The sequence below is a fragment of the Oncorhynchus masou genome, chromosome 6 (assembly GCF_036934945.1).
Source record: "Oncorhynchus masou masou isolate Uvic2021 chromosome 6, UVic_Omas_1.1, whole genome shotgun sequence".
In the NCBI taxonomy this organism is placed as follows: domain Eukaryota; kingdom Metazoa; phylum Chordata; class Actinopteri; order Salmoniformes; family Salmonidae; genus Oncorhynchus; species Oncorhynchus masou.
Genome location: NC_088217.1, coordinates 34,792,707 through 34,862,261, shown reverse-complemented (window position 1 = coordinate 34,862,261; position 69,555 = coordinate 34,792,707). Strand labels below are relative to the sequence as shown.

Sequence of the window (69,555 nt, the reverse complement as noted above, 5' to 3'; positions counted from 1 at the left end):
GGGAGGCCCTGGAGACCAGCCTGTTTGAGGAGCAGCAGCAGCTGGTGCAGCTGGAGTCTGGCAGAGAGCAGCTGGAGACAGAGATCCAGAACCTGCGTCTGCGCTGTGAGACAAACACTGGTGAGAAATGGAGAGAGAGAGAGAGGACAGGAGGAGGAACCAAATGAGTGAAAACAAGATGGTAGTGACAGTGTGGCAGAGAGCGCATCAACAGGGAAGACGGAAGTATTGATATGTTAGAATGAAATATTGAGGAGCAATGATGAAGCCATAGAACATCAAAAGAACGAGGGGAAACCAGATCAAGTGTTAGTAAAAAGGAGTTGAGGAGATTGATGGAGAAATGATCCTATAGCCATTACATGACTGTCTGAACACCAGTGTGAAACTGCTCATCATGTCCCTATTGTCCTGTGTAGCGGAGCTGAGGCGTGTGCGTGCTGATGGGGAGAATGCACTGGCACAAAGTGAGAGGGAGAGAGAGGCTCTGAGCCAGGCCCTGAGCAGCACCCAGCAGGAGTTCCAGCAGGCCCTACGCACCACCATCACTGACCACCAGGAGGAGGCAGAGAGACTGACCGCTGAGAAGGTGCGGGGGGATGGGGGTTCTCAGACTCTAGAATTCTTATTTACAGTGACGGCCTACAGTAGTGTTACTAAACTGTCTAGGTCTGTTTGGAGAGGTTTCTGCTCTAGCAGTAAGAGTATTGTATGGATGGTTTTACTTGTATCCAGTACTATTAGGATTATAGTTATTTTTCTTTCTTTTGCCGAAGGTGTCTCAATGTGTGTCTTGATTCTACTCAGTTGTTTGTGTTCTTTATTTGGGCTGGTCAGGGCCTTACAATGAACATCAACAACGGAGTGTGTTTGTTCTCCAGGAGGCCCTGCATCACAGTCTGGAGTCTGAACAGGAGGGGGCACTACGCCGAGTCAGACAGGAGGCCGAAGAGCAGCTCCTCAGAGCCGAGAGAGACCGGGAAGACCTGAGAGATGAAGTGAGGAGTCTGCAGCACGACAGAGACCAGAGTCTGCTACAGGCAGAGACAGAGAAACAACAGGTCAGTCACATCTGAGAGACCAGACAGACACCATGTAATAGAGATCAGACTTTGTAATGAAGTGCAGAGCAAATAGTGATAAGAGATAACTACCTTCATGAGGTTGTGATCCATATGCCCAGATCTAGAGGACCTTTCTATTGCCCTCTGTCAGATGCTGTCCCAGAAGGAAGCAGAGAAGGCTGTGCTGTCTGAGAGAGTGTCCATCCTGCTAGCAGAGCTGGGTACTGCAGCCCTGGAGCTGGACAGACTAGCCAGAGAGGCAGCTCATTACAAAGACCAGGAGAGGGTAATTCTAGACCGCTTTAGAACTCTGTGCCCGTTCTGTACTATCCTGAATTATTCTAAATTACATTAAAAGGCCAAACATGTATGTGTCCAAACTCGAACGTCTCCCTGACTTTTGTCTATAGGCCTCAGTGGGAGCTCTGACCATTGAGTTACTGGAGCTTCGCTCTCAGCTGGAGGATGCTGACAGTGTTCATGATCGGGAGCTACACAGGCTGCAGGAGAACTGCACTGACCTACAGACACACACGGACATTGCACTCAAAGAGGTTAGGGACGGTTAGAGTCAGGGATGGAGCCGGTGACCATTTCTGGTTCAACATTTCTTCACCACTCTCCCTAACTTCCTCTTCCAGTTGGAGGAGTGCAGAGCTTCTCTCTCAGCCAGTGAGGAGAGCCGAGACCAGGTGAGGCGGGACATGATGGAGATGGAAAGGCGCCTCAACCAAACCCGGGACACTGGAGAGGGGTACAGAAGGGACGGGGTGGAGCTACGGCGCACCCTCTGTGATGTCACCAAGGAGAGAGACACTCTCAGCCTATCAAATGCCCAACTGAGAGAGACACTGAGAAGTGCAGATACTGAAAGAATCAGGTAGAGCTTGGCCTCACACCTCCCACATTTTCAGTTCTAGTGTCACTGTTGGGTCGTAAATCCTAAAGAAAGCATCTATACAAAAGTGTGTAATGTTTGACATTTTAGTTTGACCGAACTCTCACTGCAGTAGTTGCAGTACTAATATTGTGTGTGTGTCAGTGTAAAGCGTCAGTGTGAGGAGAAGGAGCAGCGGCTGGCTGTTCTGGAGGAGAGCCTGTCGTCTGCCCAGAGAGAGGTGACTGAACTCCGCAGCTGTTTGAGAGAGGTCGAGAGGTCACAACTGGAGGCCCGGAGAGAGCTGCAGGAGATACGCAGACAGGTCCATCACATCTCTGAAATAATCTGTTTTATAATTTTACATTTATCGGTTTACCTTAAATGCAGTAAAACACTCTAAATAACTTGACTAGGCATTGATTTTTTGCTATCCACGTGATCTTACCAGGAAAAACTCCAGACTTTGGCTTTGACATAGTCTATAACTTGTCCTCCATCCGATCACTCCATCAGGTGAAGGTGCTTGATGGAGAGAAGGAACAGAAAGGGAAGGAGATGGCTGAGCTGCAGACACGTCTCTCCCTGGAGGAGCAGAGAGAGGAGGAGAGAGGGAGGGCGATGTTCTCTCTCAAACAGAAGCTGGTCGAGGCTGACACAGCCATGACCTCCATCAAGAAAGAGGTGAGGATAGTGGAAGACATTGAGGAGGGTGTAGAGGGAGAGTTTAGGCTTGGTTAAACATAAAACGTAATCAACCTCCCTCTACACATCCCTTTCTGCTGCACCTCTCTTTCAATCTCTATCCCTCCCTCTTTGCTCCCTCCCCTCTCTTTCTCCTCCCTCCAGCTGTCCATCCTCCAGAGGCGTTTGACAGAGTCAGAGTCAGGCTGTCGGGGTTGTGAGAGGGAGCTGACGGCCCAGCTGCAGGAGGCCCGGGGCTGTGAGAAGAAGTTCCAAGATGAGGCCAGGAACCTGTCCCTGCGGGCCCAGACAGCCCAGGACTCCCTCACCCTGTCTAGCCTGCAGCTCAGCGAGGCCCAGGGCCGCCTGGCAGCCACCGAGGCAGAGCTGGCCCGGTCCGAGGCCGGACGCAGGGAGCTGGAGTTCCGCCTGGGCAGCCTGCAGTCGGCGCTGACCCGTACACTGGGCATCGGAGTGGGAGGCCGGAGCAGTGCCAGTTGGGGCAGGAGCCCCAGGGGGAGCTCCCCAGCAGCATCCCATAGCAGCATCACACGTCACCGTAGCCTCTCGCCCCTACGCTGCTCACTGTCGCCCCCTAAAGGTGAGGGCGAACGCTTGCCAAACATCAGTGTGAAAGCAGACTGTAATGTATTGTATTTACAGAGACAAACAAAGTCCTGTAGAATACTTGATGGGATTGGAGTTATACTTGAGGAATTACACTGATTGTAATTTTGTCTTCCAGATTTTGGAGGTTCGATCCCTGACAACACGTTGGGCTGCTCCAGGCAGATCTCCCCAGAACGGGGTGCCACGCCCCTCTCCATGCCTCTGCCTGAGCTGGACCCTGAGACGCTGTGCTGCGGGCTCAGAGACTTCCTCCAGGAGCTCCGAGACTCTCGGAGAGAGAGGGTACTGTAGACATGATGCATGTCAAACAGTATCATATCAACATATAGATTTGACATTTTATTTACCATTCCGTCAGACACATATATTAACATATATTAAGACTTTTTCTTCAAACTAAGTGATTTCTCTGTGCTAAACAATTGTACAATAAATCTCTGAAATGTGAATTTATATGATAGAAATGGTCTGTCAGTGCATGACGGGGTTGTTGAACTGTGTTTCATGTTGTTTTCAGGACGAGACTCGCTGCCAGTTGGGGGCGCTACAGAGTGTGCTGGAGGAGATGACGGGGGAGAGAGACTCCGCCCAGAACCACCTTTCTCAGCTACACAACACACTGCAGGAGTGCCAGGAGGGTGAGCCACACACACATGCACACGGGCACACACACGAACCATAAGAGGGCCAAGAGAGTAATTTACACAGTGAAGTCATTCACAGCCATCCAATGACCCAGGAAGGGCTCACATTATCCACACATTGGCATATAGACCTTGTCTGTGAATGCTCCAGTGTTGTGACTGTCTGTGTTTCCGTCCAGGTAAGCGTGGTGTTGACGGGCGTCTGAGCTCCACCCAGGCCATGCTCCAGCAGCAGGAGGAGACGGTGAGGAGGGGAGAGAGGGAGAGGAGGGCCCTCACTGACAGAGTCAAGGTTCTGGAGAGAGCCCTGCAGACTGCAGAGACAGAGAGGAAACACACACAGGTACACATATTGCAGAGACTGAAACACACCTGAAGTAAACATACTCTCACATAAACACATACTTACTGTATGTGGAAGAACTTCTCTGACTAGGATTCTTGTGTCTGCTAACACATTGCTGCACTCTGACCTGCCAACACTGTCATATGGTGACCCTGCAGGGAGCATTAGCTGGGAGCAGAAAACTGACGGTGACTGTCATAACAACAGATGCCACAGAACACTGAGTAATTAAACACAACTTCATGTCATATCTCTGGCCAAAGCAACTCCATATGTCCAGCCCTCACACAACCCTAAGAAACACTAGAAAAGTGCTCTCTGCTTATGAGAGAGAATTTATGATTATAGTTAGAGGGTCCAAATCAAATGGTCAGGTGAATGCTTTCTGTTGCTGGAAAGAGAGGGGTTAACTCTGGTTAGAAAAAGAGGGGGGATTTGAGCATTAGAGGGAGTTGAGAGAAGGAGGGAGGGATGTGGCCAGCTGTGTGTTTATGTCTGTCTGGCCTCTCTGTGAGAGTGTTTGTGGAGTGTCTGTGTTTGCCCCTCATGTCTAGTTCTATAGCTCTCTACAGCAGGGGTACTCAACTACTATTTGAGAAAGTCCAGTCACACACATTCCCTAAATGGCATAGGTCCTGATGGATATAGTCATTACTTGGCTTAGTAACAAACCCCCACATCGTGACCCATGCAACCCCCAAACTGTTCACACCTCTCTTGTTGGTGGAGAAACATTTTTGCCGTTTTAAAGCAAATTTCCTGCAATTCTACACTTTGCCATGTCTTATGTGTACCTGAGTGACTCAACAAAATCAATGTAGTCATTGAGTATGGCTGCTCTAGTCTCTAGTCCTCTCATTAGACAAGCAGCCTTTCTGCTGTCAGACTGTCACATACTGTATCTGTATGGACTGGCTGGCTTTGACATGTGACTGCCAGTTTCAGATCTTTCTCTCTCACATTGTCTTTCTCACTCTCTCCTTCTCTTTCTCACCCTCCTCCCTGTAGGACCAGTTGAGTAAGCAGCGTGCGGGCGAGGTGCGTCTGGAGGCTGAGCGGAGGAGACTGCAGGAGGCCCTGGAGACTGCCGAGGCCCGGGGGACCAGGGTGGAGCTGGGGAGACGCAGCCTGGAGGGGGAGCTGCATAGACTCAAACTGAGCCTCGGGGACAGGGAGGCTGAGAGCCAGGCCACCCAGGAGCGCCATGATGTACTACTCAAACAGGTAGCACACTGGATGGACACTCTTACCCACATGTCTATGAACAGATACATCCCTGATAGAGGCAGGTTATGCTGAGATTTAACCAGAATCAAATGGGAATACACTTAAACCGTATACACACTCAAAGCACTAATACACACTGTGTTGTGGATCTGTCCCAGGTGGCGGAGGGGGAGAGCCGTGTGACGTCGCTCCAGAGAGAGGTGGACAGGCTGAGCCAAGCTCTGTCTAAAGTCCATGAAGGAGAGGCCTGTCTCAGAGAGAAGACCCAGAACCTTTCACAGAGCCTCCAGGAGGCCACGGCTGCCCACAGCGCCACCCAGGGGTGCCTGGTCGCACTGCAGAAGACCCTGGGGCTGGCCGAGCAGGACCGCAGGCATCTACAGGTGGGCGGAGAGGAACCATTGATGGGACAGTAGGGATGAATTTCAAGTGTTTGTTGTCAAGGTTCATCCCTGTAATTTAAATAGGATTACAGCAAATTGTAATGAGCAGTGAATGGAGTGTTGCTGTGTTCAGCAACGAGTGGATGTAGCGCGGGCCTCCCTGGCGGAGGGGAGGAGAGGCATGGTGGCCCTCACTGAGCAAGTGCAGAGCCTTCAGACTGAGCTGACCCAGAGCGAGCTGAGACGAGGAGAGCTGGAGGCAGAGCTGGCCCACACACAGGAGGTGTGTGAGAGAGACTTTTACCCATACATAATCATTACCTGGAGGATAGGGGTAAAGACATAGCGGGGGCATGTGAAGAATTGAAATGGAGAAAAAGAGCGAGAGAGAAAGAGACATAGGCCTGATTCTCATCTGTGTAGCTTTCCTTCACCCTGTCTGTCCTGTAGGCCCTGCGCCAACGGTCCACCAGTCTGACAGAGGCCCAGTACGGTGCCCAGTCAGCCCAGGCAGAGAGAGCGGCTGCAGAGGAGAGGCTGCGGGGGCTGCAGAGGGCCGTGGCCGTGCTGGAGACCGAGAAGAAAGATGCGGAGAGACAGGCTGTCCGCCTGGAGAAGGACAAAAATGCATTGAGAAATACACTGGACAAGGTGAGACGAAGACAAGACCGTGAGATAAACACCAAACACAACAGCCATCAGGAATATACACAGAGTCTGGAAATATTAAGAACACCTTCCCAATATTGACTTGCACCCACCCCCCTGTCGTTCTCTGTAAACATCATCAATGCATTGACTCGCTCCTGTAGATTCATGCTTTACAATATCTGTAAAGTACGACCTTTCCTCACACAGGAAGTGGTGCAGGTCCTAATCCAGGTACTTGTCATCTCCCGTGTAGACTACTGCAACTCACTGTTGGCTGGGTTCCCCGCTTGTGCCATCAAACCACTACAACTTATCCCGAATGCCGCAGCCTGCCTGGTGTTCAACCTTCCCAAGTTGTCCCATGTCACCCCACTCCGCAAGACACTCCACTGGCTTCCAGTTGAAGCTCGCATCCACTTCAAAACCTTGGTGCTTGCCTAAGGAGCAGCAAGGCAAACTGCCCCTTCCTACCTTTAGGCTATGCTCAAACCCTACACCCCAACCGAGTGCTCTGTTCGGCCACCTCTGGTCTCTTGGCCCGCCCCCCCCCCACAGGGGGTCAACTCCCACTCAGCACAGTCAAGGCTATTTTCTGTCCTGGCACCCCAATGGTGGGTCGAGCTTCCCCTAACGTCAGGACAGCGGAGTCCCTACTCATTTTTCAAAAACGTCTGAAACCCTCCCTCTTCAAAGTGTATCTGAAATAAATCCCACGGCACTTGTCTTTTCTTACAAGTGTATCCGATGTGAAATGGCTAGCTAGTTAGCGGTGGTGCGCGCTAATAGCGTTTCAATCGGTGACGTCACGCGCTCTGAGACCTTGAAGTAGTTGTTCCCCTTGTTCTGCGAGGGCCGTGGCTTTTGTGGCGCGATGGGTAACGGTGCTTCGAGGGTGGCTGTTGTCGATGTGTGCAGAGGGTCCCTGGTTCGAGCCCAGGTAGGGGCGAGGAGAGGGACGGAAGCTATACTGTTACACTAGCACTGACTTTATTGAGGGAAAATTGAACTACTTTATTGAGGGGAAAATGTACTTCCTACGACTGTAATAGGTGGTTTTCTCACTATCTTGAGATGAACTCACTAATTGTAAGTCGCTCTGGATAAGAGTGTCTGCTAAGTGACTAAAATGCCAAATCTAATTTTCTATTAAAATGCGGAATTGACTGAATTAAATATGAAATGGACTCTAACCTTTGAGTGGTACTGAGGTGATTGTGACCGTTTGGGACTGTCTCTTGTCAGGTGGAGCGTCAGAAGATGAAGACTGAGGAGGGTAGCATGCGTCTGTCTGCTGAGAAGGGCCTCCTGGATCGCTCCCTCACCACTGCCGAGCAGGAGCTGCAGAACGCACAGAGACAGATAGCACTGCTACAGGTGGGCAGGGACTAGTAGGGAGAATGTAAACTGTAGAGAAAGGCAAAGAAAGGTGACCTTTACTTCAGGGGGTAGCAGTAAGGTGACAGTGACTGTCATGAGATGTGGCTGAGTGTTTCCTCAACATGTGAGTCATCTTATTTCCCCTGCTAAATTAGCAGAATTAATGATGGAGTCAGGCGTTAGTTATTAACTTGAACTGTATTTAGTTGTTGGTTCTGTGTGGGTCAATGTGGTAATGAAACAATAATTTACATTACTTTTTTCCTAGGCACACACATTAGTATTTTACTGGGGTCAAACTCAATTTGATAATGCAAAGCATTCATCAAAGTCAAGTCCCATAAGCATATGATTGTAAGATAAAAATCAACCCCTCCCCAACCTCCAGTAAACCCCTCATTTACTGAGGCGATTGGCTGATGTTGGTGCACATGTTTTATTTGGCTGCTTTGTGAAAGGAGAAGTTGGTGGATGTAAGAAAGAAAATAACATTTTCTATGGCGAGTGTCTCAATGTCCGGTGTTTGTCTAGTCATTGCTATAATATAAGACCAGGATCATTTCTACTTTGTAGTTTGTCTGAAATTCTCTGTACAGATAAGTGAGGGGGTTAGTCAGGTGAGATGGTGCTTTTGTTGCAGATTATTGTACTTTCAATCTTCATTAGTTTGACCCTCCCAGAAAGCCTGTCTGTTATTCCCTGAGCTCCGGGGGTCGTGTTCACTTTAAAGCCAGCTAAATGAAACCCCATGCAGGCGTGAGTTGGAATCACTACAAAATGGCTGAAGCCCCAGGCCCTCTGGACCTAAAAGCATCTGCTGCTAGTTAGATGTCTAATGTTGAGCAGTTAAGCAGAATTGTTTGGCTTGTTAGTCGTTGGTCTGGACGCTGATGGTGTCTATTACGACTGAGGTTTTATAACAAGGTGCACATCATCCTTGACATACATTTTGTACATAAATGACATGATGTAGCCGAGCGAGTAGGCCACTGTTAAATAGTATTTTACTGTGCAGACTTTGTTAAATAGTTGGACTTGTAAGAGTTGTTGCTCTGTCCCTTTCTCTGTGATGTCATTCTAATGGAATACAGAAAGAACCAAACTGTCTTCAAACATTTACATCAAACGTTGCAAAGTTATGAACAAAGACACAAAACATCCACATCAAATTACAGATTTTTCTTGATCAAATAACATGGAAAACAACCACTTTTTGTGCAGTATTAATTTAACTTCCTTATAAACCACTTTTACACAATGTAAATGTACATTAGTGTATTGTACATAGGCTGGTCATCTAGGTTTGTACCTGTAGACTATCAATCACCATGAAGAATAACAGTACAGTAATGGAGTAAATCAATTGGTTTGTGATGATGTGGCTAGAGCATGGTGCTTGCAATGTGGCTAGAGCATGGTGCTTGCAATGTGGCTAGAGCATGGTGCTTGCAATGTGGCTAGAGCATGGTGCTTGCAATGTGGCTAGAGCATGGTGCTTGCAATGTGGCTAGAGCATGGTGCTTGCAATGTGGCTAGAGCATGGTGCTTGCAATGTGGCTAGAGCATGGTGCTTGCAATGTGGCTAGAGCATGGTGCTTGCAATGTGGCTAGAGCATGGTGCTTGCAATGTGGCTAGAGCATAGTGCTTGCAATGTGGCTAGAGCATGGTGCCTGCAATGTGGCTAGAGCATGGTGCTTGCAATGTGGCTAGAGCATGGTGCTTGCAATGTGGCGAGAGCATGGTGCTTGCAATGTGGCTAGAGCATGGTGCTTGCAATGTGGCTAGAGCATGGTGCTTGCAATGTGGCTAGAGCATGGTGCTTGCAATGTGGCTAGAGCATGGTGCCTGCAATGTGGCTAGAGCATGGTGCTTGCAATGTGGCTAGAGCATGGTGCTTGCAATGTGGCGAGAGCATGGTGCTTGCAATGTGGCTAGAGCATGGTGCTTGCAATGTGGCTAGAGCATGGTGCTTGCAATGTGGCTAGAGCATGGTGCTTGCAATGTGGCTAGAGCATGGTGCTTGCAATGTGGCTAGAGCATGGTGCTTGCAATGTGGCTAGAGCATAGTGCTTGCAATGTGGCTAGAGCATGGTGCCTGCAATGTGGCTAGAGCATGGTGCTTGCAATGTGGCTAGAGCATGGTGCTTGCAATGTGGCGAGAGCATGGTGCTTGCAATGTGGCTAGAGCATGGTGCTTGCAATGTGGCTAGAGCATGGTGCTTGCAATGTGGCTAGAGCATGGTGCTTGCAATGTGGCTAGAGCATAGTGCTTGCAATGTGGCTAGAGCATGGTGCTTGCAATGTGGCGAGAGCATGGTGCTTGCAATGTGGCTAGAGCATGGTGCTTGCAATGTGGCTAGAGCATGGTGCTTGCAATGTGGCGAGAGCATGGTGCTTGCAATGTGGATAGAGCATGGTGCTTGCAATGTGGCTAGAGCATGGTGCTTGCAATGTGGCTAGAGCATGATGCTTGCAATGTGGCGAGAGCATGGTGCTTGCAATGTGGCTAGAGCATGGTGCTTGCAATGTGGCTAGAGCATGGTGCTTGCAATGTGGCTAGAGCATGGTGCTTGCAATGTGGCGAGAGCATGGTGCTTGCAATGTGGCGAGAGCATGGTGCTTGCAATGTGGCTAGAGCATGGTGCTTGCAATGTGGCTATAGCATGGTGCTTGCAACGTGGCTAGAGCATGATGCTTGCAATGTGGCGAGAGCATGGTGCTTGCAATGTGGCTAGAGCATGGTGCTTGCAATGTGGCTAGAGCATGGTGCTTGCAATGTGGCTAGAGCATGGTGCTTGCAATGTGGCGAGAGCATGGTGCTTGCAATGTGGCTAGAGCATGGTGCTTGCAATGTGGCAAGAGCATGGTGCTTGCAATGTAGCTAGAGCATGGTGTTTGCAATGTGACAAGAGCATGGTGCTTGCAATGCTAGTGTTGTGGGTTCGATTCCCACGGGGGACAAGTATGAAAATATATGCGCTCACGGCTAAGTTTCTCTAGATAAGAGCAGCTACTAAAATGGAAAAGGAATGAATAGACCGTTTCAGTTTTCACATAGAAATAAGTTGTGTTTGCAAAGTATTTCAAGAAATTGGAAGACATATATCAAGTATTATCAGATTAAATTTTTTTGTACAGATAATTATCAGACTCAAGATACAAATGTTGGTGAATATTCAAATACATTTAGTTAAAAATGTTCTGTACTAGTCCTGTATTAACAGATCTATATAGACGTCTGTAACACTGGACCTTTACTAGTCCTGTATTAATAGACTTTTACTAGTCCTGTATTAACAGACCTTTACTAGTCCTGTATTAACAGACCTTTTCTAGTCCTGTATTAACAGACCTTTACTAGTCCTGTATTAACAGACCTTTACTAGTCCTGTATTAACAGACCTTTACTTGTCCTGTATTAACAGACCTTTACTACTCCTGTATTAACAGACCTTTACTAGTCCTGTATTAACAGACCTTTACTAGTCCTGTATTAACATACCTTTACTAGTCCTGTATTAACATACCTTTACTAGTCCTGTATTAACAGACCTTTACTAGTCCTGTATTAACAGACCTTTACTAGTTATGTATTAACAGACCTTTACTAGTCCTGTATTAACAGACCTTTACTAGTCCTGTATTAAAAGCACTTTACTAGTCCTGTATTAACAGACCTTTACAAGTCCTGTATTAACATACCTTTACTTGTCCTGTATTAACAGCCCCTTACTAGTCCTGTATTAAAAGCACTTTACTAGTCCTGTATTAACAGACCTCTACTAGTCCTGTATTAACATACCTTTACTAGTCCTGTATTAACAGCCCTTTACAGATATTTACTAGTCCTGTATTAACAGACCTTTACTAGTCCTGTATTAACAGACCTTTACTACTCCTGTATTAACAGCCCTTTGCTAGTCCTGTATTAACAGACCTTTACTAGTCCTGTATTAACAGCCCTTTACTAGTCCTGTATTAACAGACCTTTACTACTCCTGTATTAACAGCCCTTTGCTAGTCCTGTATAAACAGACCTTTACTAGTCCTGTATTAACAGACATTTACTAGTCCTGTATTAACAGACATTTACTAGTCCTGTATTGACAGACATTTACTAGTCCTGTATTAACAGACATTTACTCGTCCTGTATTAACAGGCCGTTACTTGTCCTGTATTACTAGTCCTGTATTAACATACCTTTACTAGTCCTGTATTAACATACCTTTACTTGTCCTGTATTGACAGACCTTTACTAGTCCTATATATGTGGCTGCCTGAGGCGGTTCTCAATCAGAGTCAGGTGATTATCGTTGTCTCTGATTGGGAACCATATTTAGGTAGCCTGGGTTTCACTGTGTGTTTGTGGGTGATTGTTCCTGTCTCTGTGTTTGTTGCACCAGTCAAGGCTGTTTCGGTTTTTCGGCGTTTGTTGGTTTGTATTGTTCGTGTTTCGTCATAATTAAAGATGTATTGAACGAACCACGTTGAATTTTGGTCCGATCCATATTCCACCTCTTTGTCAGAGAAGGAGGTAGAAGAAAGCCGTTACAGAATCACCCACCACAAACGGACCAAGCAACGTGTCAACGGGCAGGAGCCACAGGAGAAGCAACAAAGGCAGCAACAGCGATCACAGGACTTCTGGAATTGGGAGGAGAAATTGTTCGGAGAAGGACCCTGGAATCAGCCTGGAGAATATCGCCGCCCCAAAGAAGAACTGGAGGCGGAGAGAGCTGAGAAGCGCCGGTATGGGGAGGCAGCACGGCAACGCGGATGGAAGCCCGAGAGTCAGCCCCAAACATTTCTTGGGGGGGGCTCAGGGAGAGTGTGGCAGAGTCAGGAGTCAGACCTGAGCTCACTCTCCCTGTTTATCGTGAGGAGCCAAGGAGGAGACCAGAACCGGTGTTGGAGGTGAGCGAAGCAGAGACTGTGAAGGAGTTAATGGGGGAAATTGGAGGAGAGAGAAATAATGGAGTTGCTGTGTTGGTGCTTTTTGCATGGAATTCGCCCGACGGAACGTGTCAGGGATTTAATGGCACCTGGGTCAGCGCTCCATACTCGTCCTGAGGTGCGTGTTAGTCGGCTGGTGAAGTTGGTGCCAGCCTCACGCACCAGGCCTCCTGTGCACATCCCTAGCCTTGCACGTCCTGTGCCAACACTGCTCTCAAGATTTCCAGTGCGCCTTCACGGTCTAACCCATCCTGTGCCACCTCCACACACCAGCCCTCCGGTGGCAGCTCCCCGCACCAGGCTTCCTGTGCGTGTCCTCGGCCCAGTACCACCAGTACCAGCACCACGCATCAGGCCTACAGTGCGCCTCGCCTCTACAGCGTTGCCGGTGTCTCCTGCCTGTTTAGTGCAGCCAGAGCTGCCAGTCTGCATGGAGCAGCCAGAGCTGCCAGTCTGCATGGAACAGCCAGAGCTGCCAGTCTGCATGGAGCAGCCAGAGCTGCCAGTCTGCATGGAGCAGTCAGAGCTGCCAGTCTGCATGGAGCAGCCAGAGCTGGCAGTCTGCATGGAGCAGCCAGAGCTGCCAGTCTGCATGGAGCAGCTAGAGCTGCCAGTCTGCATGGAGCAGCCAGAGCTGCCAGTCTGCATGGAGCAGCCAGAGCTGTCAGTCTGCTTGGAGCAGCCAGAGCTGCCAGTCTGCATGGAGCTGCCAGTCTGCAAGGAGCTGCCAGTCTGCAAGGAGCTGCCAGTCTGCAAGGAGCTACCAGTCTGCAAGGAGCTGCCAGTCTGCAAGGAGCTGCCAGTCTGCAAGGAGCTGCCAGTCTGCAAGGAGCTGCCAGAGCTGTTAGTCTGCATGGAGCAGCCAGAGCTGTCAATCTGCAAGAAGCAGCCAGAGCTGTCAATCTGCATGGAGCAGCCAGAGCCGCCAGTCAGCATGAAGCAGCCAGCCGTCAGTCTGCCAGGATCCGCCAGTCAGCCAGACTCTTCCAGATCTGCCAGTCAGCCAGACTCTTCCAGATCTGCCAGTCAGCCAGACTCTTTCAGATCCGCTAGTCAACCAGACTCTTCCAGATCCGCTAGTCAACCAGACTCTTCCAGATCCACTAGTCAACCAGACTCTTCTAGATCCGCTAGTCAACCAGACTCTTCCAGATCCGCCAGTCAGCCAGGATCTGCCAGAACTGCCAGCCAGCCAGGATCTGCCGGATTCAACTGCCTGGCTGGGCTTCCTCTCAGTGCTGGGCTTCCTCTCAGTGCTGGGCTTCCTCTGTCCCGAGCTGCCCCTCTGTCCCGAGCTGCCCCTCTGTCCCGAGCTGCCCCTCTGTCCCGAGCTGCCTCTCTGTCCCGAGCTGCCCCTCTGTCCCGAGCTGCCCCTCTGTCCAGTGGGGTTCTGGGTGAGGACTACTAGGCCATGGTCTGCAGCGAAGGTGGACAATCCTAGGACGCGAGGGGGGGGACTAAGACATTCATAGAGTGGGTTCCACGTCCCGAGCCGGAGCCGCCGCCACGGACAGGCGCCCACCCGGACCCTCCCTATTGTTTTGATGTGCGTCCGGGAGTCCGCACCTTAGGGGGGGGGGGGTTCTGTCACGCCCTGGTCTATATTTATTATGTTATATTAATTTATTGAGTCAGGCCAGGGTGTGACATGGGTTTATTTGTAGTGTGTTTTGTCTTGGGGTTGTGTGGGGTGTACAGATTAGTCTATGGCTGCCTGAGGCGGTTCTCAATCAGAGTCAGGTGATTATCGTTGTCTCTGATTGGGAACCATATTTAGGTATCCTGGGTTTCACTGTGTGTTTGTGGGTGATTGTTCCTGTCTCTGTGTTTGTTGCACCAGTCAGGGCTGTTTCGGTTTTTCGACGTTTGTTGTTTTGTATTGTTCGTGTTTCGTCATAATTAAAGATGTATCGAACGAACCACGTTGCATTTTGGTCCGATCCTTATTCCACCTCTTCGTCAGAGAAGGAGGTAGAAGAAAGCCGTTACATTGTCCTGTATTGACAGACCTTTACTAGTCCTATATTATTAGTCCTGTATTAACAGACCTTTACTAGTCCTATATTATTAGTCCTGTATTACTAGTCCTGTATTAACAGACCTTTTCTAGTCCTGTATTAACATACCTTTACTAGTCCTGTATTAACAGACCTTTACTTGTCCTGTATTGACAGACCTTTACTAGTCCTGTATTAACAGACCTCTACTAGTCCTGTATTAACAGACCTCTGCTAGTCCTGTATTAACAGACCTTTACTAGTCCTGTATTAACAGACCTTTACTAGTCCTGTATTAACAGACCTTTACTTGTCCTGTATTAACAAACCTTTACTAGTCCTGTATTAACAGACCTTTACTAGTCCTGTATTAATAGACCTTTACTAGTCCTGTATTAACAGACCTTTACTAGTTCTGTATTGACAGACCTTTACTAGTTCTGTATTAACAGACCTTTACTAGTCCTGTATTAACAGACCTTTACTAGTCCTGTATTAACAGACCTTTACTAGTCCTGTATTAACAGACCTTTACTAGTCCTGTATTAACAGACCTTTACTAGTCCTGTATTAACAGACCTTTACTAGTCCTGTATTAACAGACCTTTACTAGTCCTGTATTAACAGACCTTTACTAGTCCTGTATTAACGGACCTTTACTAGTTCTGTATTGACAGACCTTTTCTAGTCCTGTATTAACAGACCTTTACTAGTCCTGTATTAATAGACCTTTACTAGTCCTGTATTAACAGACCTTTACTAGTCCTGTATTAATAGACCTATATACTCGTCTGTAACACTGGACCTTTACTAGTCCTGTATTAACAGATCTTTACTAGTCCTGTATTAACAGACCTTTACTAGTCCTGTATTAACAGACCTTTACTAGTCCTGTATTAACAGACCTTTACTAGTCCTGTATTAATAGACCTATATACTCGTCTGTAACACTGGACCTTTACTAGTCCTGTATTAACAGACCTTTACTAGTCCTGTGTTAACAGACCTTTACTAGTCCTGTATTAACAGACCTTTACTAGTCCTGTATTAACAGACCTCTGCTAGTCCTGTATTAACAGACCTTTACTAGTCCTGTATTAACAGACCTTTACTAGTCCTGTATTAACAGACCTTTACTAGTCCTGTATTAACAGACCTTTACTAGTCCTGTATTAACAGACCTTTACTAGTCCTGTATTAACAGACCTTTACTAGTCCTGTATTAACAGACCTTTACTAGTCCTGTATTAACAGACCTTTACTAGTCCTGTATTAACAGACCTTTACTAGTCCTGTGTTAACAGACCTTTACTAGTCCTGTATTAACAGACCTTTACTAGTCCTGTATTAACAGACCTTTACTAGTCCTGTATTAACAGACCTTTACTAGTTAACAGACCTTTACTAGTCCTGTATTAACAGACCTCTGCTAGTCCTGTATTAACAGACCTTTACTAGTCCTGTGTTAACAGACCTTTACTAGTCCTGTGTTAACAGACCTTTACTAGTCCTGTATTAACAGACCTTTACTAGTCCTGTGTTAACAGACCTTTACTAGTTCTGTGTTAACAGACCTTTACTAGTTCTGTATTAACAGACCTTTACTAGTCCTGTATTAACAGACCTTTACTAGTCCTGTATTAACAGACCTTTACTAGTCCTGTGTTAACAGACCTTTACTAGTCCTGTATTAACAGACCTTTACTAGTCCTGTATTAACAGACCTTTACTAGTCCTGTATTAACAGACCTTTACTAGTCCTGTATTAACAGACCTTTACTAGTCCTGTATTAACAGACCTTTACTAGTCCTGTATTAACAGACCTTTACTAGTCCTGTGTTAACAGACCTTTACTAGTCCTGTATTAACAGACCTTTACTAGTTCTGTATTAACAGACCTTTACTAGTCCTGTATTAACAGACCTTTACTAGTCCTGTATTAACAGACCTTTACTAGTCCTGTGTTAACAGACCTTTACTAGTCCTGTATTAACAGACCTTTACTAGTCCTGTATTAACAGACCTTTACTAGTCCTTTACTAGTCCTGTATTAACAGACCTTTACTAGTCCTGTATTAACAGACCTTTACTAGTCCTGTATTAACAGACCTTTACTAGTTCTGTATTAACAGACCTTTACTAGTCCTGTATTAACAGACCTTTACTAGTCCTGTATTAACAGACCTTTACTAGTCCTGTATTAACAGACCTTTACTAGTCCTGTATTAACAGACCTTTACTAGTCCTGTATTAACAGACCTTTACTAGTCCTGTATTAACAGACCTTTACTAGTCCTGTGTTAACAGACCTTTACTAGTCCTGTATTAACAGACCTTTACTAGTGCTGTATTAACAGACCTATATAGATGTCTGTAACACTGGATCTTTACTAGACCTGTATTAACAGACCTTTACTAGTCCTGTATTAACAGACCTTTACTAGTCCTGTATTAACAGACCTATATAGATGTCTGTAACACTGGATCTTTACTAGACCTGTATTAACAGACCTTTACTAGTGCTGTATTAACAGACCTTTACTAGTGCTGTATTAACAGACCTATATAGATGTCTGTAACACTGGATCTTTACTAGACCTGTATTAACAGACCTTTACTAGTGCTGTATTAACAGACCTTTACTAGTGCTGTATTAACAGACCTATATAGATGTCTGTAACACTGGATCTTTACTAGACCTGTATTAACAGACCTTTACTAGTCCTGTATTAACAGACCTTTACTAGTCCTGTATTAACAGACCTTTACTAGTCCTGTGTTAACAGACCTTTACTAGTCCTGTATTAACAGACCTATATAGATGTCTGTAACACTGGATCTTTACTAGTCCTGTATTAACAGACCTTTACTAGTCCTGTATTAACAGACCTTTACTAGTCCTGTATTAACAGACCTTTACTAGTCCTGTATTAACAGACCTTTACTAGTCCTGTATTAACAGACCTTTACTAGTCCTGTATTAACAGACCTTTACTAGTCCTGTATTAACAGACCTTTACTAGTCCTGTATTAACAGACCTTTACTAGTGCTGTATTAACAGACCTATATAGATGTCTGTAACACTGGATCTTTACTAGACCTGTATTAACAGACCTTTACTAGACCTGTGTTAACAGACCTTTACTAGTGCTGTATTAACAGACCTATATAGATGTCTGTAACACTGGATCTTTACTAGACCTGTATTAACAGACCTTTACTAGTCCTGTATTAACAGACCTTTACTAGTGTATTAACAGACCTATATAGATGTCTGTAACACTGGATCTTTACTAGACCTGTATTAACAGACCTTTACTAGTCCTGTATTAACAGACCTTTACTAGTCCTGTATTAACAGACCTTTACTAGTCCTGTGTTAACAGACCTTTACTAGTCCTGTATTAACAGACCTATATAGATGTCTGTAACACTGGATCTTTACTAGACCTGTATTAACAGACCTTTACTAGTGCTGTATTAACAGACCTATATAGATGTCTGTAACACTGGATCTTTACTAGACCTGTATTTGCAGGCGGATATAGACATAATCAGCCCAGGCATATTTTTTATTCTGTATCCCTGAACTACTATGCCATGTATTGTTGACATACCTCTTGTTAGCACCTAGAACCTCTGACTTGGTGTTTCTGTGGCCCAGTGATTAACACTCCTCTCTATCTGTTTCTATGTCTCTCTGTGTATCCAGGCCCAGCTGGCTGAGATGGAGCAGTCCCACAATGAGAGTGAGAGCTCTGTCCTCCAGCATGATGAGGTGCTGCGTGAGGCGGAGAAGCTGAGGGTCGCCCAGAGGGAGTTGGAAAGGATTCTGGCTGCACGGGACAGAGCCCACCGCCACCGTGTCAAAGGCCTGGAGGAGCAGGTATGTACACGCACAAGGTTAAAGGGCAAGAAGACAAACCATGAATGTCTGTGTGTCAGTCCCTGACCCTCTCTGTCCGTCCCACAGGTGTCCACTCTGAAGGAGCAGCTACAGCAGGAGATGAGTCGTAGACAGCCCTCTCTACCCACCTCCCTCATATCTGGGGGGAACTGAGCACTGAGCAGCGCTCCCTGTGTCCCTCCATGGGTACTACAGCCCACAAACAGCTCCAGAACCAGTATCACATCATCAGCTCCTCTATCTTGACACACGCCTCTCCTCTTACTCAGGGAGAAAGTCAGCGACACCACGGGAGGAGACTGTGGGTGATAAAAGTGTCATCCAGTACAACAGAGGAATGAGATCCTCATCTCTGCCAGAATATACAGTTGACCAGGGTTCCCTTCCACACACACCAGCATACAATGGGAGAACAGTCTGAGTCACTGTTTGAGCACTCGGCAACAAATTGATCAGTCCTATGAAGAAACTACTGTGCCGTCCATCTTGCTAGTATTTGGTTGAGATTGACCCAACTAGTTTACCTGGACTAATAGATGGACACTATTATATGTAGATCACATGATATATAGACTGATATATAGACATGAGATTAAATATTTATGCATTGTATGTGTGTACTGTTTGTGATTTTAGATGTGTGTGTACTGAACAAAATATTAATGCAACAATTTCAAAGATTTTACTGGGTAACAGTTCATAGAAGGAAATCAGTCAATTGTACTAAATTCATTGGGTCTTAATCTATGGATTTCACATGACTGGGCAGGTGCACAGCCTTGGAAGGGCGTAGGCCCACCCACTTGGGAGCCAAGCCCAGTCAATCAGAATGAGTTTTCCCCACAAAAAAAGCTTTATTACAGACAGAAATAATCCTCAGCACCCCCCATCCCCCTCCTCAGACGATCCTGCAGGTGAAGAAGCTGGATGTGGAGGTCCTGGGTTGCATGTGGTCTGCAGTTGTGAGGCCAGTTGGATGTACTGCCAAATTCTCTAAAACAATGTTGGAGGCAGATTATGGTAGAGAAATTAACATTTAATTATTTGGCAACAGCTCTGGTTTTTGCAGTCAGCATGCCAATTGCACACTCCCTCAGAACTTGAGACATCTGTGGCATTGTGTTTGTGTGATAAAACTACATTTTAGTGGCCTTTTATTGTACCCAGCACAAGGTGCACCTGTGTAATGATCATGCTGTTTAATCAGATCCTTGATATGCCACAACTATCAGGTGGACGGATTCTCTTGGCAAAGGGGAAATGCTCAGTAACATGGATGTAAACAAATGTGTGCCCAATTTGAGAGAAATAAGCTTTTTGTGTGTATGGACATTTTCTTGGATCTTTTATTTCAGCTCATGGGACCAACACTTTACATGTTGCGTCTTATTTTTTTCAGTATACTTGTAACAAACTAGAAATAGCACATATCGAAGTGCATTATTGATAACTATAGGATTATGTATAGGGTTGAATGCACATGCATCAATCATGTGGATTTGAAAATGAGGGAACAGTTGTGTATCTGGAAGATATTAATGTTGATCAAGGATCTTTGACTACAATGCCTGTTTGTTTGAGTCCATGACAACCAGCTCAACAGGGCAGATTGATCCGTAGTGCCAACAAACAAACTCATCACAATAAAATCACTCCAAGCTGAAGTTGTAGTAAAAAAAAAACATTTATTTTATTCCATTATAGTGAAAGGGTTTTACAAAGCAGTAGTACAGTAACAATTTATGAGCCGCCACTTCTTGCCTCTGATATGTGAAACTATGCACTCACTGCAAGGTCACCAGCCACCGTAGCTCTAGTCATGTGGCTGACCGTGTTACACAAAAACACTTTCAGGAGAGATCAGGCGTCAGGTCAGAATCCGTCTCTTCAAGTCTGATTGTGGATGCTCGCCACCCAGGAAGTGCAGAGGCAGTGGGATGATGATTGAGTGCTGATAATGCCTCTGTTGTTGAGGTCAGTGCACAGTGGCTGCCACTCTTGCTGTTCCCTCACTACTATGACTGATTTCAACAAAGGTACAGTAAACAACAACAAACACCACACAATGATGTAGAATATAGGATACAGTAAGGCAAAAAAAACAAGATCAAGATTGTTTTATGTGCATCTCTTGAGTGCTGATTTCAATTCCTTAGCACCAGTATGTTAGTGATTTTATAGCACCAGTTATGTTATGTTATACAGTCATCAATGTTCTGTTGAATATGAAATAATATGTTTAGACATACACACATTCTACTGATCCCACCTTGCATTATGTATAATTCTGAAAGAGAGATGAAAAAAGGGATGACGGGGAAAGTCACTAGAGAAGTAGAGAAAATAAACAAATAGAGGAGTTTTGGAACCAAAGATTATGTGGAATACAGTCGGAGATTAAACAGGAAAAGAGATGCGACAGAGGAAGAGAAGGGTGTAGGGGGTGGGATGTGGACCCTAAGAGATGTGGCAGAGGAAGAGAAGGGTGTAGGGGGTGGGATGTGGACCCTAAGAGATGTGGCAGAGGAAGAGAAGGGTGTAGGGGGTGGGATGTGGACCCTAAGAGATGTGGCAGAGGAAGAGAAGGGTGTAGGGGGTGGGATGTGGACCCTAAGAGATGTGGCAGAGGAAGAGAAGGGGTGTAGGGGGTGGGATGTGGACCCTAAGAGATGTGGCAGAGGAAGAGAAGGGTGTAGGGGGTGGGATGTGGACCCTAAGAGATGCGACAGAGGAAGAGAAGGGTGTAGGGGGTGGGATGTGGACCCTAAGAGATGCGACAGAGGAAGAGAAGGGTGTAGGGGGGGGGATGTGGACCCTAAGAGATGTGGCAGAGGAAGAGAAGGGTGTAGGGGTGGGATGGGGTGGGAAGAGAAGGGTGTGGACCCTAAGAGATGTGGCAGAGGAAGAGAAGGGTGTAGGGGGTGGGATGTGGACCCTAAGAGATGTGGCAGAGGAAGAGAAGGGTGTAGGGGAGATGGGATGTGGACCCTAAGAGATGTGGCAGAGGAAGAGAAGGGTGTAGGGGGTGGGATGTGGACCCTAAGAGATGGCAGAGGAAGAGAAGGGTGTAGGGGTGGGATGTGGACAGAGGAAGAGGAAGAGGGGGTGTAGGGGGTGGGATGTGGACCCTAAGAGATGTGGCAGTATTTGGGCTGGAGTTCTCTCTGATGTGTCCATGTTCTCAACAGCCTCCACAGCTCTTCCCACAGCTGCTCCCCAGTGACCCACACTGGCCACTCACCGCCGCTACACCACAACGAGAGAACTGGTCACGGCACATGTCAGCTACAGAGAGAGAGAGAGAGAAGGGTTACAGGTTTGCTCCTGTACTGTCCGTGTCCACGTCTGAGTGTGTCCGTCTGCGTGTGTGTGTGTGTGTGCTTTTCTTTATTAGGGACAGTGGGTTGTGCACCATAAACCAGAAAAAGTGCAGGCTGACCACCTCTTAGCAGCTCTTCATGCGCACACACGGTCCTGACACACACCTCCTTGTTGATCACATACACCCTTCGCAAGCTGAGAAGAGAGTAACGGGGTTACAGTGTGATATTGAACACTATATAAATCCACTGTCAATACCCTCATGGTAAAAACTAAGGTGCAGTAGCATACCTGTAGAAACAGAGGCTATTCAGACACTGTTTGCATGGCTTGTGAATAGAGTAGAGTCTGGTGCAGGGGTACTGCTCTTCTCGGCAATCTACACAACACAAAACAAGTGAGCCATGCAAAAAAATACATACAACCCTATAGATATCGCAATAATACTTCAACACAAAGCCAATCATTCATTAATCACTTTACACACGGGCCCTCCCTTCCCCTCTCTCTTTCCCTATGTTTCTTACCTAGGGGGCCAGGTTCTGTAGGCTCTGTCTCTGGCTCTGGAAAACAAAACAGAAACTCAACTCCCATTGAAATGGAATACTTCTGTTAATGTGACAATAGAACATGACAGTGGGTGTAGATGTTGAACTGTAGATAATATATATCCCATTTAGCAGAAAAGCATGACACTTTTACATATGGGTGGCCCTAGGTGTCGAGATTGGCGTTGACCGACTGAGCCACACAGGACCCATAATACATGTTGATGAGTAGATAATGAGAGGTGGGTACGTACCAGATGGACCAGGACGTTCTGGCTCAGGGAATGGTCGAGGACCATGTAACAAGACCTGCTGCTGGACATCTGTGTCAGGATTCTCTGACAGGGAGAGAGAGTTTTCAGTACATCATCAAAGGGCAGAGAAGCTTTCTACATCAGTTTATCAAAATTATGTTTTTATCAAAACTGATGATACTACCAGAGTAATATGGGTAACAAGCTCATACAAGTATCTTACCAGGAAAATAATCAGGGTCATAGTCCTCTGTGAAGCAAAATGAACAACGGTACAGTATGAGATATGCTTTTGTTACATTGACTGGTAACATATGAAAAACTTGCAACAAACAAACAGACGGACGGACGGAGACAAGCATGCAAACCTTCATGATGACTAACAGAGATCTACTCAAATACAGTGGGGATTTTGACCACCTGCTTTCAAAATTGAGAGGAAATGTATAGGAGATTGTCTTTATGCATTCCTTCATATTCAAGATGTTAGCAAATTATGAAATAGTAAGTGGTATTTACAAAAGACTAGTGACATTATTTACACTACATGACCATTATTTACACTACATGGCCTGCTTGTCGAACATCTCATTCCAAAATCATGGGCATTAATATAGAGTTTCCTCCCTTGGATGCAATAACAGCCTCCACTCTTCTGGGAAGACTTTCCACTAGATGTTGGAACATTGCTGCGGGGCCTCCATTCAGCTACAAGAGCATTAGCGAGGTCGGGCACTGATGCTGGCTCGCAGTCGGCGTTCCAATTCATCCCAAAGGCTTTCGATGTGGTTGAGGTCAGAGATCTGTGCAGGCCAGTCAAGTTCTCCCATACCGATCTCGACAAACCATTTCTGAATGGACCTCGCTTTGTGCACGGGGGCATTGACATGCTGAAACATGAAAGAGCCTTCCCCAAACTGTTGACACAAAGTTGGGAGCACAGAATCATCTACAATGCCAATGTATGCTGTAGCGTTAAGATTTCCCATCAATGGGGAACTAAGGGGCCTAGCCTGAAACATTATTCCTTCTCCACCAAACTTTACCGTTGGCACTATGCATTGGGGCAGGTAGCGTTCTACTGGCATCCACAAAACCCAGATTTATCCGTCGGAATGCCAGGTGGTGAAGCGTGATTCATCACTCCAGTGAACGCGATTCCACTGCTTCAGAGTCCAATGGCAGCGAGCTTTACACCGCTCCTGCCGATGCTTAGCATTGCGCATAGTGATCTTAGGCTTGTGTGCGGCTGCTTGGCCATGAAAACCCATTTCATGAAGCTCCTGATGAACTGTTCTTGTGCTGGCGTTGCTTCCAGAGGCAGTTTGTAACTCGGTAGTGAGTGTTGCAACCAAGGACAGATAATTTTTATGAGCTACACACTTCATCAGTCGTCGGCCCCGTTCTGTGAGCTTGTGTGGCCTACCACTTTGCGACTGAGCCGTTGTTGCTCCTAGAAGTTTCCACTACACAATAACAGCACTTACAGTTCACCAGGGCAGCTCTAGCGGGCAGAAATTTTACAAACTGACTTATTGGTAAGGTGGCATCCAATGTCGCTGCAACGTTGAAGGTTACTGAGCTCTTCAGTAAGGCCATTATACTGCCAATGTTTGTCTATGGAGATTGCATGGCTGTATGCTCAAATGTGGACACATGTTAGCAACAGGTGTCACTGAACCCACTAATTTAAATGGGTTTCCAAATACTTTTGTATATACCGTGTACTTATTTGTATTTTACTTATTTTATCCTCATTTTTACTAGGTAAGTTGACTGAGAACACATTCTCATTTACAGCAACAACCTGGGTAATAGTTACAGAGGAGAGGAGGGGGATGAATGAGCGAAATGGAAATGTATAAGGTTTTCTCTCTCCTCCTCACTGTCAGTCTACCTCCACACAGGACCCATGGCCCAGCGTCGTCCGGGTTGGGCCGTCAATGTAAATAAGAATTTGTTCTTAACTGACTTGCCTAATTAAATAAAGGTCACATTTAAAAATGTAATTTGAAATGGAGAGCAAACATGAGAGTCTTCCTACTACTCTCCATGCCACACACAGGACAGGAAATGTTTCCACCTGCCTGGTCAAATTGAACATTTGTCATGGTTTACCCTCAGGGCAGGTAGACAAAAGATGTGAAAAAGACCAAATGTGGTGAGACAGTACTGAGTCACTGTGTGTTTGTACACATGGACAGATAGTGTAGTAATGACATGGATGAACTCACCCAGGAAAGGAAAGGGTTCTTGGTAGAGTGGGGGCTGGGCTAGCAGAAGGACTGTTGAGGCAAAGTGAGCTAAATGTTTAGGCAAAGGTGCTGGACAAGTGTTTTGTGGTGGTGCTAAGCACAATGTGAAAAACAGTATTGTGTAGAATGAGTATTCGGTTGGTCTATTGTTGTGTGTACACTACAGTAGTGTTGTGTATGTTGTGTATATTATGTAGTGTGCAGTGTGCTAGACTCACCTGGCATGGAGAGCAGTAGGAGGACTCTCATGGTCGTTTTCTGTGTGGAGGTAGACTGACACTGAGGAAGAGAGACCTTATACATTGTCAAATGAGTTACTGATTCCAAGTGATATAGAGAGATCTGTCACATAGAAATACATCTATGACGCGTGAACACTATGTCACTTTTCAGAATCTTTACCCATGGGCCTCCCTTCTTTCCCTTCCATCTCTCCTGTCTTGCATTCTAGCCTCACCTCTTCCCTTTCCCTGGACTCACCTCCTCCACGCTCTCCTTCATTCTACCCCCATAAAGTCAGGGGGGAAAAGGAAAACTTGGACAGAAAGAATGTGGCATGTCTGTCTTTCTTAACAATCCCTCTGTTTTTCTCCTTTTCTCTGTTCCACTGTGAAACGCTCTAAAGCAGACAGACCAGTGGCTAAATTCCAGGAAAATAACCACTGAGCCCCTCCACCATCTTCTATATCCCTCTCTCCACGTCTCTCATTTTCCCTCTGTCACCCTCTGTCATTTCCCTTAACCACTCCCCCTCACCTCTTTCTTTCTCTCAAGAAGAGAGCACTTTTCTTGTAGAATAAGCAAATACTCCTCTGCTTCTGCTTAACTGTACTGCACACAATCAGACAGTCCAGCTTATGTGGGGTTTGTGCACTTATCGTGTGATCATCCGTATGTGTGAGTGTCATCACATATGTTTCATATTATGAGGTGTGTGGTATACATGTGCATATGATTGGATGTAATGTGTGAGTGTACATGTATGTATGAAGGTATATGTCACCAAAGTGTGTGTGTGTGTGTGTGTTCAGACATTCCTCTTGTGCATCACAGTGGCTATTGGAAACCATATGTTTTCACAGCACACATCTGGGAGCTATTACACCCCCCTCCTCAACCCCATTTCATTTCTCCCCCTCCCCAGCCCTCCCCGACCCCCTCCCCCAAAGCATAAGGACTTGGGAACAATTCCACCATGAAAGGGGAGAGCCATGTCTCTCCTTATCTTTCCTCTCATTCCTACTAAACAGTTTGTTTGTTTTCAAGTGCTATGTAAAATTTTAAAAAGTGCATATAATTTCCCTCCATCTTTCCCCCTGGCTCTAATCCCCTCTCCCTCTAATACTCTTTAATATCCCTCATTCATTTTCTCCTTTTCCTCTGTTTTATTTATGTTGGCCAGCCCCTCTCCATTGTATTGTCATGGCCTCCAGCAATAACCCCACCCCTGGAGTGCAGATAGCCCAATCCAGTATAAACAGACGACCAATAAAACAACCTCAAGTCAGTTTAGAACAATCTTCAAATAAAGTACCATTCTGAACAAATTAAATGATTAAAATACTTGTCAAATAACTACATTCCATTAGACCCAACCATGTCGTGAATTGCGTGATTTGATAAAAGTTGTAGAGGTAGGCTATAACTTCCAGTACTGATGATGGATACATACTGTATATGCATATTTCATATCGCACACCACCATGACAAATGGTTAAAAACTCCACAACTGTAGCCTACCTACTACTCCCTTGACCCTTGAATTCAAATATTAAAATTAATAAAAATAAGCGCACATGATTACAAATACATGTATGCTGTTTTTGCAATGATTTAATATTTGGACATATTCATTTTAACAACTTGCAGCAATTTGTAGCTCTTACCTCGTTATTTTTCTTTTCTCCGGCGATCCGCAAGTCTCATGCGTCTGTCTTCAGCAGTCTGACTGAGCGCCACATTGTAACGCCCCGCCTTCAAGCCCCCTCTCCCCACCTCTGTCTGTCCCATCTCCCACTCCCGCCAATCACAGTCAGGAGACCATGGCACTGACTGACTGCACATAAACCCCCTAACCTTCAGGATGGATAAATAGGTTTGAAAGCAGTAGACTGTAGACATGATTGATTCTAGTGGCCCATTTTGTTCTCCCTTTTCACTACTAGTGTGCATGTCTCTCTACTCCAGGATTAGTCTGTGAAAGGCTGACACCTAGAGGACATGGATTGAAATTCCACACACGTATATGACACAGTGCACTAGCCTAGTGGGTCAATTTCTGCAACAACTAAAAGCGATTAAGCATGAGTGCTCTACTGTTTTGGTTCCCTGGTTACCACAGCGTAAATCGAACCGGTGTACATGTGCAGTACTGTGTGACAGCAAAGTGCTGCATCTCGCTCATCTCAATATATCTGGTGCTGCGCATGGCAACGTCATTTTGCAGAGAGCACCTTTAAAAAGTAAAATACAAACTGCAGGACTGACAACCAGAGCATGCAAAGTTTAATAAGCAAAGAAGGGTTTTTGTTGTTGACTTGGGCTGATCTTAAAACCAATCGACATTTTAATGCTGTACATGCTTCTTCAGCACTCCACAATGAATGTGATGTTAAAAATGTATTTTAACAAAATAGTATAGGACAGACAGCACGTTTGATCACAAGCAGGCATAATAACCAGGGATACAACGGTAGGCATTAAAGCATTACATTTATTACACATTAAAACAAAGACTCCCGTTATATATGTTTATATTTATATATACTCACAGTTGAAGTCGGTAGTTTATATACACTTAGGTTGGAGTCAATTAAACTCGTTTTTCAACCACTCCACAAATTTCTTGTTAACAAACTATAGTTTTGGCAAGTCGGTTAGGACATTTACGTTGTGCATGACACAAGTAATTTTTCCAACAATTGTTTACAGACAGATTATTTAACTTAAATCACAATTCCAGTGGGTCTGAAGTTTACATACAATAAATTGATTGTGCCTTTAAACAGCTTGGAAAATTCCAGAAAATGGTGTCATGGCTTTAGAAACTTCTGATTGGCTAATTGACATCATTTGAGTCCATTGGAGGTGTACCTGTGGATGTATTTCAAGGCCTACCTTCAAACTCAGTGCCTCTTTGCTTGACATCATGGGAAAATCAAAAGAAACCAGCCAAGACCTCCACAAGTCTGGTTCATCCTTTGGAGCAATTTCCCCACGTTCATCTGTACAAACAATAGTACGCAAGTATAAACACCATGGGACCACGCAGCCGTCATACTGCTCAGGAAGGAGACGCATTCTCTCTCCTAGAGATGAACATACTTTAGTTTGAAAAGTGCAAATCAACCCCAGAACAACAGCAAAGGACCTTGTGAAGATGCTGGAGGAAGCAGGTACAAAAGTATCTATATCCACAGTAACACGTCCTATATCGACATAACCTCAAAGGCCGCACAGTAAGGAAGAAGCCACTGCTCCAAAGCCGCATAAAAAATACAGATTACGGTTTGCAACTGCACATGGGGACAAAGATCGTACTTTTTGGACAAATGCCCTCTGGTCTGATGAAACAAAAATTGTACTGTTTGGCCATAATGACCATAGTTATGTTTGGAGGAAAAATGGGGAGGCTTGCAAGCTGGAGAACACCATCCCAACCGTGAAGCACGGGGGTGGCAGCATCATGTTGTGGGGGTGCTGCAGGAGGGACTGGTGCACTTCACAAAATAGATGGCATCATGAGGTAGGAATGTTGTGGATATACTGAAGCAATATCTCAAGACATCAGTCAATAAGTTAAAGCTTGGTCCCAAATGGACAATGGCCCAAAACATACTTCCAAAGTTGTGGCAAAATGGCTTAAGGACAATAAAGTAAAGGTATTGGAGTGGCCATCACAAAGCCCTGACCTCAATCCTATAGACAATTTGTGGGCAGAACTGAAAAAGTGTGTGCGAGCAAGGAGGCCTACAAACCTGACTCCGTTACACCAGCTCTGTCAGGAGGAATGGACCAAAATTCACCCAACGTATTGTGGGAAGCTTGATGAAGGCTACTTAAAACATTTTACCCAAATGAAACAATTTAAAGGCAATGCTACCAAATACTAATTGAGTGTATGTAAACTTCTGACCCACTGGGAATGTGATGAAATAAATAAAAGCTTAAATAAATCACTACCATTATTCTAACATTTCACATTCTGAAAATAAAGTGGTGATCCTAACTGAACCAAAGACAGGGAATTTTTACTAGGATTAAATGTCAGGAATTGTGAAAAACAGAGTTTAAATGTATTTGACCAAGGTGTATTAACTTCCGACTTCAACTGTATATAGTTATGATGGATGAGCAACAGATATACATATTTCTTGTCTGTGAATCCATCACCCTCTGAACTCAAACCCACCCACACCAGACCAAACAATGGGAATGAACCATCATTCTAGTGAAGTTAACAGGTCATGTCTCACATCTCTCCCAACTGTTCCCTTGGAGTCAAATTTTTTATTATACCTTTATTTAACTAGGTCAGTTCAGAACAAATTCTTATTTTCAATGACAGTGAGTTAACTGTCTTGTTCAGGGGCAGAACAGATTTGTACCTTGTCAGCTTGGGGATTTGAACTTGCAACCTTTCGGTTACTAGCCCAACACTCTAACCACTAGGCTACCCTGCCGCCCCAGACCTACTGTTAGATGATCGACTCGAGAGATGTAGTGCTGGAGTGTGGAGTTGGTGAAGTTCACAAGTGTGCAGGCCCAGTAGACCTCACTGGTAGGGCATCTTAATTGTAGATTAATGTAAAGGGAGGGGGGGGGGGGGGTCAAGGGTCATGACCCCAGAGTTCAAGCAACAGCTGATTTCTTCTCCTTGTAAGTGGCCATCATCTTCTTAATCTCTGCAATCGCCTTCCCTGGGTTCAGGCCCTGTAAGAGTAGGAGAGAGGTGATGTATTTGACAACAATGAGAAAGTAGAAGTGAGTGCTAGTGAGCAGTGAAGTTTACCCTTCGAAGGGAGGAGTAATGTTTATTAGACCGAGGTTACCTTGGGGCAGGTCTTAGTGCAGTTCATGATGGTGTGACAGCGGTAGAGAGAGAAAGGATCCTGCAGCTTGGAGAGACGCTCCTCTGTGAACTCGTCTCTCGAGTCGATCATCCAACGGTAGGCCTGGAGAAGGACAGCCATGTGAGCTCACAAACAGTCCAAGGTGCATACGCACATTCACTCATCAGTGTCCCGTTGATCAAAATACAACAACTCTGAATCAAACTAGTCAGACTAGTCTAAACTCATACACAAAAGCACAGGCCTGCATAAGGACAGCAGGTCCCAGGTACTTGTCTCCATTCCACCAGTAGCTGGGGCAGCTGGTGCTGCAGCACGCACACAGAATACATTCATACAGCCCGTCCTGACAGGGAGAGACAGGACAGTAAAAAAGAGAGCACAGAAGACATTTTGACAAAATGGACACAGTTGCAGCACTCTGTTCAACCATCTAAATTCTGCTCATTGTCAATGAACCAGAAGTCATTTGGGTGTACCAGTTTTTGTCTGTCCTCCACAGTCTGATGGTACTGTTCCTTTCCCTCATTTGTCTCATCCTTCTTCTTCAGGTAGGGCTCGATTGACTTGTACTGAGCATAGAAATTACTCATGTCCTGCAACCAAAAGAATGCCATCACAAACTCACTCCAACTTTAATGTGGGATTGACAATTAAAATAATACAGCCAGTGTGTGACAAGCTTGTATAGCATGATGATACTCACAGGGACCAGATCTTTGACCACATACATGTGTGGCAAAGGGTAGATCTTGGTAGCCTTGCTGGTGTTGGTGTCAATCTTGTTCAGACAGGCCAGTGTGTTGCCTCCATTGATGTTCATTGCACAGGATCCACAGATACCTGCACCATAGCAAACACATACAAACACTGCCTTACTCACATTTATGAAGTTGCAAAAGGAACGGATCCGTGTTATTTTTCCTTGACTGGGGCATGTCCATAGGAGGATAGTCAGTCACTAGAATAAACCTGATCTGGTATCACCCCTGGACAACCTGTTCTAAGGTAATTCCATCCTGGACACACTTTCCAACCTTGACGACATCTAAATCACTAACGTAACAAAAACACAGTAAACCAACATTTAAGAAAACTAATGCCAGCTCTTCTCTCACTCCCCAAAGAACATGAGTGATTCACCACTAGAATCATCTCAAGCATTTCCTCAATTCATCAGTATCCCCAAAATAACACTACTTCCCCCACACACTGACCCTCTCTGCAGGAGCGACGGAAGGTCAGAGTGCCGTCCATCTCGTTCTTCATCTTGATGAGGGCGTCCAATACCATGGGGCCACAGCTGTGGAAAGGAGGGAAGCAGACAGTCCACTTATTGTTAAGAACCTCATCTGTACACTGAAGATGTATGAGAACAGGATTGACACCTATATACTGAACAAAAATAGACCCACCCACTGGGGAGCAAGGCCCAGCCAACCAGAATTTGTTTTTCCCCACAAAAGGCCTTTATTACAGACAGAAATACTGCTAAGCACCCCCTCAGATGATCCCACAGGTGAAGAAGTCGGAAGTGGAGGTCATGGTTACACATGGTTTGCGGTTGTGAGGCCGGTTAGACGGACTGCCAAATTCTCTAAAACGACGTTGGAGGCGGCTTATGGTATAGAAATGAAGATTCAATTATCTGGCAACAGCTCTGGTGTAAATCCCTCCAGATGGCATGCCAATTGCACACTTACTCAAAACTTGAGATATCTGGGGTATTGTGTTGTGTGACAAAACTGCACATATTAGAGTGGCCTTTTATTGTCCGCAGCACAAGGTGAACCTGTTTAATGATCATGCTGTTTAATCAGCTTCTTGATATGCCACACCTGATTATCTTATAAACAAATTAGTGCAAAAACATTTTGAGAAATAATATTTTTGTGCGCATGGACAATTTCTTGTATTTTTTTTTCAGCTTATGAAGCATGGGACAAAGACTTTACATGTTACGTTTAAATGTTTTGTTCAGTATACTATACAAATCCATGCTATGATAGTACTCCAGGGTATTTGTCACAATGCCTCATTGCCAGAACTGAGCCAACAAGATTAGACAGATGGAGAAAGAACAGGAAGAGGACTGGGAACCTGTCCAGAGTATCAGGGTTATCCTCCTTAATTCCATATGAAGGGTGCTCATGATTCCCTCTCGAACAAATCCAAATATTTGTCACATGTGCCGAATGCAACAGGTGTATACTTTGTATACCTTGAAATGCTTACTTACAAGCCCTTCCCCAACAACACTCAGTAAAAAAATAATAATAATAGGAAATCACAGTACCTTAACAATAATGAGTCTATATACAACGAGTAATCCCATCACCAGCAAACACAAGGGAAGGTCTGTACTAACAAGATCTGAAACTGATAAATTACAAAGTGCCTGTTCCAATAACCTAATGGAAGTGTTCAACTGATAAGGCAGGCTGTACCCACGTGTTGAGATCAATCTCAAAGGTCTGCATGCGGGGCTTATCCCCCACCGTGTCTGGGTCCCAGCGGTACACCTGGAACTTCTTGACTCTGGGCTGGGGTGCTGTGGGTGCTGGGCGTACCGAACCGCCTGAAGTAACAGAGGAGAGAGAATGAGGAGAACTCAGCCTGTCTGGGCGTACCAAACTGCCTGAAGTAACAGAGGAGAGAGAATGAGGAGAACTCAGCCTGTCTGTCATGAACCACATTACAAGCTGTGGTATTGAACAACTTCTTCATGACTGACGACTCAATGCTCCTGGTAGAAGAATGTGTATTGGCAGTGTCGAGTGTATACACAACATTAAGAACACCTGCTCGACCAGGAGAAAGCTATGATCCTTTATTGATGTCACTTGTTAAATCCACTTCAATCAGTGTAGATGAAGGAGAGGAAACAGATTCAAGAAGGATTTTTAAGCCTTGAGACATGTGTATATGTGCCATTCAAAGGATGAATGGGCAAGACAAAAAAGTTAAGTGTCTTTGAACAGGGTATGGTAGTAGGCGCCAGGCGCACCAGTTTGTGTCAAGAGCTGCAACCTGCTGGATTTTAATGCTCAACAAATCCTTCTTTAACCTCTCTGCTCCCCTTCATCTACACTGATTGAAGTGGCTCTAACAAAAGATCCCTTATTGATGTCACAACTTTCACCTGGTCTGTCATGGAAAGAACAGGTGTTCTTAATGTTTTGTATACTCAGATCATATACAAATATAAACAGGGTTTTAAATTATTATGTTTAGTTAAATATATCTGTTTGGGCTTTTTGCAGTCTACCAATTATTTGTAATTATGTTCCGGCCCCCTGATTATACGCTAAAGAAAAGATCTTTCAGCCCATGGCTGAATCTAGTTGATGATCCCTGGTATATAACGCATACTGGGGTATTTTGAAATACCCATGGTTTGTTTCTCAATACAGTTTATATATACACTGCTCAAAAAAACAAAGGGAACACTAAAATAACACATCCGAGATCTGAATGAATGAAATATTCTTATTAAATACTTTTTTCTTTACATAGTTGAATGTGCTGACAACAAAATCACACAAAAATTATCAATGGAAATAAAATGTATCAACCCATGGAGGTCTGGATTTGGAGTCACACTCAAAATTAAAGTGGAAAACCACACTACAGGCTGATCCAACTTTGATGTAATGTCCTTAAAACAAGTCAAAATGAGGCTCAGTAGTGCGTGTGGCCTCCACGTGCCTGTATGACCTCCCTACAACGCCTGGGCATACTCCTGATGAGGCAGATGGTCTCCTGAGGGATCTCCTCCCAGACCTGGACTAAAGCATCCGCCAATTCCTGGACAGTCTGTGGTGCAACGTGGCGTTGGTGGATGGAGCGAGACATGATGTCCCATGTGCTCAATTGGATTCAGGTCTGGGGAACGGGCGGGCCAGTCCATAGCATCAATGCCTTCCTCTTGCAGGAACAGCAGACATACTCCAGCCACATGAGGTCTAGCATTGTCTTGCATTAGGAGGAACCCAGGGCCAACCGCACCAGCATATGGTCTCACAAGGGGTCTGAGGATCTCATCTCGGTACCTAATGGCAGTCAGGCTACCTCTGGCGAGCACATGGAGGGCTGTGCGGCCCCCCAAAGAAATGCCACCCCACACCATGACTGACCCGCCACCGAGCCGGTCATGCTGGAGGATGTTGCAGGCAGCAGAACGTTCTCCACGGCGTCTCCAGACACTGTCACATCTGTCACATGTGCTCAGTGTGAACCTGCATTCATCTGTGAAGAGCACAGGGCGCCAGTGGCGAATTTGCCAATCTTGGTGTTCTCTGGCAAATGCCAAACGTCCTGCACGGTGTTGGGCTGTAAGCACAACCCCCACCTGTGGACGTTGGGCCCTCATGGAGTCTGTTTCTGACCGTTTGAGCAGACACATGCACATTTGTGGCCTGCTGGAGGTCATTTTGCAAGGCTCTGGCAGTGCTCCTCCTGCTCCTCCTTGCACAAAGGCGGAGGTAGCGGTCCTGCTACTGCGTTGTTGCCCTCCTACGGCCTCCTCCACGTTCCTAATGTACTGGCCTGTCTCCTGGTAGCGCCTCCATGCTCTGGACACTACGCTGACACAGCAAACCTTCTTGCCACAGCTCGCATTGATGTGCCATCCTGGATGAGCTGCACTACCTGAGCCACTTGTGTGGGTTGTACACTCCGTCTCGTGCTACCACTAGAGTGAAAGCACCGCCAGCATTCAAAAGTGACCAAAACATCAGCCAGGAAGAATAGGAACTGAGAAGTGGTCTGTGGTCACCACCTGCAGAACCACTCCTTTATTAGGGTTGTCTTGCTAATTGCCTATAATTTCCAGCTGTTGTCTATACCATTTGCACAACAGCATGTGAAATCTATTGTCAATCAGTGTTGCTTCCTAAGTGGACAGTTTGATTTCACAGAAGTGTGATTGACTTGGAGTTACATTGTGTTGTTTAAGTGTTCCCTTTATTTTTTTGAGCAGTGTACATATATTTAAATTGCTTCATGACGATCCACTCGAGCAGCACAAGAGGTGATCAAGTTACACTTGAAGTTCACTACTGTTTGAGAGGTAAATATCTTTCACTGTAAATGTCACTGATGACCCATCATTCAGGGCTTTTTGACCCCCACATTTAAAACTTTTTAGGGGGGGCTTGCCTGTTTTGCATGTTTTTTTTTGGCATTAAAACATGTCACATATCAGTTTGCAAACAATGTAATTATAGCTATATGAGCGGTGCTCATTGGCCACAAACATTACACAAGTTGGAAATTGCAAATTCAATAATGAGGAATCAGTGACAGTGGCTAACTGCAAGCATTGCAAAGCAATCACTAGCCTGCTATTCAGTGGAGTGGCTGTGTGGTCCCAAATCTGGGATTAAGGGGCTCTTTTCCAAGTTTAAAATGATAAACATTCAACATTGGCCATGCTGTTAATGAAGCATGATTTGTGCCGCTTTATAGTGAGTTGAAGACAACTGGGAAGTCAGGGATAAACAAGCTCCAAATGGGAAAATACGTTTTGAACTGTCATCCAACTCGGAATTGTGAATCCATCCTCTTTCTAGAGCAACGACCTGAAGATCAATGACGTCATCATGATTCACCCCCCCCCCCACCCCCAAGTTCCCAGTTGTTTTGAAAGCACCATAAATCCAGAGAATGCCAGACTTTCATGACAACATTTACCCACCAAGGACCACCACACCACCTTCCTGTTCAAGTGAGCACAGGACAACAGAGGTGAGTCCAAAAATGTATTGCATGCTGCTGCACAAATTAGGTAATATGCTATGGAAATATTTATACTGTAGATAAGAAATAATACTAAGTGTATGTTGTGTAGTAAGATGTTAGTAGTCCATGTGACTTACCCTAATAATTTGGTATATTAAGCCCTCTTAATTTCACATATTGTACTGACTTGGTGCTGCACATGTAGCCTATAACCTGTTTTAGAGAATTGTAATAATCGAATATTGTGAGAGCTTTCATTGTCTGCTTATATGCCCCCTTTAATTTATCCTACGGTGTTAACTTGGTGTACAGGGAGAACACTAAGAACGGCCTATATTCTGAATTATGTTGCTGTTCATTTCAAAAGTGCTAAACAAATAGTTATATTGACTACATCCGTCCTAGCACGCTCATTAATGTCTTAATCAAAATTACAGATAACCTCTTATCCGCTCGTTGTCCCCATATGCTATAGTTTGTACATCTCAATTGTCACTATAAACCACATTTGTTTAATATCAGCTATGTTTTTTTAAAAGCAGTAATTGAGACTGAATGAATTGTTTCGCTGCCAGATAAGGCTCCGCTGATAACCAGGTGTAGCAGTGGTAAGATGTTGGGACTGTTGTTGGGACAGCTTTATATAGGCCCTAACAGTTTGTGGGCACCGTTTGTCACCGTTATAGGGAAAATAATGTATTGTGTTTTGTAGTGGCTTTGCTGGCATGCATCCCACTTTTTTTTTTTTTGCTAAAATCCCCACTGGTTTCACTAAGGTCAAATAACTTCGCTCAAGCACAGGGCTCCAGCTATGCATTTGGTTTGCTAACATGCTCACCAAGTGTCTAGCTTGCAAGATCAAGCTTCATGGTTACAGCAGAAACAATCAATCCCCTCCCGAGTCATAGATCAAGATCCCTGTTGTCTAATACTTGTTTTGTGTGTGCAGCAAACTGTGACCTCTGCCAAGTGAGCCGTTGTTTGATAAACGGAGAAGGAGCAACCTTGTCATAGCATGGGACATTTTTTAAGTAAAATCTATGGATTCCAACTCTATAACAAATCAGGACAAACACAGGTACACAGTAAGCGTTAAATAATTGACATTTATAGAAGTATCTAGTGGTAGTGCATTTTTGAAGTCACTAATTCCATACACCATTGGAAAACAGTGGATTACGTTGCACAATTTGACAGAGGTCACATAGAATTAGATTTCTATAAAAACGTAATTTGGCCTGTACTGAAGAGCTCAATGACTTTCAACATTGCACCTTTCCAACAAGTCAGTTCGTAAAATGTCTGCCCTGGTCAACTGTAAGTGTGGTTATTGTGTAGTGGAAACCTCTAGGAGCAACAACGGCTCAGCCGTGACGTGGTAGGCCACACAAGCTCACAGAACAGTTCCTCTGGGTACCAGCTCATGTGGGAGTAGAGGGAAATGAGGAGATGGATGTTAACACCAAGCAGACTCATTAAACATCCTAAAGTTGAGATGGAATTGTCAATCAGTAAAGCAGAAGCCAAGGGGTTAATAAGAACAGTGGTTAAAAACAAAAGAAAAGATTTGTGGAACAGGGAGGGAAAGGGAAGACACCAGCATAAGATGCAGGGGGTCCTCAAGTCGAGGTGAGAAGGGAGGAAAGGGTCATCACAAGGCTGAGATTGGGACACACAAGGCTCAAAAGTACATTGAAATTGGTAGGAAAACATCTGACTGGGAAGTGTGATTGTCAGGAAGAGATGGAGACAGTGGGACACATATTTTAGTGCCAGCAATATGGGAGGGAAAGAGATTGTTATTCGATTTAAGGAGTAATGGGGTTGAAAACCAATATTAAGTTAACTGCTGGGGTTCATCTTCAGGGGATGTAGTATTTAATTATGCATTTAGTTTCCTTAGACTTAGAGAATAATGGGTAGGATTCAGACCTCCCTCAGTTCTGTCTCTGGTCCACACTCCAGTCCAGTTGGAGGCGGTAATGCACCTTAAAGTTGGTTGCCAACCTCCATATAAATTCCACAGAAGATGCCGAAACAGCCAAAAACTCAATTTAAATGTGAATCGATTCATATTTGCTGTAATATTACGGTTCTAGAAACATAAATCCCTCTACTTTGTTATCACAAATAAGTTTACAAATTGAAAACATACAAGTACTGTACACTAACAGTTGCAACCACAGTATTTTTCAGTGACAACACGATATTGGCGTACCTTCCATTTACACACAAGTGTTAGTGTAACGGATGTGAAATGGCTAGATAGTTAGTGGTGGTGCACGCTAATAGCGTTTTAATCGGTGACGTCACTTGCTCTGAGACCTTGAAGTAGTGGTTCCCCTTGCTCTGCATGGGCCGCGGCTTTTGTGGAGAGATGGGTAACTGTTGTTGATGTGGTTCGGGACATACTAAAGTTATACTGTTACATTAGGAGACACAAATAGCTAATTAGCACAGGTAGTCCGTCTTCCGTAAACAAGCGCTGTAACATGGAAATACATGGAAATATGGCCATGTGGGAACCCTAACATTTTTTTATTTATTTTACCTTTATTTAACCAGAACAAATTCTTATTTTCAATGACGGCCTAGGAACAGTGGGTTAACTGCCTGTTCAGGGGCAGAACGACAGATTTGTACCTTGTCAGCTCCCTGGGGTTATTTGCAACCTTCCGTTGAACTTATAATTCCAAATTTTTATTATTATTATTTCTCACCGCTATTTTTTTAGCTCAAGCGTCAGGGCTCTTAACAAAATATCCAAGATCAGAAGATATTATCGTCAAAAGAGACACATGTGCCAAATATTTTACCGGATGTATAAATGTAAAACATCCGGTTAGCGTTCACACTCACTGCCAATATGGTGATGAGAGTTAACGAAGTGGGATAAATAGAGTGAGATGGATTTTGGCCAACATTCTGCTGATCTACACACTGTTCTGCTTCCAAAACTGTAATCTGTAACAAACAGTGTTCTGCATTTTGTAGACTTTTGACCTTTGCCAAAGTTTCACAAAATTGCGTTGTTTAGAAGTAGTGCAAGGGCGAATTGAGTTATTGCACACGGGCACATAATTCCCTAAATGAAATATGCTTGAACGCGCCAATAGGATTTTAGTACTTCGTGCTTGGCTCTGCCCACCTCCTTGATTGTTCTGCCCACTGTGATTAATTTGCTCCCATTGGAAACAACAGGCTCTGGTCGATCTTGGGTTAGTTATACAAATCTTTGCTAAAGCAATTAGTGTCTATGGGTATGCTAGCTGACAAGCAAACGCACGTCGTTCGAAAAGATCAACAAACCACATTAATTTATTAGGCAATCGTTCAAATGGACACAGTCTTAACACAGCCTTACCACCATTCCAGTGGAAGAACGGAATGCCACCGTACTACAGCGACCCAAAGACGATAGACAAACGACCGACATCTTGCATTTCTCTGACCTCTCTCTGCTTTCTGCTGTCCCTGAACGCACTGCGGTATTTCCTTTAATAAAAACTGATCTGTGATCAGTGTTAAACGTCTTTGGTTTTACCAAACTGCAGATTTGCGAAAATTATATTGTCACTATATGATTGATTTGCAGATTAGATCATTTGCGCAACTCTCGGTACAAAGAAGCTATCTGCATTTTAAACCCTCTTCCAATATACAGATGTCACATGATTGTGTCTGTTTAAATAAATGTACATGCACATACCATGCACATGATATTCCACATGTACAGTTTATGTAAAACTGTAAACTAAGAGTTTTACTTGATGTTTTGCTCAAATAAATGTGGGACCACTGCGTAGTCAATGAAATTAACGGCAGATACTCTTTGAGATCAACATTACAGCAGTCGTCTCCTGTCCTATATTATTCAAATCTTATAATCCAGTGAGGTCTGCAAAGGGAAAAACGACAGGATTGTAGCAAAAATCGTTAAAGGTGGTGTTTTTTTACTTTATCTTGTTGCATCCGCAATCGTGGGTCTGATAATAGAAGGTACAACAAGTTATCAGTAATGCACGGGTAAATTAGCACTGTAGCCATTTAGCTAGCTATTTTATTTAAATGACATTACAGAATTTACTTTGTATGCAATATTTACTCAACGTAGTGACAGTTTCACACTACAGGTAACTCATCAATTAATGTTATAATTAGTTATGAAGCTTGCTAAAATGGCTACCTAACTAGTTACAGACGAAGCATTTTGGGACGGAATATAATTACAAATAATTTGTAGACAGCAAATTGACCACAAGAAGCCCAAACAGATATATTTTACTAAAACATCATTTCAAATCTAGTTTACATTTGTATATGATTACATATACACTAGTATGTGGACACCTGGTCATTAAAGATCTCATTTCAAAATCATGGGCCCCCTTGCTGCTATGAAAACCTCCACTCTTCTGGGAAGGCTTTCCACTAGATGTTGGAAGATTGCTACTGGGACTTGCTTCCATTCAGCCACAAGCATTAGTGAGGCCAGGCACAGATTTTGGGCGATTAGGCCTGGCTCGCAGTCTGTGAGCTTGTGTGGCCTACTACTTGCTCCTAGACGTTTCCACTTCACAATAACAGCACTTACATTTGACCAGTGCAGCTCTAACAGGGCAGACATTTGTTGGAAAGGTGACATCCCAAGACGGTGCAACGTTGAAAGTTACTGAGCTCTTTAGTGCGGGCCATTCTACTGTCAATGTTTGTCTATGGAGATTGAATGGCTGTGTGCTCGATGTAATACACCTATCAGCAATGGGCGTGGCTGAAATAGCAGAATCCACTAATTTAAAGGGGTGTCCACATACTTTTGTCCAGTTAGTGCATCTCATGTATAGTTGTGCATGCATGGGAATACTTTGGAACAGATTTCAAAAATGTAAATCACTTGGAGCTGAATAGCTGGTATTTTTTACAGTCTTTCATGTCCAACTAAAAAAATTAATAAAAGTTGGGGGACTAAATAAAATCTCCCACAGGCCACCAGTTGGAGAACCCTGGCCTGCAATATGTCTTAACCTATTTACACACTATCTCTCCGTTCCAGCTTGTGATAATTCAGTACACCTCTGTAAGGCATTTTTGTTCCCAAGGTTTGATTTACAATGTTGCTCCAGCTCACAACCATATGTAATCAGAGCACAGCAGACACTTGTCGTAGAACAGAAAAACCTTAGCGGGAGGGGATTCACTGAAAATTGTAAATATTATTAACAAATATGGATGAATGGTACAAAGTGAATGTTGTCACACATTTGTATATACTGAACTGTAAAAACCCTCTCATCCCATTCCTTAGCCCTTACTGTTGTTACTCAGATCCTCTCTCGCCCTTTCCTAGGATCTCCTAAGATTTGTGTCCATCCCTCCTCTTCTCTCCCCTTACAGAGTAGTGTTCTGAGCGACCTTGCCATCATAGAGCCTAAGTCATTCCTGTCTCTTGCAAAGCTGGTTAGGGTGAGGCAACAGGAGGGATTCGGTGCAGCGTTAGGCAATGTCAAAGAGCCTCCTGGTGTCGTCTCACGCATCGTCACACTACAGTGATTTAGCCACCTCCTCCACAGGCAATTGCAATTGACTCTATACCACCTATTTGCTTATCTCAGCAAAGGCCCACACACCTAATAACCCAGTTTCCGTACTAGCAATATGACCAACACAGTGCTGCCCTGCCACCATATTACTCCCTTTCTGAATCATGGCTGCTGGAGAGATGTTGACGTAATCACTCCACACCTCACTCAATATGATAGCATTCATAGGAGAGGTATGACTGACGGGGAACACTTGGCCTTCATTTGTAATGCCTTGTGTCTATGTACATATGTGTAATTGTGTTTGCCTGTTTTCCTGTAAAAAAAAAAGGGAAAATCATTGTCTAGTAAATAAAACATTTTGCTACTTATTCAGTGTTCTGATGTTGTTCCTAATATTACAAAAAAAATGATGCACTTTCTCCTCGAGAGATGACTCAATTTAGGGTTTTCAAGACGGACTACTAAAGGACTTCACCTAAGCAAGATCATTTTAAATTACTGTCCCAAGTAATTATAGTACTGTTACATAGACTGTTAATAATTCCTGTCAATGAATTTGTTCGAGAACGTTTTGAAAAGATTCAGGTTTCCCTGAAATGCTACTGTAATGTATTACTTAAATCTAAACAGCTCTCAATGTAAGCTTATGTAAAATGCTATTAATTTAAAATGCATTCTGTTGACAGAAGTACAAAAAAACTCCGCAAATGATGCAACTATCACATTCATTGTCTCAAATGGCCTTCCAGTGTGGTTATTCAGGGTTATTATAAGACGTTTTAGACCACTGCGGCTACCATAGCCTCTTACGGATGGGCTATATGTTTGATCTCAACAAAGGACAAACAATCAGAGGAATAGTGTTTTCCCAAACCAATCAGCACAGGATATTTTTTTAAATTATTATTTCATATTTATTGTGCTTGTTCAAAGACGGCAGCATGACACGCGTGTGGAGGAAGTGTAGTGATAGACTGCCAAGCCTGATCACTTCCACCTGCCTGGGCCAGCAGTTTATTTTCTGTTTTCTGGCTGCTCTGCCTGAATAAGGGGCAGCCTGAGGCGCCCTCAGAATTCCCAGTTCCAGCGCCACCCCCTCCACGGGTTGGCAGCTCCGGTGGTGGTGGCGATAAACCCAAGGACAAATGGAGCAATTTCGACCCAACAGGGCAAGAGCGAGCGACCCAGGCGGTAAAGAAGCTCGACAAGTCTAGTAAGTGTCTTGCATGATAACTAGATTATATAGGACTGTGTAACTAGTAGCTAACTAGAGACATATTGGTAATCATTAAAGAAAGCGCGATGCACCCGCAGCAGTGATGCTGATGCAACACCGGCCGTTTTTTTTACATAGCGTAATCTCCTAGATAGTTTCCACTGTTATCTATCTAGTTAATTAGTCTTCATGACAGCTATCAGTAGGACAACACTATAGAAAAAGAAAATGACATGTATCACATTGAACGTTGTGCTGCACATGTTCATTCATGTTGGAAGTTGATCGAGAGTGCATTCAAGGTGAAAGGTGCAAAGGGTATTCCTTCATACAATTCATTTTGCCAGATAGTTCTAGTTACATTACATTTTGTATACCTTAATTCAGTCAGGTTTAAAACCTTGTATTACATTATTTTCCAGAACATTAAGTAGATTTTTCTGGAACCTCTAATTAGTTTGAATATAGTCTACTGTCATTAAATTAAATGTATGTCTCTTGAAGACTGAAATCAAGATACTGTTGCACTAAACAAGGCACATGCAGAGTAATGTGTAGGACACCAAATGCATTATACTATCAATCCAAAATCTGATCATGCTATTTGTGTTCCCTCTGTGTGTGATTGTGGAAGAGGTATGGGGCAGCAGTGGAGCAGCTGAAGGGGGATCAGCTGCGTATTCAAGGGGAGGAGAGAAGGAAAACTGTTGGCGAGGAGATCAAGCAGCATCAATCGGTGAGAGAGCTGGTACTGAGAGGGTTTAGTGATACTGCAGAAAGGGTGATTGTGCAGTAGTATTCATTGTACTGCAGAGTATGGAGTCAATGATGGGCTCATAGCATGGATCATAATGCAGAGGTATGGGTAAACTGTAGAAGCAAGCATTTGCTTTGTAGTTGTTAGATGTCTTTGAGTTTGTAGAGACTTCAATTGTGTCGGTAAGTTTAGAGCTTGAAATTGTTTGCACAATTAGCTTTCATTCTGAAACAGGCTACAATGAGAGCTGGAGAGAAGCTTACATATAGGGGTTACATATCTGTCCACCAGAGGGCGACTAACATGTTACTATGGTTACCGTCTCCTCAAATCCCTTTACAGAGAGCACAGTTCCAAGACAGACTTGCCAGATAGAGGTATGAGGATCAACTCAAGCAACAGGTAAGACCCACTGCCATTAGCTGCAATATCTACTCAGTCCTGTTTAGGCTAGAAAGGAGTGAAAATGCTGTGTCCACCTGACTGAGTGTCACCTCTCTTCTGTGTCCTCAGCAAGCCCTGAATGAGGACAACCTTCGCAAACATGAGGACTCTGTGCTTAAACAGGAGGCTATGAGGAAAGGTACTGACCCCGTATAATACAGTCACACAGCCTCCAGGAATATGGTTCTGCTTCGATTTTCACTGGTCATTATATCCATATGGGGTCTGGCAATCACAAAATGTGTAAGGGATGATCAATGAGGGGGTATGTGTTCTATAGAGAAATAATGCACGCTCTAGAATGTCCTTCAAGCCAATAAGAAACGATTATTCAACAATGCTATGGTATAATGATATTATACCCACTGATTTACCCGTTCCACATAGCAACAATTGAGCACAAGATGCAGCTGAGGCACAAGAATGAGCTGCTACGTGTAGAGGCAGAGTCTAAAGCACGTGCATGTGTTGAACGGGAAAACGCAGACCTCATCCATAAAGCAGATCCACTTCAAGGCAGCAGAGCACAGACTATACGGTGAGACAGACTTAGTGTATTACATTACAGACCATACAGAAAGATACTATATTGGATACCTGACTGTCTTTGTATATTTCTGTCATTTCAGGACTGCAGGTGCTGTGTTTGGGGAAGGATTCCAGGCCTTTGTGTCAGACTGGGATAAAGTCACAGCTACGGTGAGACCTGCCTTCCACTCTACTTCCTCATTTATGTTCATTAATATACATTTACATTTAAGTCATTAGATATTATATGCAAACTGCCAATGACTCATAAATAAGTACCTGATATCTTAAAGGTTTATTTATATCTGATCTAAGCTGTTGTTGGAGTGTCTCTAAATGTAGTGTATTTGTTCCCTCACGCCACAGCTGTGGCAGGGCGCTATATTGAGGCCCGGCTCGGTAAGCCCTCATTGGTCAGAGAGACGTCTCGCATCACTGCACCCCACCAAGATAGAGCGGCCCTGCTGTGCATTGTAGAAGTCCTGTGTCTGATGCTTTTTGTGTTTATTTTTACATTTTTTTCATTGCAAGTAAATGAAGTTAGCTAAACACTTATGTAGAAGTACTATGACGTGATAGTGAGGTACATTTTCTTATTTTCCTCTCTTATAGATTTCACAGCACCTGACAAGCAAACCTCAAGATGCCCTGGAGGGAGTAATGCTCAGTGTGAGTACCAACACTCAGCACACACCTGAGCACCAGAGAGTCATACCTTATACAGTCTCAACACAACTATACCTGGGAGATATTATACCCAGCACATGTATTAAAGAGACATTAATAGAGAATGCTGTGTACACATCTTGTGTAGAGTGATTATATGTTTTTGCAGCCCTGCTTTGAGACAAAATGTTGATCTCCCTGATATGAATGATTCCCTCCACTCCCCACAGCCTAACTTAGAAGAGCGTGTACGTGACATTGTCATAGCAACTAGGAACACACAGCAGAACAGTGGGCTCTACAGGAACATCCTCATGTACGGCCCCCCAGGTACTGGAAAGACGCTACGGTAGGCCCCTTACAGAATCACCTTGACAAGAGGTGTTATGTTGGTAACTGTCTCTCTGTGGTTTGAGTAGAAGCTAGCCGTGCACTTTGGGATGGACTATGCCATCATGACGGGTGGAGATGTGGCGCCCCTGGGCCGTGAGGGCGTCACCGCCATGCACAGTCTTTGACTGGGCCAACACCAGTCGCCGTGGGTATGCTACCCTCACTTGCAGTGCTATCATACTATTGATAGAACTTAATGTAAATGTAACCACGATATAACCATGTAACGTCAGTATCTACATAATATACATTTTAACTTGCCATAAACGGACATGCACTTGAAATGATATACAGAGAACAAATTAAGACCAGTGCAGCTCTGCTAATGCCATCCTGTGTCCTGTCTGACACAGCCTGTTGCTGTTTGTTGATGAAGCCGATTGCATTCTTTTGCAAGAGATGTACCGTAAGTGTGTTGTGTACAACCTGGGATCAAATACATATGCATTTGAGTATCTGGTATTTAAAATACCTTTTTCTGAGTATTTTAAAATACACAGGCCAAAACAATAACTTTTATTAGAGTATTTAAATGGTTATTTGTAAAAAATAAAATTAGTACTCTTAACAAATTGTATGAGAGTATTTTCAAATACCTATCTTAAATACTATTTTCAAATATCTGGATTAAATGCATTTTCAAATATATATATTTATTTTTTATTTTCAAATACTTTCCAAGTGTATTTCCAAATAAAGTAAAATATTCAACTACTTGCCTTTTCAAATATAAGATATGAGTACTTACAGTGCCTTGCGAAAGTATTCGGCCCCCTTGAACTTTGCGACCTTTTGCCACATTTCAGGCTTCAAACATAAAGATATAAAACTGTATTTTTTTGTGAAGAATCAACAACAAGTGGGACACAATCATGAAGTGGAACGACATTTATTGGATATTTCAAACTTTTTTAACAAATCAAAAACTGAAAAATTGGGCGTGCAAAATTATTCAGCCCCCTTAAGTTAATACTTTGTAGCGCCACCTTTTGCTGCGATTACAGCTGTAAGTCGCTTGGGGTATGTCTCTATCAGTTTTGCACATCGAGAGACTGAATTTTTTTCCCATTCCTCCTTGCAAAACAGCTCGAGCTCAGTGAGGTTGGATGGAGAGCATTTGTGAACAGCAGTTTTCAGTTTTTCCACAGATTCTCGATTGGATTCATGTCTGGACTTTGACTTGGCCATTCTAACACCTGGATATGTTTATTTTTGAACCATTCCATTGTAGATTTTGCTTTATGTTTTGGATCATTGTCTTGTTGGAAGACAAATCTCCGTCCCAGTCTCAGGTCTTTTGCAGACTCCATCAGGTTTTCTTCCAGAATGGTCCTGTATTTGGCTCCATCCATCTTCCCATCAATTTTAACCATCTTCCCTGTCCCTGCTGAAGAAAAGCAGGCCCAAACCATGATGCTGCCACCACCATGTTTGACAGTGGGGATGGTGTGGACAGGGTGATGAGCTGTGTTGCTTTTACGCCAAACATAACGTTTTGCATTGTTGCCAAAAAGTTCAATTTTGGTTTCATCTGACCAGAGCACCTTCTTCCACATGTTTGGTGTGTCTCCCAGGTGGCTTGTGGCAAACTTTAAACAACAATTTTTATGGATATCTTGAAGAAATGGCTTTCTTCTTGCCACTCTTCCATAAAGGCCAGATTTGTGCAATATACGACTGATTGTTGTCCTATGGACAGAGTCTCCCACCTCAGCTGTAGATCTCTGCAGTTCATCCAGAGTGATCATGGGCCTCTTGGCTGCATCTCTGAACAGTCTTCTCCTTGTATGAGCTGAAAGTTTAGAGGGACGGCCAGGTCTTGGTAGATTTGCAGTGGTCTGATACTCCTTCCATTTCAATATTATTGCTTGCACAGTGCTCCTTGGGATGTTTAAAGCTTGGGAAATCTTTTTGTATCCAAATCCGGCTTTAAACTTCTTCACAACAGTATCTCGGACCTGCCTGGTGTGTTCCTTGTTCTTCATGATGCTCTCTGCGCTTTTAACGGACCTCTGAGACTATCACAGTGCAGGTGCATTTATACGGAGACTTGATTACACACAGGTGGATTGTATTTATCATCATTAGTCATTTAGGTCAACATTGGAACATTCAGAGATCCTCACTGAACTTCTGGAGAGAGTTTGCTGCACTGAAAGTAAAGAGGCTGAATAATTTTGCACGCCCAATTTTTCCGTTTTTTATTTGTTAAAAAAGTTTGAAATATCCAATAAATGTCGTTCCACTTCATGATTGTGTCCCACTTGTTGTTGATTCTTCACAAAAAAATACAGTTTTATATCTTCATGTTTGAAGCCTGAAATGTGGCAAAAGGTCGCAAAGTTCAAGGGGGCCGAATACTTTCGCAAGGCACTGTACTTCGAATGTATGAAAGTAATTGAGCTATTTCAAATACTATTTGAACCCAGGTATTTGTATATTCCTGTATTGAAATGATAGCAAAAACAATGATCTTGTTGAATTATTGGAAAATAAAATTCAAGGTGTGTGTCTTTTTGTTTGCAGGAGAAGATCAGTGATGAGCTCATAGCAACTTTGAACACATTCCTGTACCGCACTGGAGAGCAGAGCAACAAGTCAGTCCTCATTCACTCTAAATTCACCATATCTATGCCCAACACCCTGAATTCTGATGTACAAACTTCCTCAAATACCACAGCATTCTAACCCTAGTAGCCCACTGGTGTGTTGTCTTCCTCCAGGTTCATGATGCTGGCTAGTAACCAGCCGGAGCAGTTTGACTGGGCAATCAACGACCGCATTGATGAGATAGTCAACTTTTCCCTGCCGGGTCCTGATGAGAGGCTGGTGTACTTTGACAGGTACGTGCTTGAGCCTGCCACAGAGGGGAGACAGTGAGTCACACAGCGTTACGCCCACTGCACAGCAGCACAGGTTTAAATAGGGCACTCTCACAAGCACACACACACTGGGATGTATAATGGAACAAGTTCTAATGCCAAGTAATTAACTACTCCCAGACATACTTGGAGTCATCCACATTCCTTGACACACACACACACCTACCCACGCACACATGTGGACGGGCATTAACTTTTGAGTGCCTGGGTGGAAGAAGGCCCCTCTCTCTATTTTTCTTAAAAATAAGCTCTGGCTGTGGAGTGTCAAGAGCAGGTCTTTAAGGGCAGGTGTCCCAGCAGTAAGCAGCAGCAGGATCCCAGTCAGCCGTAGCCATGCTGAGTCACTAATTACAGTGGGGCTTTGAGTGCCTGAGGGCAGAGGGGCAGGGGGAGATTTACACACCGGGCACAGGAAGCTGGACCAGGCTCAACAACACTCAGACAACCGAGCCAGCTGGTGGAGGGAGCTTGGCCACTTAAGGAGTGGCACCCCAGATAAGAGTCAGACAAGACCTCATAACGCAGACCTGTTTCCATTCTGCCAGACAGGATGTCATTCAGATCCGTATCTGTCTGTAATCCCTCTCTATGTCTCCATGTTCCTCTGTCTCTGTTTGTCCCTGCAGGAGAATGAAGCTGGCTCAATTTGACTATGGTCAGAAGTGCTCCGACATCGCTGAGCGGGCAGAGGGCATGTCGGGCAGAGAGATCTCTAAACTGGTCGTGGCCTGGCAGGTATGTGATGCGTTTCCCCTGTTGTTCATAGGTCAATGCTTTCTGCTGAGCTTTTTGAAATGATAACAATCAGAATTGTCCAATTACACCAATTTGACATAAATGATTTGTTGTTAGGAGAGCCTGTGTAGAGGGTTATAGATAGATGAAGTTAGGGATGGCCACAGCAGGCAATTCTGACCCAAGGTGATTTGGTTACCAAGGAAGTCCAGACCCATTTATTCTCCCAACTATTTATAGAAGCAGAGCTGGGAAGTGGATCACTATGTATGTCACTGTTCCTCCCCTTCTGCTGTGTCATGTTCATCTCTCCTGTGAGACTCATTCTGTGGACAAGAACTGTAATGATAAAATCTTTTATTTAGATTTAATGTAATAATTAATATATTCTATGTCCTCCTGTAGGCGGCAGCATACTCCTCAGAGGACGGCGTCCTAACGGAGCCCATGATTGATGCTCGGGTGGACGATGCCGTGCGGCAGCACCTCCAGAAGATGGACTGGCTGCACGGGGAGGCTGGGGCCAAGAGCACAGCCTCTCCCAGCACTGGACCAGTAGATAGCAGCAATCTAGGCTCTACTTCTATGGGAGCCACCACAGCCTCATGAGTACTCAACCCGGTCCTGGAGATGGACAGCAGACCGGAAACCCCTGTCAAGCGGGAGGTGCTGAAATTGGAGGTGCCTCTACCTGCAGAATCAGCCCCACCTTCCTCAGACAGTACCACCCTGCCTGCGGGGGAGGGGACTTTCCCGGCCAAAGGGGAGGGTGTCGAAGCAGTGGTAACACCTCGGGGGGAGGGGTAGAGGGTGTAGCCCAAACTGACGCAGCCCCTAGCAGTGAGGGTGGGACAGAAACTCCTCCCAAGGATGGGACTCCAGTTTAACATTAGGGGAAGGAAGAAAGAGGGTTGCTTTTTGGGATTAATGGGTTTACAGGAGGAGGCCTCCTGTTCCTCCTGACTGTCTGTATATGTCTGTCTGACTGAAAGAGATGGGGGACAGGGAGGAGGGATGGAGGCACTAACAGATCATGAAACAATCCTGGAGAGGTTGGAGAGCTGTGATAATATAGGATTTGTATAAAAAGTATACTTTATATGGAAACACTGTCTAATAATATTAATGTTGATGTTGATGTGGACTGTAAGAGATGATACTCTATTATTCAGATGGTATGGATGAAAATAATCCAGGTTTCTTACAATGGCTGCACCTATGTTGTGATTTGTAATGGGATGGTTTCATAGACTTAAATAATTGTAAAAATCATGTGACCAACAGATGGTGATGAACTATATCTTGAACCTGTGTAATGACACACCTGGACTTTGTCACTGTTAACCTCCAGTGGTCCGTTTTAATGAAACAACCATTTAATTTTTACAACACCGATGTCTGCACAGAGAGATGGGGGAGGGCTGGGGAGGTGCAGGGAAGTGAAAGGGTGCTACATCCCGCTCCCTAGAGACTAATTCATAAGGGAGGAACACTCAGGATCCCAATGGGTTACAGTCCTCATACAGTATCACTCTTCAATGCCATGACAAGAGCATGTTGCACATGTGATATGAGTTAATACACCACAGGCAGTCCCTTTCAAAGCTACTATTATGGAGGCACTCTACAGCTGGCTGTTCAGTGTGGAGTATTTTGTCAACTATAAAGAGTTCCTGAGTGTAACCCTCCTTGGAATTTCATCTCCAGGTTTCCATGGTGATGACCCTCTGGACCAAATATCAAATAAAACATTTAACCCCTTAACAACACACACATACACAACAGTGCCATTCCTAATGGCTCTTTAATGTTGGCACACTGCATATACTGTACACACCACACAGTTAGATGAGCAGGCAGCATTTATGTTCTCTTCCACACCCCAAATAATGTGTAATTATTGACATCAATAACCAAGAAAGAAATGACACCCACCCACGAAAAATACATTCCCTAGGCCCCTTTCAGTACAGCTTTCACATGCCAAGTTTTTAAAATAGACAAAGTACTACCAATACACAAATCCCTCTCAAACTTTGACCACCCTCAAGCAAAATAAATATTTTGATTTCAAAATGGGCATATTCAGGCAAAATAAACAAACTGTTCTACAAACTACATTCTAAAACCAAATATATATATATATACTATTTTGAAAAACACACACTTTTATCAAATTGCTAACCCCACTACTAACTGGACCCTCCATTACCTACATCCTTTTACATTAAATAATTTCCAGTCAAGAAAAATATGGACAGTGAGGAGTTTTGCACTGTGTGTGAAGGCCATTGGGCCAGTTAAAGTGTTCTATCCAGTGGCAATAAGAAACAGTATGGTTTGAAGGGTATATCTTGAATAGTCTTTGTTTAGCTGCCCTTGTGTCTGGTTGGTCAGTTGTCAGCAGGTCTCAGTCTATGGTCTCAGCCAGTCCAATGCTCTCAGAGGTGGCATGGGCTGGGGTTTCCATTGTGGTACAGCTTCTGCTTAATGTGCACCATGTTCCCACTTGAGTCCTCTAGCTTTCTCATGTGCACCCTTCTCCCCAGGTTACAGAAACGGGGAACCCATGACCAGGAGAACGCATCTGGACACAGTAAAGCAAAAAGATGTGGGTTGGGGAAGATGTACGACATTGATTGAAAGATTAAGGATGTGTCCTCCAGTTAGTTTGTGTGTGAGTGTGCATGCATCTTTTTCACTTGCTGGCTCTGGGATTCAAGATAGCCACCTCTCGGTTACTGGTGAGAGGGGGGATTGAGAGAAGATGAGACCACTCCACCAAACTACTAAAGCCCACAGACTTTTCACAGGATAGACAGAATTAAATAACATGAATTTAATTGGTGAGATGGAAGGTAGAGATAAATACTGAATTTTAAGCGAGGGAGAGGGATTATACAAATCTATACAGAGAGAGGAGAAAGAGAAATCACAAGACACTAAAACATTGCAGTAAGTCTACTCTGAACTCAGTTTTAAAACCACAGACACTCAAATAAATGCTGTGGTGTGTGTGTGTGTGTGTGCATTAGAGGAAATATCCATTTGAAAAGACATGAAGCTATACATGACTAATTTCTACACCACCAACTCCATCATTTCATACACGGCAAGCAGCTCTGGCTGGGAATTATACTAATCCCACAACTGGATAGAGAAATATGGAAAAACTGTGACTAGACTAAAGGGGAAAATGTATGATGTCTTTATCAGTGCCAGCAGTTTAATGTAGAAATCTGAGGAGGGGGGGCTCCCACTGTCATATATAAGCCTGAAAAACACTGATCCAAAATGAATTTTAGGAAATCAAAAGAGAAACAGCAGCAAGCTGGGGAATATTGTGATAAAGTGGGTCGATGGCTGAGTCACACTTATAAAAAGTAGTTGAACCATAGACAGGTTTACACACTGTACTGTAGTCTCCGGAACAGAGGCTGCCCATGATACTGCAGTTTTCATCAAACAAGGCTAATTCAAATTTGAGACATCACACCTCTGCACCTTTAGACATTTGTTCTCCTACACATTCCCTCACTTATCCAAAGAACATCCTATTTTTACCCCCACCCCATGAACAAAAAAACTGTATTCCTTACTAACTTTCTACTGCTGCTATTTTTGAAACTCAAAGCTGTGCCAGGCTTTTGAGACCAGCTCCCCATACATTGTCTATCTGCCTCTTGGAGCTGGCCTGTGGTGTTGTGTCCCCCTGCTGACTCACCATGGTGCTGTTTGGCCCTCCAACGTCTGAGGGCAGCGTGCAGCGCCCCATCCAGGCACAGCAGCAGCCAGCTGAGGAGGCAGCCCAGCAGCAGCCCCAACATCAGGTCCAGCTCCTGCTTGGTCACACTGTCACTCACAAAGTAGTTATCTGCAGAGTCAACCAGAGACTGGTCCCCATCATACGGGATCACATAGTGTACATGGTGCCTGAAGCCCAGAGGGAGGTGACAGAGGGAGAGGGGAGGCGGGGAGGTGAGGTGAGGAGATAAGGAGAAGAGAGAAGGGAGCAGGACACGTGGAGTGGGGAGGGAGGAAAAGGGGAGTAGAGCGAGAGAAGAGAGGAGGGACAGGTGGATGGGGGGGGGAGTAAAAAGTGCATTGAGGAAGATACAATGACATAAGGGAGTAATTAAATCTACCATACAAAGACTGTATATGGTTAGGCTATGTGTGGTTCTATGTACTTTGCTGTAGTGCTGTGTGTGTGTGAGTGGGATGGTTGGATGGATGGGGTTGGGTGGGCGTGCTGCTGTCAGCCCCATCATTGAGCGGTGAACAGCTGCAGCTGGAGGGCAGCACAGGAAACGCATCACTAACAGCTGGCCTCACTGCCCCATGGGAGGTGGGGCATGGGGGGTGCATGTGGACCAGCCCCCTCTACCACTGGGCTGCAGGAATCACCTCCAGTAGAGAGAAACCATAGCCGCAAGAAGAGTGTTGACGTGGGCAACCACTGATAAAAACTTGTTGGATCAATGTGGTTTCCACATAATTTCAACCACAACTACAATGTGATGACATTGAATCAACATGGAAAACTGATTGGATTTTCAAAAAGTAATCAATGTAAGGGAATTTAGTCTTTTTTCACCCAACTTTTAACCTAAATCCAATGATGTGAATGTTGAATTCTCGTTAGTTGACAAGTCAAACAAAAACTAGACATTAAAACAGTGTCTGTCCCCAGTGGCCAGAGAGTTGCAAGGGAGAAAGGTACTGTATGTGCCAACACAAAAAGGAGGATGTGGAGAGCACAAACAAACAAGTCAATCAATATAGTATAATATCAATTAATCAAGCAGAGATACTAAAACAAACTATTCTTAAAATCAACATGCAACAAAGCATGCTGGAAAATATAATAATGAGGCAACTCCCACATCTTTTTCTGAGTGAGTAAACGGAAACCTTAGGAGTTGATGGAAATCTTGACAAGTGACATGTTTTAATAAACTAATTAGGCACATTTTGGCAGTCTTGTTACAAAAGTTGGAACGGAAATGAAATGGTTCGTTGGATCAGTCTAAAACTTTGCACATACACTAATGCCATCTAGTGGCCAAAATCTAAATTGCACCTGGGCTGAAATAATACATTATGGCCTTTCAAACCTGATGGTACAAAATTCAAAAGGCACTCACACATCTGAGCAATATTATTTGCAGGTGCAAGTCAAGGATTGAACAAGATGAAGGAAAAAGGAAACCGCACACTGCTCTTGATAGTATCACCGATATTTAATACGCTTACGTATCGGCCACACGGCCTTCGTCAGAGCTTTGTTGATTTTTTAAAATTTGCACCCTTATGTAGACCTGGCCCCACCTACATCCGTTCTACACATCGAAGGGGGTTGGAGGCAAAGGAAAAACAAATAAGTGCTACCAAATACAACAATATGCATTTAATAAATATTACAAAAGTATATAAATAAGGCGTATTAAACACGTCTGTAAAATCTCAACGGGGACATAGTAAATTTTCATTTGTCACTGGGTACATCGTACGAAAAATGTCAGAATAATCTACAAGAGACACATATTTCATGTTCAAATTCACAACATAACAAGCATTTCATCATTAAGTCCTTTAGGAGATAATGTCTGGAGGGTGAAAATCCAAAAACATTCTCTTTTACTCAGAGTATTATTGATATCTCCTCCCCTGTCTGATATCTTAACTTTCTCTATGCCACAAAATCTAAAGGTGGAAATGTCATGCTTCAGGTCAGTGAAGTGTAATGTGAAATGTAATAGGGCTTGCTCTAATCTGGAATAAGCCCTATTAAACAACCTTATCTCAAAACCTGAATATGAATATCTTGGCTGCAAATGTTCCATATGTCCATGCTTATACATTTTACCGAAATTACACAAACTTAAAACACGACAAGGCAACTATCCAGGCAGACCAGTGGTTGCAGGAATAGGCTCAATGCTAGAGCCATTGTCGAATTTTGTAGATTATTTTATTAAATCTCAAAAATTGCAAAAATTGAAAAAAAGGGGATAATCCTTAAGGGATTATCTATTTAGCAGTCTGACTATTTAGCAGTCTGACTATTTAGCAGTCTGACTATTTAGCAGTCTGACTATTTAGCAGTCTGACTATTTAGCAGTCTGACTATTTAGCAGTCTGACTATATAGCAGTCTGACTATTTAGCAGTCTGACTATTTAGCAGTCTGACTATTTAGCAGTCTGACTATTTAGCAGTCTGACTATTTAGCAGTCTGACTATTTAGCAGTCTGACTATTTAGCAGTCTGACTATTTAGCAGTCTGACATTTAGTCTGACTATTTAGCAGTCTGACTATTTAGCAGTCTGACTATATTAGCAGTCTGACTATTTAGCAGTCTGACTATTTAGCAGTCTGACTATTTAGTCTGACTATATAGCAGTCTGACTATTTAGTCTGACTATTTAGTCTGACTATATAGCAGTCTGACTATTTAGCAGTCTGACTATTTAGCAGTCTGACTATTTAGCAGTCTGACTATTTAGCAGTCTGACTATTTAGCAGTCTGACTATTTAGCAGTCTGACTATTTAGCAGTCTGAGTCTGATTTAGCAGTCTGACTATTTAGCAGTCTGACTATATAGCAGTCTGACTATTTAGCAGTCTGACTATTTAGCAGTCTGACTATTTAGCAGTCTGACTATTTAGCAGTCTGACTATTTAGCAGTCTGACTATTTAGCAGTCTGACTATATTAGCAGTCTGACTATTTAGCAGTCTGACTATTTAGCAGTCTGACTATTTAGCAGTCTGACTATTTAGCAGTCTGACTATTTAGCAGACTCTGACTATTTAGCAGTCTGACTATTTAGCAGTCTGACTATATAGCTGACTGACTATTTAGCAGTCTGACTATTTCTGACTATTTAGCAGTCTGACTATATAGCAGTCTGACTATTTAGCAGTCTGACTATTTAGCAGTCTGACTATTTAGCAGTCTGACTATTTAGCAGTCTGACTATTTAGCAGTCTGACTATTTAGCAGTCTGACTATTTAGTCTGACTATATAGCAGTCACTATTTAGCAGTCTGACTATTTAGCAGTCTGACTATTTAGCAGTCTGACTATATAGCAGTCTGACTATTTAGCAGTCTGACTATATAGCAGTCTGACTATATAGCAGTCTGACTATATAGCAGTCTGACTATTTCTGACTATTTAGCAGTCTGACTATTTAGCAGTCTGACTATATAGCAGTCTGACTATTTAGCAGTCTGACTATTTAGCAGTCTGACTATTTAGCAGTCTGACTATTTAGCAGTCTGACTATTTAGCAGTCTGACTATATAGCAGTCTGACTATTTAGCAGTCTGACTATATAGCAGTCTGACTATTTAGCAGTCTGACTATATAGCAGTCTGACTATTTAGCAGTCTGACTATTTAGCAGTCTGACTATTTAGCAGTCTGACTATTTAGCAGTCTGACTATTTAGCAGTCTGACTATTTAGCAGTCTGACTATTTAGCAGTCTGACTATTTAGCAGTATCTGACTATTTAGCAGTCTGACTATTTGACTATTTAGTCTGACTATTTAGCAGTCTGACTATTTAGCAGTCTGACTATTTAGCAGTCTGACTATTTAGCAGTCTTATGGCTTGGGGTTAGAAGCTGTCTCGGAGCCTGTTGGTCTGAGAACCGATGCTCCGGTACCGTTTGTCAGACGGTAGCAGAGTGAACCGTCTATGGCTTGGATGGATGGAGTCTTTGGCAATTTCTCAGGCCTTCCTCTGACACCGCCTGATATAAAGGTCCCAGATGGCAGGGATCTCGGCACCAGTGATGTGCTGGGCTGTCCGCACCACCCTCTGTAGCGCTTTGGGTCAATGGCGGTGTAGAAAAGGCCCATGGAGTTGGTGGAATAATCCTTTAATTCATTGCCATTTACTCAGCTGGGCCAGGGGCGCTTTAATTAGGTCAGGTGGAAATGTCCGACAGATCTCAACTCCATAAAAGGAGGAAATTGCCATCGCCTGATCTCGCTGCTTTCTCTTCCTTAACACCATCTGATCCAGAAGTTATGTGCGTCCATGAATCCACGTAAATCCACCGACTCTTACCTTTCATCTGAATTATCTGTGGCGATCGGGAGAGTGGGCCATTCGGTTATTGTTTAAAGTTATCACCGCGGAGCGCGGCTTGGAGCGCACGCTTCAAACATATTGTGTAATGTGAATTGTCAATGATTACGTCCCTACGGATCCTCATAGGCCAATTATGCCATCGATATGGTTCATGTGTATTGAAATTAATTTTATGGACACATGAAGACAATTGAAAGAGTGAAATGAGAAACGTCATTGTTTGCTAACTGATTGACTTTGATAATGGGGATTATAGATTGTATTGTATTCACTGTTTGTATTCTTTCATGATTTATGATAAATAGTTACGAGCCTAAATGACTCGCTGATGATTACTATTGACTTAATTTAGGGAATTCAACAGTCTAGTTCATTATGTTAATAATGAATGATATGATATGATTTGATCTTTTGATTATGAATTTGATTGGATACATGTTATTTGTTTCCTTTGTGATGCAGCACAGACTACTCAGTAAATATACCACTTTATGGTTAAAGGAATTCCTGCTTCAGTCTCATCCATTCCTGACACGTGACCACCTGTTCACCTTCACTGTCAGTCATCCTACCTGTCCAGCTACCCACACAGATTCCACTAATCTTTCAGGCGGTGCATTTGCCATACCAAGTGGTGATGCAGCCAGCCAATATGCTGCTGTATAACTTTTTGAGGATCTGAGGGCCCATGCCAAACCTTTTCAGCCTCTTGAAGGGGAAGAGGCGCTGCCGTGCCCTCTTCATGACTGTGCAGGGGGGGGGAACCATGTTATGTCCTTAGTAATGTGGACGCCAAGGAACTTGGGAGTTCTCGACCCGTTCCAGAACAGCCCAGTCCCCTCTTTCTCCTATAGTCCACAATCAGCTCCTTGGTCTTACTAACGTTGAGGGACAGGTTGTTGTCTTGGCACCACACTCTGACCTCCTCGCTTTAGGCTGACTCATCGCCGTCGGTGATCAGGCCGACCACCATCGTTAGTTAGTGCTAAATACGGCTGCTAGAATCCTGACTAGAACCCCCAAAAATTATCATATTACTCCAGTGCTAGCCTCTCTACACTGGCTTCCTGTCAAAGCAAGGGCTGATTTCAAGGTTTTACTGCTAACCTACAAAGCATTACATGGGCTTGCTCCTACCTATCTCTCTGATTTGGTCCTGCCGTACATAGCGTATGTGTCACAAGACGCAGGCCTCCTAATTGTCCCTAGAATGTCTAAGCAAACAGCTGGAGGCAGGGCTTTCTCCTATAGTGCTCCATTTTTATGGAACGGTCTGCCTACCCATGTCAGAGACGCAAACTCGGTCTCAACCTTTAAGTCTTTACTGAAGACTTATCTCTTCAGTGGGTCATATGATTGAGTGTAGTCTGGCCCAGGAGTGGGAAGGTGAACGGAAAGGCTCTGGAGCAACGAACCGCCCTTGCTGTCTCTGCCTAGCCGGTTCCCCTCTTTCCACTGGGATTCTCTGCCTCTAACCCTATTACAGGGGCTGAGTCACTGGCTTGCTGGGGCTCTCCCATGCTGTCCCTGGAAGGGGTGCGTCACCTAAGTGGGTTGATTCACTGATGTGGTCATCCTGTCTGGGTTGGCGCCCCCCCTTGGGTTGTGCCATGGCGGAGATCTTTGTGGGCTATACTCAGCTTTGTCTCAGGATGGTAAGTTGGTGGTGTGGGGGCTGTGCTTTGGCAAAGTTGGTGGGGTTTTATCCTTCCTGTTTGGCCCTGTCCGGGGGTGTCCTCGGATGGGGCCACAGTGTCTCCTGACCCCTCCTGTCTCAGCCTCCAGTATTTATGCTGCAGTAGTTTGTGTCGGGGGGCTAGGGTCAGTTTGTTATATCTGGAGTACTTCTCCTGTCCTATTCGGTGTCCTGTGTGAATCTAAGTGTGCGTTCTCTCTCGGAGGACCTGAGCCCTAGGACCATGCCCCAGGACTACCTGACATGATGACTCCTTGCTGTCCCCAGTCCACCTGGCCGTGCTGCTGCTCCAGTTTCAACTGTTCTGCCTTATTATTCTTTGACCATGCTGGTCATTTATGAACATTTGAACATCTTGGCCATGTTCTGTTATAATCGCCACCCGGCACAGCCAGAAGAGGACTGGCCACCCCACATGGCCTGGTTCCTCTCTGGGTTTCTTCCTAGGTTTTGGCCTTTCTAGGGAGTTTTTCCTAGCCACCGTGCTTCTACACCTGCATTGCTTGCTGTTTGGGGTTTTAGACTGGGTTTCTGTACAGCACTTTGAGGTATCTGCTGATGTACGAAGGGCTATATAAATACATTTTTGATTTGATGATCGTCTCGTCAGAAAATCTTGACGGCGTTGGAGTCGTGCGTGGCCATGCAGTCGTGGGTGAACAGGGAGTACAAGAGGGAACTAAGCACACACACCTGAGGGGCCCCTGTGTTGAGGGTCAGCGTGGTGGAGGTGTTATTGCGTACCCTCACCACCTGGCAGCAGCCGTCAGGAAGTCCAAGATCCAGGTGCAGAGGGATGGGTTCAGTCCCAGGGTTCCTTGCTTGGTGATGAGTTTGGAGGGGACTATGGTGTTGAACGCTGAGCTGTAGTTTATGAACAGCATTCTCACATAGTTATTTCCCCTCTTGTCCAGTTGGGAGAGGGTAGTGTGAAGTGCAATTGAGATTGTCATCTTTGGATCTGTTGGGGCAGTACATAAATTGGAGTGGGTCTAGGGTGTCTGGGATGATGGTATTGATGTGTGACATGACCAGCCTTTCAAAGCACTTCATAAGTACAGCTGTGAGTGCTACAGGGCGATAGTCATTTAGGCAGGTTACATTGGAGCTCATGGGAACAGTGGTGGTCAGTTTGAAACATGTTGGGATTACAGACAAGGATAGATTGAACATGTCTGTGAAGACACTTGCCAGCTGTTCTGTGCATGCTTTGAACATGCCCTGGTATTCAGTCTGGCTCGGCGGTCTTGTGATTGTTAACCTACTTAAATATTTTGCTCACATCAGCCACGAAGAGCAACGTCACACAGGCATCTGGAAAAACTGGCTTTTTTCCAGAAAAACAAAAGCCATGTTCCTCGTTTGGGAGTTCTGCATCGCTGGGGAACTCATGGCTGGGATTCCCTTGGTAATCCGTTATTGTCTGCAAACCCTGCCATGTACGATGAGCATCTGAGCGGGTGTAATAGGATTCCACCTATTTTAATCCATGGTTTTTGGTTTGGATACGTTCTTATAGTCACTGTGTATAGTATACAATCAATATAGTATGTATAGTTTAAAATCAATCAATGTACATGAGGAAACCGATATTAAAACTTTTCTAACTATTCTTAAAATCAACCTGAAACAAAGCATGCTGGGAAATATAACAATAATGAAGGCACTCCCACATCTTTTTTTTCTATCTGAGAAAGTAAACAGAAATGAACTCAACCCTGTTGAGTAACAAAACACCACGCGATTGTAAAGATTTATTGAATTAAATGTCCTGTTCAGTTGTGCTGAAATATGGGTAAGGTGACAGATGCAGGCGATAGTGCACTGCTTATGGTGGATGGTCTATCAACATTTTGTTATTTATAAACAAAGAATGTTGACAGTTCTGTTTGTCGACTCACCTCAGAGATCACTGGTGAACTAGTGATGTAAAGCATCTGCAATAATGCATTATCTGCATGTAGCCTACAGCATCTCCTATCACTTTTATCATCTCATTACAGTCTATACATCAACGATGTATGAAACCGCTGTTGAACTATGCTCTTGTACATGATGGAAATGACCAGGTCTACATTCCCAGTGTGACATGTCACTTAATGAATGGTACCCAAACTAGTTGCACTGAATCTATCTTGCACTGACCCTACACACACTCACTAGACTATATACTGTATACAAACCATATACACACACACACACATTACATTGACACTCCCACACAAAACCCACACACACTCACATACACTGCATACGCATATGCACACACACATAACACGCACATGCAGACCGACACAACAAAAGCACACATACATACACACTTTTACACACATAATTTGCTTCTGCTGCTCTGGTATTTAGGTTACTCTTATCTATCACTTTACCTTGTCTTTATGTACATATCTACCTCAAATACCTCTGGTACTGGTACTGCCTGTACATAGCTCCATTCCTGTGTATTTTATTTTATTCCTCTTGTGTTACTATTTTATTTGTTATCTTTAAACTCTGCACCGTTGGGAAGGGCTCCTAAGCAAGCATTTCACAGTAAAGTCCAGATCAGTTGTATTCGGCACCTATGACAAAAATACATTTGTTTTGAGATAAATAACTTACATTTTCTAAACTAATCCAATCTGTCACTTGGATTTATTGCACCCATTACTGAGATGGTTGTTCCAGTATAGATATTTTAGGTAGTTGTGTTTGTTTAGTCCTTCACCATAGCAGTCATTCTGAGTGCAGGTTGTGGGTGATAAAATAGTACAATTCTTGGGTATTCTCCCTCTGGCTGGATTCCGATAGGAATTACTAATCACTTCACAAACCAGCATATTGTGTTTTGCAGGTCTGATGTGGCTCAAACCACAATGTCAATAACTAGGTCATAACTAAAGGTCTTATGGGATTAAATGTATAATTTGTCTTCATAAGGGGTTTACTTTTCATTTTAACACATTCACATAAGACAGTCACCAGGTGAACGCTTCAGGAATATAAGTGATTGAATGCAACAACCATGCCTCTGTCACTATCAAATAGAGTCATTGGTGGGTATCTCTCACATTCACTTGAAAGGCATGCTGGGAAGAATGCAAATATGACTTTACCCTACAGTGTTAAAATAATACCCCCAGTGTTGTGTTTAAAACCTTAACGCCCTGTGCTGAATACACGTGTTCATGTGTTTGAAAGGGTTACAGCGAATGATTCGTTTAAAAGGTGTTACAGAAATGGGTTTAGTTATGTGCGCTGATCCTAAACACTTGGTTTTACAGTGTAGTTTTAAAGAAACTGTTTATGTATGCTCTTGTTTTGCATAACATTAAATTACATTATTTTGGAAAGTTTGTTTTACCTTCCACAGTTGCAATGGCAGACGTGATCCTCCCCTCGTAAATGTGGTAAAATATAGTTGTGAAAGCGGTCCAGTAGCGCGTTCATGTCCGTTAGACACGTTACAGCCTGAAAAGAACCACTGAAGTCAACTGGGACAAAACAAGCCGCTTTCCCATAACAGCATATGTTGCCCGAGTTCTCAGGTAGATGACACACAAAAATGTAAATTCAAAAAATAATTAAGTGTAGTTACTCCAGAAAACAATGTTTTCCTTGAGAGTTTAGTGATTGTTTCGCCTCGTGTAGGCCACGTTGATGTCTAGGTCGTTTAAAATATCCACTTGACAGCTTTGAACAGATTCAGTTGTTACACATAAGGAGTGTGGGGAATGAGAATAACGGTGTTCTTCTTACCATCACAAATAAATCCCCCATAATCATAAAGATCGTGGCGGTTGTGCACTATTGAATCAAAACTTCCAGTTTTTTGCTTTCCCTCCAGAACTATCCTGTTGATACCTGTGCCAAAAACAACACTCTGAAGTGAAGGCGCTCATGGATGCAGCATCAGTGTCCAACTACCCATCATTGCATCGTCTATCCGATGTTCCTTTCTCCGCGACATGAGGAGATGAGGACCAGCCTCATTTTCGCTTCCTTTTGAAAAGCACTCTATGCACCCGCGAAGATGGTTAATCGAGGTGCGTGCAACGGGGAGGCGTGGTGTGAAAGCTGTAGCATATGTCAGAAAAATGATTGTTAGGCTATTCCAGAGCACGGCAACACAGTTGATATCGGGACGAAGTCGCGATCCATGCGTTGCTGTGATGCCAGCCACTGCCTATTTACCTGGACGCATCCACTAGCATTAGGCAAGGACTTAAATGTAAATGTAAATGAATCATCGATTCGTGTTTTCTTCTCCAATCAAGTCGTTTTCCGTGTTAGCTCCCTCTAGCAGGTGTTTGTTCATTGTCAGGCTATCTATAATTTCTCATAGTCCGACAGGATAGGCTACTTTGGCCCAGCTGAAAGAGAATACGGAGCCTCCCACTGTGCATTCCAGTTGATAATAGCGGAGGCATTTTTGGACTCCTTCAGAGAAACAGATTATAGGCTGAATCAATTTCCACCCCATATTTGCCCCCAAAAGCTCAGTAGGTCCGCCTATTCATATGTCAAGGGTTTAGTTTATAATAGCATGCTTCAACATAAATTAACAACGAATTAACATAACTGGTATGCATACTCTCTCTCTGACAATCAGCATTTTAAATATGTTTTCTACACCATTCTGTTGGGCTGGGCTTCGTTTGTGACAACACATTCACTTTATTGCCGACGTCTATCAGGGAAAAGTAAACAAGAAGAAGATGAATTGGGCCTGAGTGGATTGGGGCCCCGGGAATGCCAGCCCTGTGCCGGCCATGGTTAATAATAGAGTGTTACATATTGAAAGGCTTTTTCTTAACGTTGTCCTGACTCTCTAACCTGCATGGAACCAGTGTCTCCTTATAAGGTCGTACACAAGCAATTCAGCACCATGGACAGCGCCGCGAAGCGTGCCAGCTAACGATATAGCACCATGAACAGCACCATGGCGAGCGTAGGCCTACACCAGAAAATGTCACAGAACCAGCTTTTGCCTTATTATATTGCCATGACAAACCAAACCACCCTGGTCTTATAGGCCTATTGTGAGGCAAGGACAAAGTAATTTATCCATTTGTGTCACTAGAGATGACAGGGGGAGGTTAGGATATGGGAATGTCACTTCAACCCTCGTTCTGTCTCCGGTGATTTTCTTTTTGCATTACCCATAAATAAGTGACCTTGCAGCCCTCCCATCCTTTCCTCTTCTCTCCCAGTATGAACAAACTGCTGCATCAGTCAAATAATATTCTCTGACATTATAGTCCATGTGCAACTCAAGGTGGGCCAGGCTACTGTGTTCCTGCCATTCAATTGTTTCTGTGCACTGAATATAACAACTGTATTGCTCATCATTGGTCAGTGAAATTGGAGTAAGCTCAGGACTGAACATTTTTATTGGGCATGCTGTTAATGCCATGGGTAACTGCATAAAAAGTCCTGGGATAAAATATATATTTTAAATGGTATATACAGTCTCATGTTGCCATGGACATGAACATCAGCAGATGGAAGAGGACATTTTTTTATCCAGGATCTGTGCAATGCACTAAAAATAAGTCAATTCATCAAGTTTTTCTAGAGATGTTTATTCATTTAATGGCTTCATATGTACATACAGAAATATTCAGGCACTCTGGACTGAACTCTCAGCTTGCAAATAATTACAATATTTTCATTCTTTTCAGTTTTCAAAAGAAAAAAAATATTACACCCTGAAAAGGTAGCAGATCTGAGTTTTTAAACATGAATCAAAACATAATGGAAACGAGGGCAAAAGAGAACCTCGTGGTCTCTATTTGGTTCATTCTCCTCCTATTTTGATGAATTCCTAATTAACTACTGGTACACACACACACACACATTCATGCCTAACCAGTCTCAACTCTATCCCATCCGTGGCAACAATACTACTCTCCACCATCGAGAGTAAATGTGACAAATCATACTTCATAAAAACAATATCTATTCATCATTCTTAAAAATGAATTAAATTCATTGTTGCGCAGCAATCAGCATCCCTGTGCAAGACTTAGAAAAACATCCTCCCATTAGAGGTAGAGGAGGACGTGTTTGACAAAAGGGGCATTTCTCTTTGTGGGAAGGCGTGTCAGTGGTTTCACTGTAGGATGGGGGAGGACCTTGGGCCTCCTTGGCCCTGAGGAGGAAAGGCAGAGCAGGAGGGATGAGCCTGCCTACTTGAGCGCATTCATCCCTATCCCCTCAGCCCTGACCAACAGCAGAGGGTGTGTGTGTGAAAGGTAATCAGTAAGTGTATATGGAAGTATGCATGAGTTTGTGTATAAACGTGCATGTTTGGTCAGGGGGCGTATGATATTGCAGATTTGGTAGCATGGGCATCAGTAGAAGCAGACAGTGTGGAGGAAAGGCCTGTTGCTCTTGTCCTCAAACTCCTGCAGCAGCTCATCCATCTCGTTTTCCATATCATCCGTGTGCTGGATCTGAGAGAGGGAAGGGACGGTCAGACATACAACACCTGCTACATGGATTAAGGCAAGACATCCATACACTTTAGGGCTCAGTGTAATAGAATTACAGTGACATACCACTTACTCATACAACATTTAAGCATGTATTTAATCACCAATATAATTTGCACACCTACGTTCCAAATCATTATGGTCAGACACACCATGTATCTTGCAGAAACACATATTCCACCGTAGCAACAATGTGACACTATGTACCCATACTACCATATATCCCTGATATCCATGCTATGACAATGTAACAGTGTAATCCTGTGATAATGGTTGCTGGTGGCCAGGCAGGCAGAGACACTCACACACTGACACAGCTCACAGATGAGGAAAGCCCCAAGTGTGGCCTCCTCGTGGTTGTCCTGGATGTCCACGTTGATGACGTGAACCGGCGTGAAAGTCTCCTGCTCCCGAGAGCTCAGGTCTGAGTAGGAGAAATAGGGGAGAATAGTGATCGTTGATCAACATGAATCCAGATTGACCTAGCCCGAGACTAACTTTATTTTAAGCGTATTCACTATTCCTAATTGATATTTCACAACTTGACATAAGCCCCCAACCCCCCTTCTGTCCCAGGTCCCTTCTCACCCTCTAGCACTTGGTCGTAGACCCTCTCCTCACAGGTGATGACCAGGTCAAACTGGTCCTTACAGCTCTGGAAGCGTTCCGGTCGGGACTTGATCCGCTTGTTGCGGTCCAGCATGTGCAGGATTCCGTTCTGTGTGTATCTGAGGTGCTCAGGGTCAAGGAACACAGCAAGACGAAAGACCAACACACAAGACCTCAAACATATGAAACTTAAGGTGTCAGTCAGTCACTGTGAATACTCAAGACACAATGCCCCCTAGAGGCCAAAACTCACTCAAAATGTATTTGATCTTTGGAAGCTTCTTAATAAATGTAACTAATAACACGTATTGTAACTGGCCTCAAATAACTTGAACTACCAGTGCAATATTTTAGGAAGTCACCTACCTTATCTACTCAACTTAAATAAAAAAAATGCTATTTTTTAGAGCAAAAACCAAGATGAATAGGCAAGAAAATATTACAGAAATTATCTCCAATCCTTGCCTGCATTGTAAGGATAAGGTCCCACTCTTGTATACTCCCAAATAGGGACTTGACCAGTGAAAGGAGTGCTATGGCGTTCCCACTAACAATTAATATATAGCCCTTCTTTTTTTACCAGCATGCAGATATCTCCTTGCACAAAAATTAATTTAAATTTAAACATACCTCTTTAACCATACCTTCCCCAAAGCACCACTGAACAGGTCTTCCAACACTGAAATGTTTTAAATACGCCGCAACCCAAATGGATCGCTAGCTCCTACCCCATCATGTACTTCAGTAAATCTGAGAGGATTTAATAGGCATCTACAATATGGTAATCACTCCACCTTTTCACCTTAGTGCTTAAACATATCTAATTTTCTCAGATCCTACGTGTAAAGGGAGTAGGAGTCCATTTAAGGTTGGTCCATGTGGTTTCCAGAGTTGCCATATGAATGTATGCCTATTCAAAGAAGTTGGCTCCTATGGCAAATTTATTTTCTGAAGAGCATATGGTTGAGACCCCTGTAGTGGGGGTGCCATATGAATGTATGCCTATTCAAAGAAGTTGGCTCCAATGGCAAATTTATTTTCTGAAGAGCATATGGTTGAGACCCCTGTAGTGGGGGGAGGGGCTACAATTCTGTACATGTGAAAGCATATACTGACACAGCACAGAAGGAAAGAATGTTCACTTTCAAAAGTAGTGCCCTTGGCTAAACAATATGTAGGATTAAAAACCTACACTGACAACTAGTTGGGTCAAATACATAGTGTTATACAAACCAGCCCTTCTCTTTTGTTTAAAGTCTACATCCAGGTCCTGATATGGAAAGACTGGGATATGTTCCTAGAAGTGTTGGTTTCGTGGCCCCGAATCAACCTACCTGGTTATAGAGGGTAAATGGCTACTTGTTTACATGTTGAAACCTGCTGAAGGTAAAATATTCCAAGCGCACCACCATTGTTAAAAAAGCACTGTGACAGCATGTGAGAAATCTCAAAAATAGATGTAATGGACTAGCCTGAGTGGCAGTCTGTATGTGCCATCATGCCAGCTTCTTGTCATTCTGTCATGCCAATGTTTGGATTAACAGGGGCAGCAATGGTGTTCGCAAGAGCACAAACAGATCTGAGATCAGGTTAGTGAAGGACACCCTTACCTACAAAATCTCCCAACAATAAACACTATGAAATACTTCCCTGTTCAATCACCCTTAACAATTTCCTACTTCTAATTCTGTATATTTTTCTGTGAAGATAAAGATAACTCACTGCAGAAAATAAACATGAAGAGGTAGGGCTGTGTTTATGTTGTGTCTGTGTGTGAATGCAAGAATGCAGGGGATACAGCTCCTTGTCCTTGCGGACCAGGTCGTTGTACATCTGTTCATAAGTGGTTTTGAAGTCGTACACATTGGGCTTGTCCGGTGCAGGACCAGGTAGCTTCACATGGGACCCTGTCCCAAAAGAGCGAACTTCAAAGCCTCGCTTGCTGTATAAACAAAGAGAATGATGGGGGGAAAACGGTTACTTACAGACCAGCACATGCAAGACAAAAAGCATAGACCACAGAAGGGGAAATTTGTGGATCAGTCACCATCAATAAAGTAATCTCATCTCAAGAGCCATATCACAGGCGTCATTCCCCAATAGGCAGGCTCTCCTTACCTTTCTCTCCACGCATGGAGATTTTCCAACTTTTATTTACTCAGTAAAATGACAAATTAGTCTAAAATACATTTGTTTAGTGTTAAGGCCAAAGAAATCAAACGAAACGCGAACAAGCATTGCTTTGCGTAGACTCGAGAAAGGACTGGTCGCGAACGACAACGCCGTCAAAAGCTTCATGCGCAACAAATTAGAAAGCAAGTATATTTCTCTCGCGTCGACGCAAAGCAACGCTCGATCGTGTTTGATTAGACCTTTACCCTACCTAAAAAGTGTATACATTTTGAATGTAGATGCTGCGTTTGATTTGACCTTTACCCTACCTAAAAAAGTTTCTAAATTTTGAATGTAGAGGCTGTTGAGTGACAACTACTTTATGACGCTTTCATGGAATAATCCCGAACCTGAAAGTACGTTGTAGGTGATGCATGGCAGGTCTCCCTATTTTTTTTATTTTTTATATTTCACCATCTTTTTACAATTTCAGGTAGTTCACTGGTTGGTTGCCGAGTTCTAGTCAGAGTTTGATCTAGCTACCTCCAGCTAGTGACTGGCGGAGGCTATGCGGATGGCCACTGCACTGAACAAAAAATGCCCTACTTCCGGTATTCGTAACACCGGCGAAGAAAAATAAATTAGCTTTATCTCCATGTGTGCCACTGGGAACTAGTTGAGCTCGATACAAAAATAAATAAGTATACGTCTCTGTCGTGTAAATATGGAAGTTAACCATTGTGTATTGTAATAAAATGCGTCATTTGCCGGAAACAGGCTGCGGTCTGCGTAGTGAGCCCATTGTTGTGTCGAGGAGGGTGAGCTCTCAGCCAGGTAAAATACCCAGGCCGATGAAAATCAAAGGTTCTTGCTTCTTGGCATGTCGTCGTTGTTTAGTTTTCTTCCAGTAATGTTACCTGAGGATGTTGTGCGCTTCCATGCTGCGGTTCTGGTTGCTCGAGCACACAACCGCCACGCGCAGCGGGTGGCTCGGCATTGCGAATGCTATTTTTCTGAAATAACTAGCAATCGAATGTTAAGTACAGCACACAACTAGTTAAAATGTGGTAGAAATGTAACTATTACAAAAAGACTGCTGGGAAGGCCTTCGATCTAGCTAACTAAGCAAATACAACGGGGTATAAACGTTTCAAGGCGATGTGACAATCTTCTTTCTGTGAGCCTGTTAAAATGGCGGCGGGGACTTTTAACCAAGGTTTTACAGTTGATGTCATAGGGGGCAGGGCTTCATACCAAATCGATTTTTTTTCCTCCTGTGCATGCATGACGTCAAACATAAACTTCTCAAGTGTTCCCAAGCCCTGATGATGCTGGAAAAGACGGCCACTTTTGATTTTATTTAATCTTTATTTAACTAGGCAAGTCAGTTAAAGAACACATTCTTATTTACAATGACTGCCTACACAAGCCAAACCCAGA

General features: G+C 43.9%; 5 protein-coding genes and 1 pseudogene across 8 annotated transcripts in view; 2 read left to right on the top strand and 4 right to left on the bottom strand.

Annotated features, from left to right (window-relative positions):
- LOC135541983 (rootletin-like) overlaps positions 1-20,408 on the top strand; it is a 31,933-nt gene extending 11,525 nt beyond the window's left edge. For both annotated transcript variants that reach the window (XM_064968524.1, XM_064968523.1), the window contains 19 exons: positions 1-120; positions 420-589; positions 882-1,061; positions 1,216-1,350; positions 1,475-1,618; positions 1,706-1,944; positions 2,107-2,266; positions 2,458-2,625; positions 2,791-3,226; positions 3,371-3,537; positions 3,773-3,893; positions 4,079-4,242; positions 5,254-5,469; positions 5,631-5,855; positions 5,989-6,138; positions 6,306-6,506; positions 7,749-7,880; positions 18,550-18,723; positions 18,811-20,408. The exon at positions 1-120 is cut by the window's left edge and continues 8 nt beyond it. In XM_064968524.1, coding sequence (XP_064824596.1) covers positions 1-120; positions 420-589; positions 882-1,061; positions 1,216-1,350; positions 1,475-1,618; positions 1,706-1,944; positions 2,107-2,266; positions 2,458-2,625; positions 2,791-3,226; positions 3,371-3,537; positions 3,773-3,893; positions 4,079-4,242; positions 5,254-5,469; positions 5,631-5,855; positions 5,989-6,138; positions 6,306-6,506; positions 7,749-7,880; positions 18,550-18,723; positions 18,811-18,897 — 3,389 coding nt within the window. In that variant the 3' untranslated portion in view covers positions 18,898-20,408. The remainder of the gene's footprint in view (positions 121-419; positions 590-881; positions 1,062-1,215; positions 1,351-1,474; positions 1,619-1,705; positions 1,945-2,106; positions 2,267-2,457; positions 2,626-2,790; positions 3,227-3,370; positions 3,538-3,772; positions 3,894-4,078; positions 4,243-5,253; positions 5,470-5,630; positions 5,856-5,988; positions 6,139-6,305; positions 6,507-7,748; positions 7,881-18,549; positions 18,724-18,810) is intronic.
- A 1,445-nt stretch (positions 20,409-21,853) lies between these two features.
- On the bottom strand, positions 21,854-27,081 carry LOC135541095 (microfibrillar-associated protein 2-like). Of its 2 annotated transcripts, none has more exons than XM_064967220.1 (9): positions 27,009-27,081; positions 25,341-25,401; positions 25,102-25,152; positions 23,091-23,117; positions 22,868-22,951; positions 22,593-22,628; positions 22,357-22,444; positions 22,187-22,260; positions 21,854-22,029 (listed from the first exon to the last, which is right to left on the bottom strand). In XM_064967220.1, exons 2-9 carry the CDS (start codon positions 25,369-25,371, stop codon positions 21,926-21,928), a joined length of 495 nt encoding a protein of 164 aa, XP_064823292.1. In that variant the 5' UTR covers positions 25,372-25,401; positions 27,009-27,081; the 3' UTR covers positions 21,854-21,925. The 2 variants fall into 2 exon arrangements, with proteins under 2 accessions (XP_064823292.1, XP_064823293.1); XM_064967221.1 differs by having other exon boundaries at positions 25,341-25,416; positions 27,009-27,072.
- A 736-nt stretch (positions 27,082-27,817) lies between these two features.
- On the bottom strand, positions 27,818-39,578 carry LOC135541982 (succinate dehydrogenase [ubiquinone] iron-sulfur subunit, mitochondrial-like). The gene is made up of 9 exons (XM_064968522.1): positions 39,301-39,578; positions 32,811-32,832; positions 32,646-32,757; positions 31,412-31,497; positions 30,901-31,037; positions 30,674-30,790; positions 30,439-30,540; positions 30,174-30,296; positions 27,818-30,054 (listed from the first exon to the last, which is right to left on the bottom strand). Exons 1-9 carry the CDS (start codon positions 39,370-39,372, stop codon positions 29,974-29,976), a joined length of 852 nt encoding a protein of 283 aa, XP_064824594.1. The 5' UTR covers positions 39,373-39,578; the 3' UTR covers positions 27,818-29,973.
- Positions 39,579-41,688: 2,110 nt separating this feature from the next.
- LOC135541584 (ATPase family AAA domain-containing protein 3-like) lies at positions 41,689-51,472 on the top strand (annotated as a pseudogene).
- Positions 50,441-63,158, bottom strand: LOC135541981 (transmembrane protein 240-like). The gene is made up of 3 exons (XM_064968520.1): positions 62,262-63,158; positions 52,825-53,033; positions 50,441-51,687 (listed from the first exon to the last, which is right to left on the bottom strand). Exons 1-3 carry the CDS (start codon positions 62,345-62,347, stop codon positions 51,542-51,544), a joined length of 441 nt encoding a protein of 146 aa, XP_064824592.1. The 5' UTR covers positions 62,348-63,158; the 3' UTR covers positions 50,441-51,541.
- Positions 63,159-64,463: 1,305 nt separating this feature from the next.
- LOC135541980 (RNA polymerase II subunit A C-terminal domain phosphatase SSU72-like) lies at positions 64,464-69,325 on the bottom strand. 2 transcript variants are annotated; one of them, XM_064968518.1, is made up of 5 exons: positions 69,033-69,325; positions 67,802-67,945; positions 65,983-66,122; positions 65,700-65,818; positions 64,464-65,355 (listed from the first exon to the last, which is right to left on the bottom strand). In XM_064968518.1, the coding sequence occupies exons 1-5, from the start codon at positions 69,110-69,112 to the stop codon at positions 65,254-65,256; spliced, it is 585 nt and encodes a 194-aa protein (XP_064824590.1). In that variant the 5' UTR covers positions 69,113-69,325; the 3' UTR covers positions 64,464-65,253. The 2 variants fall into 2 exon arrangements, with proteins under 2 accessions (XP_064824590.1, XP_064824591.1); XM_064968519.1 differs by having other exon boundaries at positions 68,526-69,125.
- Between the last annotated feature and the right edge of the window lie 230 nt (positions 69,326-69,555).

Bases quoted from the DNA above. Each gene is read 5' to 3' on its own strand.
- LOC135541095 (XM_064967220.1), bottom strand. From the start codon at position 25,371: ATGAGAGTCCTCCTACTGCTCTCCATGCCAG. The intron at 22,629-22,867 runs GTACGTACCCAC...TTTGTTTTCCAG, and splicing joins AGAACGTCCTGGTCCATCTG to AGCCAGAGACAGAGCCTACA. The intron at 22,030-22,186 runs GTGGTCAGCCTG...CTCTCTCTGTAG, and splicing joins GCATGAAGAGCTGCTAAGAG to CTGACATGTGCCGTGACCAG.
- LOC135541982 (XM_064968522.1), bottom strand. From the start codon at position 39,372: ATGTCGGTCGTTTGTCTATCGTCTTTGGGTCGCTGTAGTACGGTGGCA. The intron at 32,758-32,810 runs GCTGAGTTCTCC...GTTCGGTACGCC, and splicing joins AGTTTGGTACGCCCAGACAG to CAGCACCCACAGCACCCCAG. The intron at 30,791-30,900 runs GTGAGTATCATC...TTTTGGTTGCAG, and splicing joins TGGTCAAAGATCTGGTCCCT to GACATGAGTAATTTCTATGC.
- LOC135541981 (XM_064968520.1), bottom strand. From the start codon at position 62,347: ATGAACGCGCTACTGGACCGCTTTCACAACTATATTTTACCACATTTA. The intron at 53,034-62,261 runs GTAAAACAAACT...TCTGGGCTTCAG, and splicing joins TGCCATTGCAACTGTGGAAG to GCACCATGTACACTATGTGA. The intron at 51,688-52,824 runs GTGAGTCAGCAG...TACTGTGTCCAG, and splicing joins GAGGGCCAAACAGCACCATG to ATGCGTTCTCCTGGTCATGG.
- LOC135541980 (XM_064968518.1), bottom strand. From the start codon at position 69,112: ATGCCGAGCCACCCGCTGCGCGTGGCGGTTGTGTGCTCGAGCAACCAG. The intron at 65,819-65,982 runs GTGAGAAGGGAC...TCTCCTACTCAG, and splicing joins CTACGACCAAGTGCTAGAGG to ACCTGAGCTCTCGGGAGCAG. The intron at 65,356-65,699 runs GTGAGTGTCTCT...TCCCTCTCTCAG, and splicing joins TCTGTGAGCTGTGTCAGTGT to ATCCAGCACACGGATGATAT.